A 72,089-nucleotide genomic window follows, 5' to 3' on the forward strand; every position below is an offset into this window, starting at 1 on the left:
TAGTAATCATTGTAGGAATAAACGAACAGACTGCAGTTACCAAGAAAGAAACAGTAATCACAGAAAAAGAGAAAAAGGTGGTGACCAATCTTTGTATAATGATACACATTTTTCTTCCAGGAAAGTCACGCATTGCTTTTAATCTTTCTTTCTACTGTTAGGTGATAAACATGCATTCATTTTTTTCCTTTTTGCTTTTAGTTTCGATGACTCACGGAAGAAATGAAAAGAGAATTACGCATTGTTTTTAAACTTCTTTTTGCTTCTACTTTTAACTGTTCAGCGGAGAGCAGCTATTATGTTTTTCTTTCGTTTTATTTTGATAACAGCCGCTGCATTCTCGACCACCTGTTTATGTCAATGAATAACGGACGACACACAGCTGATTGATTCTTTTTCTCTTTTGGTCTTTACTCCGTGTCGCACAGTTGAATACGAATGTTGCAAACCTTATTAATGACTCACTATTAGTTTAGTGTTATTAATTTTTCTTGTTTTCATTTCAAATGTTTGAATTTAGGAATTTTAGTAAAATTTAACGCATTCTACATGCGTAGGGCAATTGCATTTTAAAAGCAATTTGACATTTTGTCAAAATTTCCGCACCCTAGCTACTGGGAAGATGTTTTGGCCTTATAATATAGTTATTAAATGTTTTAAATTTTAAATTCCTTTATAGGATCCATTCCCACTTTCGAAATTCTTGAATATGTTGTTACATGTTATTTACAATTAATGTTTGGTATTCTTTTTAGAATTATTTTCAAAAAATGCCCAGGATCAGAAAATTTTAGTTGTTATTTATATAGTTGTGTGTTTAAAATTTAGTATGTAGTCACATACTTAGGAGAACCGTACTTATCCAAAAACGGTTTGAACTAGTAGCGCAGTTCCGTACCTCAGCCAGTGGGAAGATGTTTTGGCCTTATAATATATTGTTATTAAATGTTTTAAATTTTACATTCCTTTGTAGGATCTCTTCCCACTTTCAAAATTCTTAAACATGTTATCATACATATGACTCACAATTAATGTTTGATTTTCTTTTAGAATCAAAAAAATATCGAGATGTCCAGGATAAGAAAATTTTTAGTTGTTTATTATATATACATTGTGTATTTATAATTGAAACTTAGCATGTAATCTCATGTGTAGAATACGGAATTGTAAACTTATAATTAATGTTAAATTTCTTTTTCAGTGTTAATCTTAGATTTTCGTTTTCATTTTGAAGTGTTTACTGTGTTTACTCTTTGAAGTGTTTGAATTTTGTTGAACTTCATTTACGTCATTTACCCGATTTTGACTTATTTGAATTTCCAGGATGTGACATGATATATTTCGTTCGAAGAGAAAAGTTTAGAAAGGAAATTAGGCTAAGCCTTAAACGAGTGAAAACAGGCATTTTCTTGTTGGTTAATAGTATGTGCAGGAATGTCGTGTGAATAGCATATTTTCCGAACTAAAGCAGTAATCTTTTTATTTTAGAAGAAACTATATGAACAGATACTATGATAGTGACCGGTCGTCTTTCTTCCATATTGATATTTGTGTGGAAGTATGCTTAATTCCTATATTTTCTTGTAATTTCTGATTAACGTTCTTTTAATCTACTATAGACATCTGGCGACCGTAGGGAAACTTCTTCGGGTAGGATATTTCATGGGGATAAATATATTTTTTCAGGGAGGCAATATTTCCTGGAATTGCAGATCTCTTGCAAAATGGATGTGGGTAATCCATTGGATATTCCATAGCTAACTGTATTTTCGCCATCAATTGCAAAATATAGTTTTTCATTTCTTTTCTTCCTTTATAGTAACCCGTAAGTAAGCATGTGTATTCTTAGGTTAGATTTTTTGTATATGTTATTGTCTAGTAACATTTCAGCGAATATTTTAATGTTTATGAATCGTAATTATATGATTTGTATTGGTATAGTAATACGTTGTAATATTTTTCATATTAATTTTGAGAAAATTGTATTTTAGTTCCAGTATGTCGTAGAAACTTTTCGAATTCGACATTGATTCCGAAAAATAAACTTATTTTCTTCTTTCCAATAGCATGAAGCCATAACGTTTTATGAAAATTACTTTCTATCAATTATTTCATATGCTCGATGATTGAATTTCAAGGTGTCAATAAAACCATTTTGAATATTTGGTAGCGAAGATGCCTAAGAAAGTTTAACTGTTATGGAATGACATCTGTTTTGTAGGAAATTTAATTTGGATGTTTCAAACCGATCAGAAAGTTGTAATGTCGTTGTCTATATTTTCATGTTTGTATTCCATGTTTTTAGGTCTCATGTATTCCGTCTTGGAGAGACATATTAACATGATACGAAAGCATTTGTATTTTGTTTGTTTACACATCTTTTCTACGTGGAAGACATACATTACGTTCCAGGGAACATACATGTATTTTACTGAATATAAAAGTGTTTATATTTCAGTTACGTATAGAAACATTATATAAGTGCCTATGGGTTCAGGCCTTTTCACGTTTCTAGTTTTGCCTCGCAGGTGTCGATGGCATATTTCGTGTGTAAGTACGTGTAGTATTACACATTTTTCCCAACTATGGTTTTGGTCAATTCATGACGTAATGGCCGTTTGTTTTCAGGAATGTTTGGACCAATGAGTCAACTTCCTTGATTCATACCTTTGAGAAACTTGGATCAACACCGTATAGTTTTCAACGCTTTATTAATAACTTCTTTTGCACACACCCACATGTTCTGGTAACCCTACAATATTTACATTTTTTGGAAGTGAACAACAACGATTATTCTAGGCCTAAGCTAACAATAACTTTGTTTCACAATGAATCATTTGTTACATTGAGCATTATCAAACTGAAGTGTCGATTTCCACATGGCGAGCAGATGTCATTTTGATATTAGGGCGTACCGAATTTTCTTCATACATGTGAACGAAATCACGATCTTTTCTTGATATATAGAATCATGCTTGTTTGTTGGAATTAGTATGAACGTCAATTTTGATTTAAGTTTATTATATTTTTATTTATTTTTTGGAAAAACGACTTTTCTTTCTTTTTTTTATTAAACAACACATGGAACTATTAAAAAAGGGAACATACAGGTGAAAACCTTATTTTGTTTGTATATTATCAGTTTATAATATGTTCACACTTTTATTCATTTTACCTTTTTTAATCATCTTCATATTTTTTCGAATATATCGCAGTAATATTGAAACTTTGACAACAATTTTAATATTTTAATACGTTTAACATGTTTGCCATTTGCATATTTATTCATATTATTATATTCTAAATACAGATAGTAGTATATTTTAAAAAGATTACATTTACTAATTTTCATTGCAATGTTTGATAATATTTTAAGCCAATAATTTCATGAATAATTATAGAGTGTATATATATACTTGATATAATATCAAATAAAGTGATCGAAACGGAACACTTATAATATTTTACGAAAAGTATTTTAAAAAGTAAGAATTTTAATATCTCTATAAACGCTTTCTGAGAACTTTGGAAAAAAAGTTATCACACAGGTGTTTAAATCATATTTCGTTTCTCACACCAGTGTTAAAAATACCTCTCCTTCTCCCCTCATCAACTCATCGATGGAGAACCATGGAGCATACTCAACACAGGATGACAGCATGGTTTCAACATGTGATGAAACGGAAGATAAGGAAAACTGACCACAAACACTCAAGAGGATCTTATCATTTCATGAAACATTTGGATTGGATATTGCTCATGCAGGAACCTCGTCATGTAGTGACTGAACAAGTTAATTTACTGTTTTAAATAGCCCTTTTCAGGTAAAAAAAAACATTCAAGGTCTATGCACGTAGGTCTCACACCATATTTGTGTTGCCAACTGACTGATTTTAAATTTTTAGCGAGAAACCTAATTTTATCCAAATCTCATTAAACGGCCAGGTGTTCTCAACCAGACTACGTGTGCACTTGATAGGTCGTTCCGCTTTCGAGCCCCAAATCTATAACCGCCGCCAGGTTATAGAAGTACTTTTGTGGACGCCCTGTATATTTCGTAAAGACTGTTATTATTATTTCCGATTTATACTTTGTTCTGCGACGCAAATAAGTTCTTTCTTCGGTGGGAATTGCTTCTTTCCCACACAATTGGACAAAGAAGTCTCTTAGTGTTTTCTCATATATATATATATATATATATATATATATATATATATATATATTAAAACATTGCTTTTTTTGAGAAAATTTCAATGAACGTTCTCAGTGTTTCTCCCTGACTTCTTATATGCACAGTATATATTCTATAGTTATTGGGAACTGAATGAAGTGCTTTCTTTAATCGCTTCTGGAAACATTGCATTAGATTAGTGCAGACTAGACCAGAACAGGTATTCAAGTTACCAGAGTGACGCCAGTCATGTAACTTCGCAGTTTCTTATCTGTACTTTCTCACGCCCAAGTTATCGCAATGTCTCTTGCATTGTGAGTAGTTGATTAAAATTAACACAAATTATTTTCCGCATTCTATTTGCATGTGTACACAGGTGATTTAACTGAGTGGTTCTTGGAATGAACTGCCAACACTCTTCAGGAAATCACTGCGGCTCGTAACTTGAGCTTTGGTGCTCAGGGAGTTTGACTCCGGTATTGTATGCAGCCACCACGCACGTTGTGTCGTTAATTAAGTCTGATTTTGTGTTAAAGGGCATTTAGCCGGCGAAGGACGTTTTCTTACGGCTAGCCCCCAACTAGTGAAGTCCCAGGTCCGTAGACCTTGTGCGTACATGTTAGTTATATACGCGCCCTCCAACATCAGCATTCTACTTCCTTTTTTAATTTGCTGAAGACTGATCTTTACGCTTCAGGATTGTTTGGCGCAGCAACTGGATTCCTCGTGGGATTGTCACGACAACTTTTCCCCAGTGCTAATCACCCAAGTGTGTCAATGGTGTGAGAGAAGCATTTGCAGTGAAATCTGAATGATAATCTTATATATATAAAGGGCTTCTGTGCATTAAAAAGGCAAAGTGTGATTTTAGTGATGAAAATTGTTATACATGTTCTATGTTCAGCGTTGTATTCCTTCCTCTTATTCATTATTTTTCATATAACAGTATTCTAATAAATAAGTATAGTGTTATTTAATCCAGTGTGTTTTCGTTGTCTGTGTGAGTGATGTTTGTGTGCGTTATGGTCTGGATGACCGTCTGATCGTCCGTGAGGTGTTCGGGACGAGACATCCAAACTCCTCGGCGCTTAATGCTCATATCATGATTGAGACCGATGATTGATTTGGAAATAATTTGTAACCCTTTCTTGGAGAGGTCTTTCATCGTCCTATTCAGGTAAGTTCTGGTCTCAGGAGAATACTTATTGGCAGGACCACGAACTAATACTGGACCTCAAATTAGTTACAAAAAAATGGAAGCCCGAACAGCGACTTGACACGCGGGTGGTTACAAATAAATGTTCGTCCGAACAGTGACCTCGAATTGAAATGGTTACAACACCCCTCCATTAATCAAGTAGAGCATTGTAGTTTATGAATGTATTTACTTCGACTGTTTCGGGCTTAAGTTATAAGTAAAGAGAAGTTAAGAACAAATAAAAAAATTTGTTTGGTAATAATAAAAATAATAAGGAATGATATAACTTACAGTCAACTGATCAGTACGGGACTGTATACCTTCTTTGGGCCACCCTATATATATATATATATGTGTGTGTGTGTATGACGGAATATCACGAATAAATTTTAATGACTTTCATCCCAAATTAGAGGCATGTCATTTCTCTTTTAGCGACTACTTGTGTCAACTTTTTGCAACAGTGGAGGTAGCTGTCTTATCTTAAAAAAATGTGTATGGGACGCGGAGAGGAACTTGTCAGACACCTGAGGTAATCACTTGGTTTCTCCACCCTCTATCGTTCTTAGTTATTTTGGGCCTTATGCAGTGTCGTTTCGATGTATGATTAGCATCTTACTATAGGCCTGAATATTGCAGGAAACATGTTAGGCGAAGTCTTTAGTATTATACTAAACATGACTCTGAATGACTCTGTATAAGGCTCACTGTCCCTTGTATGCAACGTATGGATATGGTCAACTTGGATTCCATTATTTTCACGGCTCCGATTTCTTCCCTCATTTTTTCTCTTTTACCTTTCTACAAATCGCATGTTTCGCTGCAGTTCATAGTTCTCTTTTTTGTATGATGCTTTACTTTTAATTTTCCCAGACTTTATCTCCTACTCAATTTGATCTTTCTTCCATTTTGTCTCATCCTAAGTAAATTGATAGATTTGTTTGGCCTTATGCAGAGTCTTTCTGAAGTTTAATTAGTACCATACTAAAGAGTTCGATTAACATTTGTTTCCTGCAGTAGTCAAACCTTCAGTACGATTCTAATCGTACGTCAAAACGACTTTGCATTAGGCAGTTTACTGACAGTGGCAAGCAACATCTTAATTTCATGTTTGCCGTGTATCAGAAGTAGAAGAACTAGCTAGACGCAGTGTGGCCACTGCTAGTAAACTTACTTTCGTACTAGATCTAGTATCTTTTATATTATTTTAGTGTTCTAGTACGTTCATCAACAAATCAAGTACTTTTCTTCCCCTATTTATACATTTGGGAGAGAAAAAGAATCTCATGAAAATTTAGCAATGTACGAAAATTTCACTGTTCCTGGTAACTTTTTCCGTCAGTCTTTTTTTTTCAACAGTGATATTTACAAAAGTGGAAGTGGGACATAGGTGCCGTCCGGTCGCCATCTGCAACGAGAAGGAATTCTGGCAACTTATGGTTCATTTGGTTGGGCTAAATAGGAAGTACAAAAGTGTCAAAGAACGAAGGGTTAAAACTAATAAATGACAACAATGAACAATATTACATATTAGGTGATTCGTTTAAACAATAGGCTATTAAGGAATTAAAACTAGATTTTCTCATTAAGCCCATTTTATGATATTTCTTATTTATTCTCAACATCGTCTATATTTGTCATACTTGTGTTACTTTAGTTGTTTTACAGTGACTTATAATACGTCAATTAAGCAGGAATTCCGCCAGGATTTTTAGTTTTGGGTGAAAATTCAAAATTGGGAGGGTGTAAGTGGTTTTCAAGGTTTGTATCGAATTTTGACTAAAAAATTTAAAGTTGGTTGCTCTTTCAAGAATATGGGAGGTCACTACCCTACCTACAGAAGAGGGCAAGCTGCCGGAAACCTTCGAAGATATTAAAATCATAAAATGTCATAAATAGGGTGAAACGGGAGCAGATAAAATTTTAGTTCTTTTCCCCCGGATCAAGTACTTTTTTTTTAGGTAGGTTAGTACGAAATATTTTGGCTTGGTGGCCACACTGGCTAAAAGCTTAACTAATTATTACAATGTGTGTAACGCATTAACTAAGCGAGGGAATCCAGTAAGTACACCTGTGATAGGACTACAGCAGATTTCGAGTGATATCTAGTGACGTTGTTCTCGAGTTATTGTGTACTTGACTTGTGTAGTGTTCTTCACCTTTTATTTACTATGTGTGTTGTGCATTAGTGCAAGGTTTTTTTAAAAAAATTCTCTTTCGTTGCTGCCAAATATGGCAGCCTCCTCAGACGGACACGTGCTTCAATCCACTAATATGGATACTTCATCGTCTACTAATTCTTCAAATTCTCATGTATCAAATGTGCCCTATGCACATACTAACAATAACAGCTATAAAACTCATCATCTAGGACCTTATGTCGTCCACGAGTTCTCCACGTCTGCTTTGAGCAAACAGCATCCTATGAAACTAGGTAGACTCTTATGCAATAATAATCTAACAGATGTAACTGATATTCGCACTCTTGGCCCTCAGGGTTTAAATGCCTTTTTTCGTACTGGCAAAGCAGCCAACGATTTTCTTCAACACCGTTTATTGGCGGCACATAATTGGCGTGCTTACATTCCGAATTACGCCGTTTCTTGTCAAGGTATATTACGAGGAGTCGATCTGTCCTTAACGGACGATGAACTCATCACTGGGTTACGCAGTAGAGCTCCAATCTTACATGTTCGCCGCATGTTTCGTAAACGTTCTTCGTCTGTTGATTCCTCAGTTCCCCCTACATCTGACTCTTCTTTACCTCCAACCTCCCATTCTAACCCTTCTGTTACGGATTCTACATCCTCTTCCATCCCTACCGGAACAATCGTTGTTACTTTCAATGCCAACACTCATAGGCGCCGACTTGAAGAAAATTTGGGGGAGGGGGGGTACTGGCGCAAATCCTGGGAAAATGAAAGGGACATGTCCCCCAATCTTGGGCCTGGGGGACAGTCCCCCAGTAGTAATACGGGAAAAGTGTTTTTTGGGGTAAGTGTTATGATTTGTGTCCAACTGAAATAAAGGAATGTGAGATGTAATTGATTTCTCTTGGCTTTTACCGGTACATTTATTTATTTTATTTATTTTTTTAAAGTAAGAATCGTGTTCTGTAGTAGTTCAAACTTAACTTCATGCTGTAGTGTAGGGATGCGCACGAGACAAAATTTGGGGCTGTCTCGACTCGAAAATGTGCTGTAAAACTGATGTCTTGACTCGAAAAATGTATATTTTTCTATTAGAAGGGCTTTGACTCGACTCGAAAAAAGTATATTTTTCTATTAGAAGGGCTTTGTCTCGACTCGAATTTTGCCAGGAAAATTCTGCCTCGTCTCGTCTCGTCTCGTACGCATCCCTAGTGCGTTTAGTTGTCTCATCAATATGTATTAATTCTACATCCGCTACTTGGGCACAAATTGCAATAAATGACAGAGAAGAATATGCCCCTCTCCTCATTCTGGAAAATTGTCTCAGCTGTAGGTACGGGACAAATCCCGGTGAAATTGGGAGACATGTCCCCCCAACATTGGAACTGGAGACTTTCCCAATAATCTGATTTGAAAAATGCTTTTTGCATATAAGTGTGACGATTTGTGTCCGACTGCCTCAAAAGAAAGTGAGATAAAATTGATTTCTAATGAAAATGAAAATGAAGGTGTGCGACTGTGCGGGAAGTAACCTGATGTGAAATCTTATCTCCTCCTCTCTCCTAGGCCCTAGCACACGAAGAGTATATGGACTACCCTATGTCAGTAGAACCCATCTTTTCAGCAAACGCCCATTTCATCTATTTGTAGTATCAGCCTAGGCATCTACTCATGCTTCGTAAGCAAACAAAAGAATGTAATTGCTGGAATATTTTTCTCCGTAAACTTAAGGTTACATCTGTAACCCTTAAGTACTCGCGCGGGGTGTTCACAGACTCCCAACCAGGTAACTTTCGTGTTGCTAGCCAGAAGTCCTGATGAATTTTTTTTAAAAAAATGTCTCAAAACGAGTTCAAGAGATCTGATTGCAGCATATACTGTACTTTTAAAAACATGCCAATAGTTACGCAAGAGTATATAATATGCGTCAGATTCCTGTAATGCTATTGAGATTATCATCATTTTGCTCAAATAAGAGTATTGTTGCGTCATACATAATTTTCTTTCTTCATAGTTTTGGGGAAGTCATTATTTATATTATTATAAAACAAATGTCCAAAATTTTAACGTGGATCATTGTTGATGCCTAATTGGAAACATACCAATTATAAATATACAAGTATTCAGATTTCAGAATGTGTTCACGGCAGTGATTTGTAATACGGATATGTACTACTACTACTTTATCTACATCGCCTAATTTATAATATACTCTACAACATGTTCACCTCAGAAATCAGATTCATCTTCCGTAATATGAAAATCTTTGATTTTTATGTCCCACGGTTATGCTGGCTGGGCTAAAGGAGATTGTGATAATGAGAAATGAATGAAATGGTGGAACGAAGAAAGTGGGAAGAAACGGGAGAACCCCGAATAAACCCAATCACATGGTATTTGTCCACTACAAAGTTCACTTCGCGGGAGCAGGGTTTGAACCCGAGACCCCACGCACCAGAGGTGAACGCTCTACCACTGAACCACTGCGGCCCCTTACCGTAATATAGGTTTCATCTCCCTTCCGTAAACTAAGTCTCAAATCTGCCCACCTTGCAATGTTGAAGACAACCAGTGGCACCTTTAGGATTTTGTTTCGAGGGGCTATGCCCAACACAGGGAAGGAAGTGGGCAATTGCCCACCTGAGTTTGAGAATTAAATGTATTTTAATTTATGCATATATTGAAATTTTAATGGCAAGAATTGCAGACCGATAAATCCTATATGGTATAATACAAAAATTTAGGAGTGAATCTCATCTTTTATTCTATCCATAGAAGAAAAAAGAAGTATACTCTTGGCCTACCTAATTTTCCGGGCTAATTATTCCCCTGTTCTGATTTTTTAAAATTCAAACCTTTCCTTGTTTGTAAAATAACAAAACGATATAATTTTTCCTTTACTATAATAATTAAAGCCCCGTTATGTTGATATCCGCGCAAGTTGGTGTGGAACATCAGTTTCGGTTATCAACTCCTCTTAGTTTTGGTGTTACTGATGACGGCCGACTTGAATTACAACTGACAACGTCGAAAGTATGATAGGCGAAACGAAAGAAAGAACATGAAGAAAAAGAAACAGAAAAGTAGAAAGGACGAAAGAAAGAAAAAGAGAACGCAATTCTTACATTATATGAAATTTGGTAAATACAGTATTATTTCTGAACAAAGAGCATAAGAAAATGGGAATTCAATGAAATTCTTAGAAATGCTAAGAAGGATTATTGATTATTGTTCTAAGTGGAATGCGAAAACTAATAAATTTATTACGGGGCGAGCTTGAGCCCGATAGCACCCTATACGCCACTGAAGACAACTCTGTTTCCCTGATCCTCCACAGCATTGTTTTTGAACTTCATAAATATTTTGAACATCGGTTTTATATATATATATATATATATATATATATATATATATATATAAAATTACCCGTCCTCCCAATGTTGAAGACAGATTTGCACTGATGGGGGGGGGGACAATGTATAAATATATCATCATATTCAGAAGTTTTTTATCAACTGCTTGATGAAAGCCCCTCCCCAACAGGATCTCGGTCCGCGGTGGCTCAGTGGTAGAGCGTTCATCTCTGGTGCTTGGGGTCCAGGGTTCAAACTCTGCTTCCGCCACGTGAACTTTGTGGTGGACAAACACCGTGTGCGTGGGTTTTCTCGGGGTTCTCCCGTTTCCTCCCACTTTCTTCATTCCACCATTTCATTCATTTCTCATAGTCACCGTCTCCTTTAGTCTAGCCGGCATAACCGTGGGACGTAAAACTTAACGATTTCATTTCATTTCATTTCCTTTCTATTTTAGAAAAATCGCAACATAAATTTTCTCCTCCCGACTATAAATCTAGCATCACCATACTCAAGCTATTACAATCACATTCACTATAACATCATCTGGTTCATGCTTTTCTAATCTCTTGCAATGGAACATGAGGAGTTGTCGCAGTAAAAAGTATGCCTTACATCACCTCATATCTCTATTTCATCCGTCTTTTCTCTTACTCCAAGAAACCTGGCTTACAGATTCCTACCGTTTTAACACCCCTTCCTACCATTGGCTTCATGATGTTCGCCCAGACGGTCGAGGGGGACTCTCTCTTGGCATTCATAATTCTTTACCTTACGTTCTCCATCCTGCTCCTATCCAATACCCAGAAGTTCAATGTCAAATGGTCACCGTTCACTCTCTCACCCTGGTTAACCTTTATATTTCCTTTCACGTTCACCTTCCTGATCATCTCTGGCTCTATCTTTTTAATTTTCTTTCCCCTCCCTGGATTGTAGGCAGTGACGTAAATTATAACCACCCGTTCTGGGGGGCTCCTTTTTCCAACCCCGCTGGCTCTGCCTTGTATCGCCTACTTCCCACCTTACCCTGTACTCTTCTGAATACTGGCACTCCTACACGTCTTCCCCGTCCGCGCGAATTTCCTAACGCTCCTGATCTCACCTTTTGTTCTCCTGCTTACTCTAGCCATCTTACATGGACTGTTTCTTCCGTCCCCTACGGCAGTGATCATTTCCCCATCATTTTACATAACTCTACTTCTCCTCCCTTTCCATCCTCCTCCCCTATAAGTCGTCCATATTCTACTAATCTCGATTGGTCCCTTTATTCTTCCTGCTTTGATCATTTCTCTCCCCCTCCTTCGTCTAGTGATCCTCTTCATCTTCACACTGCTTTCTGGTCTCGCCTTTCCCAGGCAGTATCACACTCCCACCCTGATCCTTCTCCCTCCATTGTCCGTCTATTGTCCATTCTTCTTATCGTAGATGGTGGACTAGGGAATGTCAGCAATGGGTTTTCCGACGGCGTCAAGCCCTTAAAACATACCTCGCCACTCGCTCCTATTCCAATTTCCTGGCATATCAACAAACCCAAGCCACTACGACCCATATTCTTCAACAAACCCCACGTTATGCCTGGCGACTATTTTGTTCCAACCTACGTTACGGTTCCTCTTTATCCTCCATTTGGAAATTTTACCGGTCCCTTGGTAACAAGACGTGTCGTCCTCCCTTTGGTGAATCTATTTTCTCTCCCTGGCTCCATCAATTCCATTCCCAGTTAGCACCATTAACGTGTCTCTTCCCTCCTCTCTGGCTCTCTCCTCTATATTCTCCAGAACCATCTACCCCTATCCATCTTCCTTTTACTATGTCTGAACTTTCTCCCATCTTATCCCGTCTACCCAACTCTTCATCTGGCAAATACGGCATACATTACCGACACCTACAACATCTTCCTCCACTGTACCAGAACTTCCTACTCATCTTATTTAACACTGTATGGTCTTCTGAACGCATTCCCCCTCCGTGGAAAGATTATGTTATTATTTCCATCCTCAAACCCACAAAACAACCAGGTATCCCTGAACATTACCGCCCTAGTGCCCTCTCCTCATGTCTTTTAAAGGTGTTCGAACATCTCCTGAAACAACGCCTCCAATGGTTCTGTGAACACCTTCTTTTATTTTACAAACAACAATACGGTTGTCGACTTGGTTCCAGTGTTTCTGACTGTATGTCTGTTCTTATCTCTGATATTTGGCTTGCTTTTTCCCGTACCCAGTTTGTTTTTGCCGTATTCATTGACCTTTCTCAGGCTTATGACTCTGTTCCCCTTTATGATATCATAGATATACTTTGGCAACAAGGCATCCCTTCGAAATATCTCCGTATTATTTACAACCTTCTGGTCCAACGTACCTTGTATCTTCGCCTCGGTTCCCAACTCTCTGAAGGTCGCACCGCTTCCCAAGGTCTTCTTCAAGATTCTGTCTTATCTCCTCTTTTGTTCAATCTCTTTCTGGCTCCGATTCTTCGCCAAACCAGTAACACTGTACGGGTTCTTTCCTATTGTGATGATTTAGTCTTCTATATTACTTCTCCCTCCCCTCAACTAGCTATACCCCAACTCATTTCAGCTCTCACCACTTTCTCCAGATGGTGTTCTAAACATGGCTTAAGAATAAACTGGAACAAAACTTGCTTTCTAGTCTTTACTCGCAAACGCTCTCCCGCCCTACCCTCCCTTACTTTTACCGGTATTACTCTTCCTCGCCGTCCTTCTGTTAAATACCGCGGAATCGTCTCATACTCTTCTTTACGTTGGACCCCCCATTATCATCTTCTACATCAAAAAAACATCATCCTTCTTACGTTTAATTCGTTCTATTTCCACTTCTACTTGGTCTACAGATTTCCGTGTTCTCCTCCTGTTATATAAACAGGTTTGATTACCTACTTTAACGTATGGTGGTTTTCTTCTATCTCCATTTCCTTCTAGAGTATTTCAAAAATTCAAATCCCTTTAATATACTACTCTCTGCCGTACGCTTAGCCTTCCTTCCACCACTGCTGCTACTGCGCTTTATTCTGAGACCCGAGTTCCACCTTTAGCAATTCAGTTGAAACACCTCTCAGACAAATTCTGTCTTCAACGTTTCCAATTTACACGATCCTCTCTCCTTCCTAAACTCACTCTGCTCCGACACCTTCATACAGGCCGCAAACATTCTCCATATCTCGCATCTCTCCCTTTCATATTCACCAGCTACCTAGATTTTGCACCACATCTGTTACACATCCAGCGCACGTATACACTCCCTTGCTACTTGCATGACTATCCAGTTTTTTCCCAATCTTTTTCTATCATTTTTCCCCAATACCCTTCCACCCACCTTTTCCCTCCCGTATCTTACCAACATTGTTCTTCCTCATCCATTCCTCCTCTCCCTCAGCACACTGTTCATTTGTACTGCGATGGTTCTGGCCAGGGCGTGCATTTGGGATCAGCCTTCTAGGATTCCTATCTTCAGTGGCGGAGCCAAGGGAGGGCCTGGGGGGACAGGCCCCCCTTGCTCAAATTCTTGGCTCCCTAGTGCCCCCCACACAGAGTAATATTGCTATAGGTCGACAAAGTGTGAGTTGATGGTGGCCACAAGTGAAACTATTACCAAAATATCTCTCGACAACAGTTACCAACTGCAGAATACCGTATGTTGCAATAGTCTGCGTTCCGAGCAAAAATCTCCAGGCTCGTTTTTGTTTGTAGTACAGCAAGACCTAATTCTTCGAAATATGTAATGTGCGTGTGTTGACCTTACCACCTAAACGTTCCTTTTAACCTCTGTCCCTTATCTGGTTATCTCCTTTGACAAAGAACCAGAAAAAAAGCAAAATCAGTAGGCACTCTCGTTCGCTTGGATATTGAAAGTCATACTAAAATAAAAGATGATTACTTATAAATAGCATGCACTGCAGTAAAACATTACACTTGTGTTGAACGAAAGAAGTCTTCGTATACTAAGTAATTAACTTTCATTGATTGTGGCGACATAGAACAAATGCATAGCAGCCATTAAATAATTTAGGATTATTATTATCAAATAATATCGAGCCGTCTTATTTAATATACAGTAGAAGAAGAAAGCAGAAAATTTTATTATTTCTATCATTCTCTCTGTTGTTCGTATCCCAATCGTTCGAGAAAATTAAGATACTGAATACTACCAACATCTACTATTTGCTACTGATATTAGTTCTCCTTCTCGACTACATTCTGGTCTTGTCTAGTTTCCTAACGCTCTTGGCCGTTGACAACTAAGTAGAAACATTCTGCTGCGATGTTAACAGACAATACTAGCGATCTCGAAGGAAAACGGAGTAAGCGCTTGGTGAACCTATACTACTAACTAAAGCCTGGGGAAATGAGGCTAATAAAAATCAGTGATTCTTTATAAATAAATCGTTGAGAAGTATTTTCTTTTGAACGATTTGAACTGAAGCTTAATGCCAAAACTGCTACTACTAAAGAAATTCCAAAGTTTATCACAGAGCCAGTGCTACAATCTCATGATTACTAACCATCAGGTAAGATACCGATATGATACAACTTGGTCGCGACAGTTACTCCCGCTACCAGGTTGTATCACCCCGTTATCTGATGTTTAGTAATCATATATATATATATATATATATATATATATATATATATATATATATATATATATATATATATATATATATATATATATATATATCAGGAGTTTGTTGGACTGGTCCACAGATATTTCATTCAGTAAGTTCAGTCAGTGAATACCCATTTTTATCACAGATGTATATTTGTTCGTCAAAATGTGCATTTCTGAGAAAATTAAAGCACTAAGCATTTCTAAGAAAATTACATTGAAGAAATTATGCAGAACAGTGAATCAGTGGTGATATGAATTTTCAACAGGATATACTAATTAATACTTCTCCTTCAAATCTAATCTCAAAACTAACAATAATAATTTAGCATCGACTACAGGAGACGAAGGATCGAAGCTCTCTTCCGAATCTTAAGCTGATGTTCTACCGCTGAGCTTTGGCCATTTTGTGTGGATGTGAAGTGTTTGTGTATTTGAATTCACGTTAAATTCTAAAAACTAGTGAAGTAAACAAACGAAAGAAAGAAAAAGTCCACGTATACTTCTTTTGCTGTAAGGAGTACCCATTGAAATGTCTGTTCTAACGCTGTTTGATATTAGGGAAAGGAAGACACATTTCCTTTTTTGTTTCAAAGAATGTTCACTTCATAATTTTAATAAAGTAAAGGCATATTCATTATTTTTTTTTGGCTCAGGCCCGTCTTTCAGATAGGATATCTGAAAAATTAAACCGGAACGGGTTATCATCATTGCCATTTTTTTCTTTTCTTTATTCATTATCCATTAATTTAAGGAAAAAAGGGAAAAAGGAAAACAACCTCACAACACAACACACACACACACAAAAGAAAACAACAAACAAAAAAAAAACAATAATTTCCCTAAGTGCTATATTCATTTGCATGTCTCTTAACTGCTTACCTTAGTTCCTAATTGTTTCCTATTCCTATCTTATTGGTTTATCAAAATTTATTAATGTTTATTATTTACTGAACTATCTTACCTAATTAAGCCTAGCCTAACATGACAGTTATTTTTGCTAGTGTTTAAATATTCTATGGTTTCATTTATTAATATTTTTCTTTTAAAAGAAATACATTATTTATGCATATTTAGTTTTTTCTTTATTTATTTGTTGTTTAGGCATTTATTTATTTATTTATTTATTTACAATATCAGTTATTTTTATTTAGTTTCCATTTCATTCCCTTCTTTTGTGTACTAGTTCTCCATATTTATACTTCTTCCATTAATTATGTTATTATATATTATTTATTCATTTTGTTATTTATTTATTTATTTATTTATTTATTTTGGTCTCCTCTTCTTTCTTCGGTTTCTCACTGTATGATTTTTGGTTAATCCCTGTATGGTTTTGGTCTTCTCTCCTGTGTTTCACTAGAAAATGAGATAGAAATCACGGAAAAAGATATTCATTACTCAGTGTGAGAGCTCAAGGGTAAAAGGAACGAAATATAATTGAACTAAGGCCAGATCAAATCAAGATGCTGCAATCGGACAGTTGACCGGGGCGCCAGCAATCTAATCTGTGTATTTATTGGTGTAGATATAGATGAAGGGGATGCTAATCGCAAAATTTGCCCAGGGCACCATATGTCTAGTTTCGTCACTGATTAGGCTACCATATTTTTAGAGCGTGAAATCAGGACATTTTTCTGAAATATTAAGACTACATGATAATTATTGGCAGTTTATTTTTAAGTAAAACTTAAGCTTCAATAAGATATATGGCTTAAAATGTAAAGCCTCAGAGATAAGGCTTAGAATTTAAAGTGGGCTGGGACGGCAAATCAGTGTCCTGTTAGAATTCAGTTTGTGTTACTGTGCGACGGTTGTCTCTTAAAACATTATTCCTTGTCCATTACTTTTTACTTTATTCTTATTCTTATAATAATAATAATAATAATAATAATAATAATAATAATAATAATAATAATAATAATAATAATAATAATAATAATAATAATAATAATAATAATTATTATTATTATTATTAATACATTTTATCTACCAATCAACTATTTATATTACGCGGTACTAAACAAATCTGGAGCTTGTGATATTTATTTACTTCCACCATTCCATCCGGAAAATTAGTGTGATCTGTACGACAGGGAATGTTTTCGGGATGGTAAAATTTGAGATGTATGCTACCATGCTATAACTTTGAGCTTCGCCTTATCTTAAGTAGATGCAGACTGACATAAGATTTGATTCTTGTAGATTCACAAGTTCAAACGCTGTCAAAAATGAGATCTGGGGAATATGACTCTCAACGAGCAACATTCGAACAAATTAATCAAGAATGTTTGGAGATATGCAAAGAAAATGGTCTTGATATTCCAGAGCCAGAAACAGATCGACTATAGGGGTTCCTCGTGGAAACGAAGTAGACATTCGTTATTCAAATATCACAAATTCATTTTGGATGAATCTCTTCCTTCATCGGAGGCAGAAAACGAATTTTCTAAATTTAATATACTAAGAGACATTTTTCTGCCTACTGAGACAGAAAAACACTTTGGATCATGTGGCAAAATCATTAGATCAATCACCACTCTTCATCCAAAAAGTGAAAACTTTCTAAATTATAACATTGTTAAGCCTACCGGTACGGACCAGTATTATGGAAGTGATCTGGAAATATTCAAATGTAAACTCAAAATCCTCCCAAACATAATTAAGTTGTATGAAGACGAGAGAAAACCAAAGTTGATTCCTTGATGAATTTCGTTGTACTTTCTGTCTACTAAATCGCACTCCCAGAAACCTATAAGCTAAATGCCATCTCTGTGACTATATCAGTTTCTAGTGCTACATGTGAAAGGCCATTCTCATGTTTGAAAGGATTAAAGACATATAGGCAATTCAATGGCTGATGATAGGTTGAAAAAGTTAGGATTACATTATACTGAAGAAAACTGTTAAATCGCTAGATCTTGAAGAATTTGTTGATAAGTTTGCTCCTGGCCACAAGAATAGAAAGATCCTCTTTTAACTAGTCATGAACCTATAAGTTATTTTTTTTACCTATCTATTTATCTGTTTCCACTTAAATCACCAGCCACACATATATTAAACGCGGTGATTAAATAACTACTTGCTTATATTAGAAATCAATTGTATTAATGTATCCTAGTTGTTTGAAGTAGTAAAGTCTTACATTTTCACTGTAAAAGAGTACAGTCATTAACTACAAAGATGAAAACATTCACCTTGAACACACACACACATACACACACACACACACACACACACACACACACACACACACACACATATATATATATATATATATATATACACACACACTCACACAAACACACATACACACACACACACTCACACACACACACACACACACACACACACACACATATATATATATATATATATATATATATATATATATATATATATATACATATATATATATATATATATATATATATATATATATATATATATATATATATATATATATATATATATATATATATACATATATATAATATGAATAAAATTTTTCATTCATTGGAGATGGCCCCCTCAAAATTTTCTTGGGCCCTTCGTTGGCCCCCCTTGAAAAAATTCTAGCTACGCTACTGCCTCTCTTTAGCAATGTTTCACATTTTACCTGCCCCATTATGTCTCTACCTTTCTCACTGAAGCTTATGCCTTGTTTGCGACACTTCTTCATTCTCTTCAGCTTCATTATACATCTATCTGTATCGCCACTGATTCTAAATCTTTCCTCCAACCTTTATAATCTTCCCCCTGGACTTCAATATCCTCCTGGGTTCTTTATGAAATCCGTTTTCTTCTATACTGTCGGACTTCCCTCAACTATATTACTTGCTTAATTTGGTCGAAAAGTCATGTAAACATCCTCGGAAATTCTTTAGCTGATCCCGCAGCCCGTTTCGGAGCTCTGCACGGCATTCCCATAGATCTTTCAATCTCGACTATTGACCTTTTACCACTACTTATTACTCTTCATTATCAACGCTGGACTGCTTATAATGACTCCTGTACAAAGGCACGTTGGTACTGGTACCATCCTTGTTCACTCCGCTCTCCAACTTGGTTCATTCAAAATACTTTCTCCCCCTCCTACTTCATTTTCTGCTCCGTAACACACTTCGCACTCTGTATACTCCCCAATGCTTATATCTTCTCCCAAAACGTACTACTCCACTTTGTAACTGTGGTCTCGATACAGGCTCCATTGATCATCTCATTTTCTCTTGCCCTATCTCAACAATATCGCCAGCCATTTCTCTCTATTCTTCATAAATTTCACGGTTCTGGTCCTTTCAATGTAGATTCGTTCATTTTCACCTTATCCCCACCTGTTCCTACTGCCTATTATCTTTATTTACAAAGATCTACATTATCTTATAAGCATCTCTGAAGATTCATCTCAATTCCTCATCTGTTTCTTTTGATCACACCATCTATAATTGCCAGAAGAACGATCTTCGCAAAGGCAAGTTGCAACTGCAGAAGAAGAAGAAGAACATTAACTAAGCACGGTTTATAGATTTAAAATTTTTACACCTTTTTTTTTAAAATTATTATAGCTACGACATTTTTCTAGTTCAAACAACTCAAGGTAGTTCGACAGTGGCTGTGCTAGTGAGTGCCTCGTGGCTTGTGGTGCTCCGTGAGGAAGTAGGTTAAGTGAGCCCAGTGATATACCCACACTACACTTACCCTTTCTGTTCCATTTACACGTACAAACATTCCCTTCTTTTTACACTCTTTTTATTTCTACTTTCTATTTTCATTTTACACTTCCCTCTACTTTTTGCCCTGTTCACCTTGGCTTTTCGCCCTCTTTCCCTGTCTGAACTTCTTTCCCGATTTTGACTTTTTTCCGATTTTGAATTCTTTCCCGACTTGTGTCCTTTTCCCAATTGTGTCCTGTATTTTATTCTATTTTGCTTTTGAATCATAAATCTTCTGTTTGAGGTACATATTTGACCATTTTTGCATTAGTAGCACATATGACTAGTGAGCCGGTGCACCCATCTATTTGACCGATAACGGTCTGCGACAAGACAAGAATTGCCGAAAGCTTTTACCACCAGTGCAGTGTACCGGTAGTAGAAGAATAATGTACCGGTATTGCTTTATTGAGATATTTGTAATGTTTAGTTTTCAGATGCGACTGAGGTTTGTCATTTATGTTTATATTGTCTTTAATAACCAGCCAAATACAGTTAATTACGCCTGTGATAGTATAAGGTAACAAGATTGTGTTTAAATAAGTATTGTAGTTGCGTACGTCCTTTTGGGCCATGCCATGTTAATGGTAGGCCTACACACGTCATAATATTCGATTTGAATTGCATTTCTTAATGTTTGGGCTACTTTTAATACTTTCATCATTTGTTCGGCGTCTTGATAGAGACTATGTTAGGTGAAGTTACCTCTAATTTATATATACGTTATTGTGAGTTATCTCTAATTTATATATACGTTGTTGCGAGTTCTTAATGTGTAGTTTAAGTATTTATGCTTTCTCCTTTATATATCGACGATTCCTTTTGTAAAATATAATTAATGTATTAGTTTAAGGATTTATTTACGTTTTAAGTTAGGCGTGTATAACAGGTACCGAAGCATAAACTGATAGTTCTATATATTTCCATGCAGGGATGAAGGGGAAGGTTCTATGTTACTGGTCCCCCATGTAGCTTAGTAGCTGGTTTGGTTTCTTTCTGTAATAAAGTTTATGCATTTAATTTACTCGGTATTGCGGAGCGAGCGTTAGCGAGTGAAGGCGGGTTAGAGCCCCGCAGGGCACGTTGTTTTCTGTCTTCATTACTGTTCAATGGGAAGGGGGACCAGTAATCTAGAACCTTGCCGGGATGAAGTAAAGCCAGAATCACCTCAATTCTAAATAAATCGTCAAAATTTTCTCAGTAGTTTTATTATTACTGGGCAAAGTTTTCAATACAAACTGTAATTGGACATCGATAAGTAGTACTGCTTTAAAAGGGTTTGTTAGAGTAAGGGGCAGAATAGGATAAGCTAGAGATAAATAGTGTAATGTAGTGTCGGGTTAGGGAAGTTTAGACCAATCCTGTTACGACCAGTAGAGTGCCTTTGTGTAAGGATAGAAATTGGAGTGGGCATTTAAAATAATCCTTATAAATTTTTGGGTGTAACGCTCTTTGCAGTTTTATAAAAATCACTTATTAATTGTATGGTATTTAGCATCTCTCCCAAATAAATCGATGGCTCTGTAAACGGTATTCTTACTTATTGTGAGCCGTTGTAAAGAATCTCGTTTATGCGTGAATCCATAATCGCTGATCTGGCTGCTCCATACGGGCGCACTCCCTCACTTCTGCTTGGGTTTTCCCTCCAGTGCTGCTGCTCTGACTTGGTTAGCATACGTGCTTTTTAGTGGCCACCTAACAAAAGATTTGTTCGTGTTTTATGCAGTGTAATTCTTATGCCATGTGTCTACACTATATTTTTATTTATGACAGGTACAAATAAAGAACTGTAATCAGAATCCAGAGTTCTTATTACCTGAGCAGGATTTAGTGCGGTTTTTGAGGAATGGCGCTCCTCTTGTTTTATCAGTTTCACGGTAAGCGCGCTGGGACAAGGGAGTGGACAGTGTCAGTCTGCAGTGTATCCAACGATTTTTAAATGCTGCACTTTAGATGTTACACGTAGCTTAACCTGTTTACGGTTAATAGAGAACGCCGTCTGTCTCATTATTTTTCTAGGTCGAATAGCATATTTTGTCTCTTCAAGCACTTCCCATTCTTCTAAAACATCCAAATTTTTTGGAAGCATATTAACTCTACTCACAGCTGATCACAATGTTATCAAGGATTAATCTGCTGTTCTTGATGGTTAATCTTAATCCGACGATTTGGCTATATAATCTTCAGATTAGTGTTGATGCAACACGCAATCTTCACTTTGATGATTAACTTTAGTTTATTCCCTATCCACGGATTAATCCTCGGTTGGTGCAACTGAGCATAAATGATTTCCCTAGAATATTCCGAACAGTTGATGCTAGAAACCCACATCTCTGTTCGTGATTAAAATTCATCTGCAGCTTAGACTAAAGACAGTTCGTGACAGTGTTATAAAACAAATCTCTAAATTGAACACATTTTGTTCACAGTATATCAAAGAAAATTTAAAGCACACTGGGGAAACATATCTGGTGCATAGAACATTGCTGCCATGAGATATCCTATGACTTTAAACCGGGTTTTAGCTTCACATATTGTAACATCGCACACTTCATTGTCTTCTCTGTTTCGTTTTTTAGTGTCACTCTTCCTCTTTTTTTTTTTTTGAATCTCTCTTTGTAGATCTCATTTTCTTGATCCAGTCAACAGCAATTTGATTTCTTATTGCATTAATGTTCGTTTCATAGTCAAATGTAAAACCAAATATTATATTTTTTAAAATTTTTGTTATATTTGTTCATAAGTGGTTTAAATCTATTTCCTTGATTTTGTGCACAATTCTTCACCACGAAACAATAGGCACGGAAAGAAAAACTGTACTCTTTATTTCGCACCTACAGTACCCACAAAACCATTCATTATTATTGTATATATCTTTTTGATCACCATTGAATTAACTGTTGCCGGTTTTTATGCTCTAGACAATGTCTAAGTCTGGCAATGACCTTCTAAGTTTATTAATTTTCAAACGTTTCCTCAGCGGAGAGCTGGGAGAATGGCTCCTTTTGGAATTATTTCCATAATTCGTCAGATAGAGTTCATTCAGAATTTGTCAATGAATTAAAACATACAACGCAAGTAAATCTAATAACTTAAAATCAAAACATACTCGAGAGGTGCATGAATCATGACTGCCACATACACACCCACACACTAGTGAGCGAAAGGAAAACTGAATTCCAAATCAACGGTCTTGTTTGTAAGCAATGCACCATGAACGTAATACCACATGAAGTGAAACAATGCTTATCGACGTTATACGTTCTGCAAAGCAAACTTTAAAACCTACCAAATATAGAATCAACATGTAATATAAAGCCAAAAATCAAAGAAGGTCCAAACAAACAGGAGAGCTAACTAGTCCCAAATGCATTGCGGCGTTTTCCATCACACAGTTTTATATGGAGAATTAAATATCTCAGTTTAACGTCCGAAGGTTATACAGTGTAAGATAAGGGAGATGGAAGATTTCGAAAAGTGAATGCCGATGGACAAATTGGTGGCAAGAAAATGTGACGGGAAGTGGGAGTATTACGAAAAACCCACAGACACGATGTTGTTCACCACAAATTTACTTGTCCGGGGATCGCAACAGGGACCCGACACGCCAGAGATTAGGCTCGACCAATGACCCACCGGATTCCCATATGGAAAGTTATAAAAAGTATATAATACCTATTAAAATACTATCTATGCTGTACAGTGTTTAACATAAACGTCTGTTCTGATAATAGTTTGGAAAGAAGTATGATTTTTCGTTACAAAAACTCATATTCTAACGTTTACTAGAACTTTACCTTGTCAGAAGCAAAAGGATGGGAATTGGACTGCCCGTGGAAATTAAGAAATGATATTAGTAATTCTTGAAATATGATACTGTATATGCTGACCTGTTATTATTTGATTCACAAATTACAGTACAAAAACCTACGTTATCCATATAAGCTAATGTAACGATCCTCTTTGAGCGTTACATTTTTCTCAAAGGGATTATTTGATAGGATTACTCAATTAGCTCTTAGTTAAGTATTATTTCTTTTCCATTTTTATTTTCCCAATTCTCGATCCCTTCGATGGATTTAATATGGTCGAGAACTGGTCTGGTTTGTTTAGCTGAATTATGCTACTTTCTTTATTAGTCTATGGCCTGCATCGAGTTGGATTGTCTCAATTCCGCGAGATGGCGTTAGTGTTTAAAACTGGAGTATTTGTATTTTCATTTGGATCGAATAATTTGTTTGTGAGTATATTATTAATTAATAACATATATTCAATCAACTTTTGTTTCGTTATATTGAATTTAATATCATAATTTTCGTTTAGTTTGTGATATGCTGCGCAATTAAGAGCAGCCAATTAGGACTCGAGAAGGGTTGCGTGAGCGCGTTTTCTACTCTCCCTCCCCGTACTGCAACGAACATGGCTACTAGGAAGTAGCTCAATATCTATCTACAAACTTAATAGACGATAATAACTGTACACTGAATAGAGTTATGTGATTTTTGCACCGAAGTGATGCTACAGAACATGAGGGTTTTATTATTGTGAAATGCAGAAGTAGTCTGAATTGTCGAACTTCTCAAACCATATTTTCGAGTCGCTCGTTTGGGAAGCTTACTAGTCTAGCTCCGACTAAGTATCTATCCATTTTCAACATTCGAAGTGAAGAACATAGATGTCTACCGTAATTCCGCCTGTGGGGCTGATATTCTCTGCGATGACATTAGAAACTGTCTTCCTGTTTTGGTTTTGGTTTGACCTCGCTACTTTTTTAATAATCCATCTGTGACTCTGTCAGTGTAGATCATGATAATCCTCTGCAGTAACTTTAGTAATTCTTGTGTACTTGTGTCAGTTGCTGTCAAAGCTGAGTAAGATACTGTATCCTATTCGTCATTTACTTCTTCTGACTTGGTGCCGCCGTAGTAAATGTGCGCCCTGATTTGGAATGTGTTGTTGCGTCATGTCGAGTATGGCTTGGAGAGAATTCTGGAGATTGGTTCGTCGTTCACGCATGCTGCCATGACTGTGCCTCCTGAAATTGGTTTCTGCGGTGTTGATCTCATCCTACTAGTGGGAATACTGTGAGTAGCTGCTGGACCTACTTTAGTCATCCATATCCAGGTAACCTCTTTCTAATATTAGAATTTCGACGCGACTGGTTGAAGAAGTAATACTCATATTCGAACTATTTAATATTATCATCATTTCAAGTAAATAGTGAAGTTCACACTGTTTCCGTTCATAAGATTAGTCAGTCACGTATTATCAATATTGTGTATTTCGCTTAATTTTTCATTTCTCTGCGATGTCTTAATTGTTTAATACCATGCAATTTGTATTTAACATGACCGCTTAAAGTAAAGGTGAGCTCTCCATCCAGTAAGTCGATCCATACACCGACGGGGTAGTCCGATGTCAATTTCGTTTCTCTCTTGCATTAAGAGAAAGTAAATTCTTTAGTCGAGCAGATGCATAAATTTATCATTTAAATGTTGCAACTAGCTCATATTCGACCCGTTAGTGGACACTCCGTATTGTTTGCTATAATCCATAGTTCATGATCTGTAGTTTGAATTTGCCACGCAAGGAGAAGATTCACGTTAATCCTTAAAGTATTTATATATGTCCGTAGTCTTTAGTTAAGAAGCTACGTTAAACCGTCTAGTTGGACGCGTCGAAGACGGTGGGCTCTGCTGCTGGTATTCACGCCCAGATGTAGTGTCAGGGGTGAAGTTTAGGTCGCTGGCTGGTCTAGTACCTCCTATGAATGTTTTTGCCGTATGTATTATGTTTCCGTCGCTGTTTAATTGTAAGCCAGGTCGAGGTGTGGCGTCCTCTTAATACAGTTCGTTGCTGAAAGGTAGTGGAAGCGTTATGTTCTTCGGAAGGAGAGTGGTAGACTCAGCCGCATAACTACTCCCTCTGTAATGAGATGTTCTTGTAAGCAGTAATGTGCCTTTCTGTATTCTTCATTTCATTACTACGATGTAGCTTACTAAGGTTCTCTATTCCGAATGTTTGTTCGAGGAATGTAAACAGCTGTGTAACGTATTATCAAGGTTAACATCTATTACACTGTTACTGATTATTCCATTGCGTTGGTGTGAGAAGTTTTTCTAAATTTTGAGAGACTGAAATACATATGTCGAATGATTTTTTTTTTCAAACTATGGTTATTGAGTCTAGTTGAACTCTACAATCGCTAACATAGATGTAATTGGTTGGGACCATCTATTGTTCGCTAAAAGAGATTAAATAAATATAATATGCAAATTATATGCTGTTATTTTGGCAATGGATTTTTTCTTTCCTTCTCATGGTAGCGATGGCACCACTGGTGTGAAAGAATCTGGGAATAAATAGCGTTGTGCTTACTGGTCCATAAGCATAGCATAAGAAAGAAAGTAGCTTCGGCGACCCAATCAAATTTTTTTCTTTTTCTTTCTTTTCCCTGTGCGATATTAGCTACGAACGAATTTAAAGAAAACCTAACGTCTCAAGTTTGGCTTTTCAGCCATAGAATTTAAAGAGAATAGGTCGTTACAAGATTGGCAACTCTCAGCCAAAATCTATCGTTACACTAATAATGAACTTGTAAATGCATGCTCATTTTCATTTGAGTTCTAAAATTCTGCATATTTTCTTTCTTATTTTGTAACTCTGCGATACTTCTCAAAATCTTATCTGGCGTGAAAAGCCTTCTGTTAAACTTTAAATCGTGCTGCGTTGCAGAGCATTGCCACGACCAGAGTCTAACTTCTGAGATAGGGAAAAGAATACTTAACATTGTCGACAGTTGTATGTTTTTTAGATACCTGGTTGTTGTATGCTTACTGTAACGCAAAATAAATTAGAGACTCTCGGACGGATTTTCTCTTGCGTTTCAACAGAGATTAATGAAATTCATTTAGAGAAGCATAAAATATTTTAATTAAGGTAGGTAAGGAGTGATAAAAAGTAAAATCTTCTCTTTATTACTATTGCTAATAATATACTTATCGAAAAACTTTCGTCGTTACGCAGCGCTGCAACACTAGCATTAACGGCCACTGGTTCCAGTACGCACATGAAATGTGATCCCTTACCAATATTGAGAGGCGAACAAACTGTATTGGAGTCTTACTACGTTGTACTTACAACTGAAATTATATGGAAAATGACATTATTTGACGAAGTCATATATGATGCTGTATTCAACTTCTAAGAAAGCTATGATATATTTTACTTAGCATGTCATTGTTGGGACGAACAAATCTTACTGTTTTAGCTGCTCACGTTGCAACGAATGTGGAAACATGTTTTGTCGATTTTAAAAAAAATCACGTCATGAATGTGTCCAAATCCATGTCAAATAAACGGAATCATGCTTTATGTGCTATATTGTTTATATATTTAGTTCCTTTCGTTGTTACATACTGAAAACATACACAGCCATAGCTACATTGTGAGCATTTCCGTACGACATCCCTGATTGAACTGACAGTTGTCTTTTGATCGCAAGCATTGCATCATTCCATTAATTTCCGCTAGTTAGCCCCGGACGGAAGGTACAATCTCTAACATAATTTCCTCTGCAATTCACCCGCGATCTGACGTCAGACGAATAATTTTGTTATCGTTCGGTTGTGTGGTACTGCTGCAGCTGGATGTTTGTACCTAAGCTCATCACTTGCATGAGAATGAATGACGCAATGATGTTCAACAATGAAAATTCATTACTGTTTTAAAATGTCAGCTTTACTCAAGACGTCACATAACCGATTTATAATAGGTACCATGTTCCTTAATATTCCAACAATGTTCCACCAATAGAAATATAATCACATCAGTTCATTTTCAGATTATGAGTTTGATTGATTTGTGCGCATTTTAATCTCTCTATTACGATGAAGATACTACAATATTTAGTACTTACAATGCCGACCTCTAGATCGCAAGCTATCTCAATACTGCTGGCCAATTTCAATACATTTTTAAAAATCGTATCTAAAATCTAAAAATGTAAAATACATGCACTATACAGTGTTCAAAAATTTGTATCTTTCTCTTTATTTTGATACGTTATATTATAGGGACACGTCTTCCTTAAAAGTCTCGTTGTCAATGTGATGAAATGTTCTGAAAATTAAGAGTTGACAAAATAGCCGACATTTAAAATTAACACGTCTAAAGATATACTCACAGAATGATTATGTGCATTTGCACACTATATAGCAAAAGAATGAGAAAGTATGATGTCCAAACATTACACAGGACTGCTAACTCCGGAACTGTACAGCAAATAACCGTTGAAAAATTGTAGAAATAGTTTCCGTACAATTACCTGGTCCGTGTTTTAGAGAATATCGAGCTCTGCATATATATATATATATATATATATATATATATACACGTGATTACCACTGTTGGTGTTAAATTAATTCCGAGTTCAGCGTCCCATTCAATATTTTCGAGCGTAGTCATAATTACTTTAACATATTTCATTGTGGGATTATTTGCCTCAGAAATGTGAGTCTGGCAACCGTTTCTGCTTTAAGATCCAACTAAAATAACATTTAAGTAATCGTAGGTACTTTAGAGAAAAGTAGCTTAGTTTTATTTGTATGAAGCCTTATTTCGTTAAATATAATGCATAATATTTATATATATTTTTGTATTTTCAGATTTTTTTAAAATGCTTTTTTAAATTCTCAGAAATACGGACCTCAAGCCTTCAAAGCAATCACATTTCTTAATAAAATAGTCCTTGATTGCTTCAATCAACAACGTAAACAGAAAATGAAACCATATAATATTGACGCCAATGAACTGGAAGGAAAGGGTCCTGTTTTACCATCTTCTGAACTAAGGTTTGAATGTAAGCAAGAAACAGGAATTCGAGCGGACGAAAATGACAATAAGCTTTCTATGCTAAAAGAAAGTTTGAAGCTGAATTTTAGATCAGCTGTAAAGCGGAGTAAATGTGATGGAATAGACGATTGGAAACTAATTGCAAAACCAATATGTTTGGTGAGGCGTTTATCAATGTCTGATTTACTTGTAAATTCTAGAAGTAACTTCAATCCAAAATTTGTTAACTTTACAAACACTACAAATGTACCAAATAATGACATCTCTGGTGTTATTGGCAATCAGAGCAAAGAAAACGATCAGGAAATTGATTGTCAAGTAACAAGAAGCAATCTCCAGGAACTCAGGTGAGTTAATGTGTCCTCATTTCTTCAGACTTACGTTGCATATATTTTCAGCATTTTTAAAACTCATTGGATATATATATATATTAATTTACTTTAATTCGCTGATTGATTCTTAGTTGAATTGGGAAGACATCGCGTAGTTCGTGGTTTACCAAGGAGTCGGTTACGATCCACTTGTCGACTGCCGCAAAGATTCGGATAAATAACAAAAAAATTTTGAAAAAAAAAATCAATTGAATATTACCCACTGATCACGTTTTGTTTTTGAGTTTCGACTGATATAAAATGGTTCCGATTAGAAGGGTTATCTACGTACCTATTTACTGAAAACAAGGAAAACGGAAAACGATTTCATTTCCGTTATCTCAATTTAGAAATGGGTGTGTTTGTTACAAAGTGTATGCGTCTGTGACAAAAAGAGGTAAGATGCGAAGACAATACTTTATTTGCTGTAAGAAGATATGTAATTTAGACTTCACTTCTAAGATGAAATAGGTAGTATGTAATTTCTATGCGAAGCAACAGAGATAGGTCCGCAAAGATTGTTTCAAGTCAGAGGTAAGTTAATAATTCAAAACGTATGTTCACTATAAAACCTACCTTCGTTCGATATATTGTGGTGATACGTGACAAGATTTTCTTGCTAACTGAACACTCCGTATGACAAGGTACTTCCGGTTATGAATTGAATAATTTGGACATACCACTAACACACACACAAAGAATTTTCACAAATATAATATACTCTATTTAAGAAATCAAGAGAAGCATTTAGTTCAAATCAGTTCGTTGATTTTCACTTCGCGAACCTGTACATTAATTTCTGTAAAGTTTAAAACGGAACAACAATACCTTATTTTCAATTAAATATTCGTCGTTAACTCCCGCCGGAGAAACAGGATACAATGTTAAATATATATATCCAACGAAAGTTAGTAGAAGATATACTTGCTTCGGCGCAACGGTAGAAGGGAAGAGGAACTAGACAGGCGCCCTGCAGTTCGTTGAAATTCTCTGTGCTGTGGGGACTTTTAAATTACACTTATTAAAAATTTTGTTATTTCGTGATCAAATGTTTGGAAAAGTCTGTGCCCAACTCAAGAGTATTTTTTTTTTTTTTTTTTTTTTTTAGGAAAATACGAAAGCCATATACTCTGATTTTACGTCTAGAATTTCTGTACACAATTGCATTTACTTCCGTCCAATTCTTGCTACAATTCGGGCGGAAGTTTTGCCCCCGTACCATTTTTCCGTACAAAATAAAAAAAGTAGTATTCGCTTTTTTGCGTATTGTGCCTAAATGGAGTTTTCATTGCAATTCTGCATATGTTTAATATACTATTGAATTACATTTGTTAGACATTTTAGTATTTCGTGATCAAATGTTTCGGGGGTTGTGTGCCCTAGCTAAAAGTTTTTTTCTAGGAAAGTAAGAAAGAAGTATTTCCTGATTTTACGTCTACAATATCTGTACACAATTTTGTTGTTTTTCGGTCCACTTCTTGTTCTCCTTCAGACGTAAACTTTCAAAATTTTGGATGGGGCTTTTGCCCCCTAAACCTGATTTCCTCATAAAGGTGTATATCTCCGGAGATATCACTCGGTAGTAGAAGTTTGCATTATATCGTAATTACTCTTTAATGAACCAAACCTTATAATATTAAAGGATAACTCATTTATTATTAGTTAAAAAAAATAAATAACTCTAAGTAAACCTCGTATAAAGACAGTTCTGAGAAATTTCTCTTCGTAAACAGACAACAGTGTATATGTATGTGTGCGTCTTTGCGACGCAGAAACTCCTTTCACTTCTACAAATATGGTTATAAAATTCACTCCCTATGCATTCCTAACCACAGTGCTTCATGGTTATTTTTAACTATTACGTTATCCATTGTTTGGCGTTGGTGGTTGGAGCAACCTGGTGAGGAGGGACTGGCAACAGTGCTGGCATTCGACAACTACAAGAAGAGGCATAAGGAGAGCGAAGAGAATCAATCCGTGTCTTTAAATGTGAAAATTATATGTTAGTTACTACAAAAACTTCAAATATTAATATTTGCAGTGAACAGCTAAAAAACAGAAATTTTGGAACAATGTGATTTAAGTGACGAAGAAGATTACAGGAACTTTCATGTACAGATAAGTTTGAAATTAAAGGGATATTCCCTTTACGAAGACGTTTATTCGAACGCGTACCGCGGTAATTACAGGGCCTATAACAAAAATTCAATCGTATGATTAGAACATTAATAATTATATAAACGGTTAATAATGTTCAGTTGAATTATATACATAAATTTCCATATATGCATGAAATCTTGCATTTTCTTTGATCATCCGTAGGCATGAGAACGAAATGTTCTAAGTAAACCAAATAATATATGTTTAGCTCATAAGTATATTTAAATATTTATTGTCAAGGTGGTATTTACAACTCAATATAGTGCCCTTACGCTAAGTTACACAAGCATGTATTAGTCTCCGAATCCTAGAAAGTGGGTTGGAAGCGATGGTTGTGATAGATTAACTTTGTGGGGGCCACTAGGTTCACAAAGTCATGCACGGGTCCGGTATGCAATAAATGCGGTAATATTGCATGGTGGATCCGGGCGGGGTGTAGCTGGGGGACCCGCAAGGTAAACAACAGTGCAAGGCTATTAAGACGGTAAAGTTTCTAACCACTAAAATAAAAGCATTGGATTATCACATGCACATCTATTTGTATTTTAACTACAAAGTAGTTTAATGCATCAGTGTGTTATAAACGAAATACCGCCACAAAATGGCTTTTCCGAACATGAATGAGCAAGCATTGAACTCAATACCGCTACAAAATGGCGCCCGAACAGGGACTAATTTGACCTTTAGTTACATATATTGTGCTTATGTGTGACTTCGTGTGGGTTAAACATTGAGTTGATTTAGTATGCACTAACGGTATTTTTAGTATTAGTGTTATTTTTTTCATAATTGTGTGTATTTAAATTGTCAACATGTCTGAGAGCGAAAACCTCAATTTACAAACATTGTTTAAGGCAATTAAAGAATTGTCAGTGAATGTAGATCAAAAATTTGAATAATCAAACACAGATTTGACAGAAAAATTTGAAAGATCTACTGCGGAATTACAAGATAAGTTAGATAGAATTACAGAAAAAAATAAAGTTGGTTTCATTTCTATTAATAAGAAAGTTACGGAAGAGATAGAGAATTTACGTTCCGACTTTGAGTAAAAGTTTCAAATTGAGGTAGGAAAAGTAAAACGTTCTTGCGAAGAAAATTTTGCGAAATACACAGAACAAATACAATACGAAATCAATAAATGTATCGTAGAATTAGAGTCTGTTGTCGAAAAGTTAAACGTTATGGAACAACGAAACGAAGAATTTTCGGAATGTATAAACGCTTTTGATGACTCTTTAATTACGCTTAGTCAAAGACAAAATAAGTGTGAAATCAGAATAGGTACATTGAATGGTCAACTAGAGTCTTTAGAAAGTCAAGTAGATCGTGTGCATAGTGAACTCGTTGAAAAGACGAATAAATGTGAAAATTGGATGTCAAAACTTCAGGAGGTAGTCAATCTAGTACTGCATGCGAAACTACAGTAAGATCGCAAAAATCAGTGGAAGAAACGCAGATTGACATTAGTAGCAGAGTTGAGGCTATTGTTAACGATGTAGAACAAATAAAACAATCTCTTGTAGAAAGTCAGGTAAAAAACTTCCCACATTCTAATCACGTTTTTCCGAAAGTTCGAGTTAAAAAAGAAAAAAATAGACGATCACACCGACAAAGATAACCGTAGAGGTACTTCAAAGTATTATGATTCTGGTAGTAGTACTCTTGAATTTAGTAGTTCTAATGAGGAATGTATATCACGTTCTTTTCAAAATCGGCGGAAAAGAAAAAGGACAGAATTAGGTAGAAAAGTTTCTGTGAATCTTAGAGATTTAAATGGATTTGAAAATTTTTCAGGCCATGAGAATAAACTTACCGCGACTGCATTTTTGAAAAAGTTCCAAGATCAGGTTTCAATCATGAATATTCGAAGTAGCCAATATTTAGATATTATAAAGTTTTTACTTACGGGATCCGCGTACAATTGGTATATTAACAATTGTTCCTCCTTTGATACATTTAAAAAGTTCAAGAAGAAATTTAAGGCTGAATTCGAGAACGAACAAGTGCAAGCAAGTAAGTTAATGGTGCTTCAAAATAAACCGTATGATCTGAAAACAGACGGAACCGTATACAACTTTGTCTCTTATAGATGCAATAAAATAGAGGAAATCAACCCTGATATTAAAGAACCACTTGCTATCAGTATGGTGCTGAATTTAATTCCACCATATTTCAGACGTCAACTCACTACTCTTACCACATTAACTTTGTCAACCGTGTTACAAGATATTCAGAAACTGGAAGCCATTCCTAGATCTGATACTAGAGGGGGATCTATGTAAGTTTGGGAAAATTAATCACGTGACATCCACTAATAGTAATTCGAATGAGAATCAAAAGAAACGTAAGAATAATGGAAACGGTAACAGATTTTCACGTGAAAATACTCAGCAAAATAAAAATAACAAGCGTAAACGCGGATTTAAGAAAAACAAACGCTATAATAATGATGAAGTGCATTCTGATGCGCATTCTTGCAGTTGTAGTCAGGAAATCCCACCTAGAGTGAATTCCCCAGTGGGTAATCAGTTTTATCAGTCCTCAAATGGGAACAATCAACCTGTAAATACGAATGGTAATGTTAGAATGCATTTTCCTAATGGCCAAATGCCTGGAAATTCACCAGTTTTTCCAAATTTTGTAAATCAAGGAAATGTTAGGTCTCCAAGACCTTTCGTAAATTCCACTCCTTTTAATTCAAACAGACAAGTTCGTTTTCCGCACCCAAACTAAATTCTTTCTGTGTGGAGGGTGCTCATCACAGGGAAATCAGTAAAAGTTTTGGTAATAACGTAAATGCACTCACTAATGGTTGTCCTACTGTGTATGTTACTATTGAAAGGAAGCTTTTAAATGTTGTTCAATGGGACAGTGATGAAAGTTCATCCGAGGATGAAGGGGAAAGTAATAGAAATTGTAAACAAATTGTTTCGTCACAGGCTACTGCAGAGATAAAGGTAAAAATATTTAATGAAGAATTTTACGCTTTGTGCGACTGTGGAGCTTCTGCTAGCCTGCTCAGCTTTAAATCGTGGAAATCTATTTCTGCCATTGTTTCTAATGCTAAATTAAACACCTCTTCCCGTATTGTGCTTGTTGATTATTCTGGTAAAAGAATGAAATCAGTAAAAGGTGAAATTATCCTCTGTTTAGAAATAGGGCCTGTGATATATGACGTATGGTTTCTGGTTGTAAATGATTTAAATTGTTCTTGTTTGTTATGTCGAGATTTTCTTACTTTAGCGAATGCAAAGATAGATTTTGCTGAGAAAATTGTTTTGTTAGGCCACGGCCTGAATGTCGTTAGTGTACCTATGAAGAAGGGAATTGACAGGGTTGATTGTTATTCGCCTTTTTCTGGGAATAGTAACCAAGTTAAAATTTTGACAAGGCAAAAGGGAGAAGATCAGGAGTTTGAGTCTGTAAACAATGTAAAAATCACTAATTTTGATGATTCAGAAATTTCTTGTGAAAGTGAGTCTGAAGACGTTAGCCACCCTTTAGAAAGTAAATTTCCCGTTATAAAGAATTTGGTTAAGCAAAAACAACAATGTATGACTGAATGGTTAAATGAAATTAATGAAAGAGATAAAATATATGAGCAATGCGCATTTACGTGAAAAATACCAAAATCCAGTTGTAATTAGTGAATCTTTGAAAGAATTAAATTTCGATTTAGTACAGAAATCAAAATTTTTGTATGAGTTGTATGGAAAACAGATTAGTGACATTGAAAATGAAATAAAAGAATCTAATGGTATGTACAAAATCAATTTTCTAAATCAAACTAATCCAAAAACTGTAGTAGAAAATAATAGTCCAGAAACTGAACATTTTCCTTCTGTAGATGACATTAAAGAAAAAGTAAATGAAATTGTTGATCTTGATAACTAACAAAAACAACAACTTTATAATTTGTTGATTAAACATAGATGTGTGTTCAGTGATGTGCCAGGTAAATGTAATCGTTTCGAATACAGTATCGAAGTTGACACTGACAAACCAATAGTTAAGAGACAGTATCCCTTACCTTTTAAATTTAAAGATAACATAGAAAAACAAATAAAAGAATGGCTTGAAAACGGAGTTGTAGAAGAGTGTGTGTCTATTCACGCTCATCCGTTGTTATGTGTAGCAAAAAAGAATACATCAAAATTGCGTACTGTAGTCGATTTGACTTCCTTGAATAAGCATGTAAAATTTAAACAGTTAAAAGTAAATAAGATTGATTACCTATTATTAAAGTTTCAAGGTGTTCAATTTATTAGTTGTCTTGATTTGGTTGGATCCTATTTGCAAGTCAATCTTTCTGATAAATGTAGACCTTACGCCGCTTTTTACTGGAATGGCAAAATGTACCAATTTGCACGTGTTCCTTTTGGATACTTAAATGGGTCTGTAGCTTTTATGAATTGTTTACAAACAGTGTTAGGTTCCGGATTGTATGATCAACTGGTCTTTTATGTCGATGACGTCTCAGTACCGACAATGTCTTTCGAAGAAGAAATTTGTTTGTTAGATGAAATATTTACTAAAGTACATGAAGCAGGAATGACGTTGAATCTTTAAAAATGTTCATTTTGTAACACAAAATTTAATTTTTTGGATTTTAATGTAAATTCTCAAGGCATAACAAAAGATCCATCGTACGTACAATGTATAAAAGATATCCCACGCCCTAGAAATTTGAAAGAATTACAACGAGTACTTGGTTTATTTCAATGTGTTCTAAATTTGTTAGTAATTTTGCACATAAAGCTGAACCTTTGTTTGCTCTTTTGAGAAAGAAAAAAAATGGGTATGGGATGATGAGTGTGAAAGTAGTTTTCAACAATTGAAACATGATTTAGCTCAAGAAGTGTTGTTAGCTCATCCTCGTTTAGATTATAACTTTTGTATCATTACAGATTGTAGTTCAGTGGCTTTAGGAAATATTTTATTTCAGGAAATTGATGGCGAACGCTCTTTTCTTGGGTTTCGTAGTAGAACTTTAAAACAAGCTGAAAAAAATTACACGACTGAAAAAGAGGCTTTATCGATTGTTGTTGCTTTAAGAAAATGAGGTCAATTGTTGTATGGTAGACATATAAAAATTTACACTGATCACCATTCTTTAGTATACCTCCATAACACAAGAAATTGGAATTCACGTTTAGCGAGTTGGAGTATTGAAATTCAAGGATTTGAGGTAGAAATGATTTATATCAAGGCTAAAGATAATCAGGCGAGTGATGCTCTCACGGATAATATTACAATCAAAAGTTGAACAACATGAAATGTGCAAATTTGAGGTTTTGCCGTCATGTTTTGGAAATCTTACTGTTGAAGAATTGAGAATCAAACAACTAGAACATCCAGAGTATAAAAAAATAATTCAGTTTTTGCGTAATCCTAATGACCCGTATGTAAAAGTGAAAAATAGAAACATTGAAAGCTTTTATGAGTTAAGCAATGATGTTTTGTTGAATAGAAATTATCATTTTCTAGACTCTTGGAGAATTTGTATACCTCCTTCCATGGTTCCCGAAATTTTTAAGTACGTTCATGAACAAGGTCATTTTGGTGCTGAAAAAACAATTGCATTTATTAAAGGAGTGTGTTATTGGAAGTCATTGAGAAGAGACGTTATTGATTTTATAAGCGATTGTATGGATTGTAAATTGACAAAAGCTGAAACATCACCTCCGGCTAAACCTTTGCAGACGGTAGCAGTAAAAAACATACGAGATATGCTTTCTATTGATATTCTAGGGCCGTATCTAGCTTCTCAAAATGGAAACAAGTTTGCTTTGTCAGTTTTAGATGTTTTCCGTAGATATTATGTAATGTTTCCTATGAGAAATGCAACAGCAAGATGTGTTTTAAAATGTTTAGAACATTATTTTCCACTTTTGGGTGTTCCATTGTCAGTCTTAGTAGATAATGGTAGTTGTTTTATTTCTAGTGAAAGAAAAAATGAAAGAATATGGGATTAAAATCCATTATGTTAGTCCGTACCATCCAGAGTTCTGTTGTGGAGAGAATCCATAGGGAAACTAATCGTTTGTTTAAATTGTTGTGCAATGATAACCATGTTACATGGGAGAAGTATATTCCCCAAATTGTTATTTTACTAAACTATTCTGTATGTAGCAGTTTAGAAGTAAGTCCAGCAAGTCTTCATCTCAATGTAAAACCGCAATATTCTGTGTTTCGGCATTTTGGAATAGTTATAAATGTGAGTATGATAAAAATGAACCTCTAAATTGGAAAAATAGACTCATAATGGCCGATTTTCGTAGAAAAGAAAACATTAGAAAAAGAAATGAAAAATACAATAAAACACAAGATGGTAAATATGTTATAAAAGAAAATGATTTGGTTTTTCTGCTTCAGAGTCATCTTAGTTCAGCTGTAGATAAGAAAATTAGCAAGTTTTTCCATCTGTACAAGGGACCTTTACTATGTAAACAAAAGGTTACAGATAAAGTGTTTGAACTGATGGACCCACTTACTGGTGAATTTTTAGGAATTCATTCAATAGATCGTATGAAAGTTTGGAAACCCACTTCAAAAACTAAACAACTTTGGATAGAACTTGCCAAAAAACATGTACACGAAAAAGAATTAGAGTCCCTAACTCCAAATTGTCTAAAAGTAGATTCGTGTGAACCTGAAACAACAATTCATGTGAATTTTAATGATGTTGTGAAAGTAGATTTATCTGTATTTAACCGTAGCAAGAGTCGGAACGAAAACATCGAAAAGTTAGTGAAAAGATTGATAGAATGTGATAATTATTTGAAATATTTAACAGATGAACTTAATTGTTCCAGTTATTCTTTGTCGTTTACACTAAACCATCTTGTAAATCCTAAACTTAGTAAGTTGGAATAATAAAAAAAAGTATATACACTTCGATACGTTTATATATCGTTATGGCGTTAGTAGGCGTCCGTGACCTACTATGTGATTTCCGGACGGCCGAAGCCTTTTATTAAATAAGGAATAATATGCCAAGTGGCTTGCCAAGGCATGAGATGAGGTTCCCTCCCATTTTGGGTAATTTCATATTTGTTTAAAGCCCGGAGTAGGCTATTTTCGTATTGTGCCCCTCTATATTCTTTTTAACATTAACCTTTATTCTATCTTTTAATCCTCATCTCGGGGAGGGCAAATAGATAATAATAATAATGTGGGTGGTATCTTCCAAATTTAGGAGGGCAGGCACTGTAAAAGTGTAATCGTCTGACAAACCATCCACTGTTCGGTCCATTCCTGGTTAACTTCTAACCGGAATGTAATAAATGTAGAGTATTATAATTATTAGTATTGTTGTAGTTGTAAGTGTGATGTATTTGATATTTTGAAAATGTTTACTTGTCTTTTTATTGAAATTTGATTTATATGTGATATTTTCGTGTTGTATTAGTACCATGCTATTGATTCTTATGTTGATTAAATTTTATATTTTGAAATATGATATTGTTTCAGTGATAAAAGTTTCATCCAGTTATGTATTAGTGAAATATATACATGTATGTATGCAAATTTTATTGTTTCAAATGGTGTATTGAAATAATTTTGTTTTATGAATATCATAGAAAATATTGTTCATTGAGTAAAAAAAATAAATAAAAATAAACTTAATTACAATCGAGTTAGATATTATATAAGTAATTGTGTTATGTAATAATGTTAAGTATCTTGTAATGCATTAACCTTTATTTTACGGCTTGTCAGTACACTGCCAGAATAGTAAATCCGTTCTTTTCCGCGTGGCACTGTACTGACACAGGCGAAAGGTCTACTTTGACCCGCGAGCACACCGGTTGAGAACCAACGTTTTTGGCTCCTTTCACTATGGACTATCTCTTCATACAATAAGGCACATCATTTAAAAAAAATATGTGTGCTCGCGGGTCAAAGTAAACATTTCGCCTGTGTCAGTACAGTGCCACGCGGGAAAGAACGGATTTACTATTCTGGCAGTGTACTGACAGCCGTAAAATAAAGGTTAATAATTATTTTTGACTAAGTGTTTGAGTTAGTGCATACTAAATAATAATACATCATGTTAAGTAATACTAAATAACACATCATGTTAAATAATACTAAATATTATTGAATAAAATTAACCAAAAGTAATAGTATGTTAAATTTGTGATTTCATGCTGTGTAGGAAATAATGTGAATGAAAATTATTAGTGAATATTGATGTGTTTACTTCCCTTTACGAAGACGTTTATTCAAACGCGTACCGCGGTAATTACAGGGCCTATAACAAAAATTCAATCGTATGATTAGAACATTAATAATTATATAAACGTTAATAATGTTCAGTTGAATTATATACATAAATTTCCATATATGCATGAAATCTTGCATTTTCTTTGATCACCCGTATGCATGAGAACGAAATGTTCTAAGTAAACCAAATAATATATGTTTAGCTCATAAGTATATTTAAATATTTATTGTCAAGGTGGTAATTACAACTCAATATAGTGCCCTTTCGCTAAGTTACACGAGCATGTATTAGTCTCCGAATCCTGGAAAGTAAGTTGGAAGCGATGGTTGTGATAGATTAACTTTGTGGGGGCCACTAGGTGTATCCGTGCACGGGTCCGGTATGCAATAAATGCGGTAATATTGCATGGCGGATCCGGGCGGGGTGTAGCTGGGGGGACCCGCAAGGTAAACAACAGTGCAAGGCTATCAAGACGGTAAAGTTTCTAACCACTAAAATAAAAGCATTGGATTATCACATGCACATCCATTTGTATTTTAACTACAAAGTAGTGGAATGCATCAGTGTGTTATAAACGAAATACCGCCACGAAATGGCTTTTCCAAACATGAAGGAGCAAGCATTGAACTCAATACCGCTACAACCTTGTGAAGAAGAGAGAAAGGGAGGAATAAGAAGAAATACCAACAAAACCAGAAAAGAAAACAAAAGAAACAAAAATATTTGTTCCTCTATTTTGATTGCTCTCAGTCGTTTTACATAATTGAAACAAATGGCAAAAAATTTTGCAAATGTAAAGGTTGGTACCCCTCTGCATAAAATTGTTTTATAAAGATGATGAAGTAAAATTTATGGGAGAGTTTATTTCGGATTTCATAGTCATATAACATAAACGGATTCCACTTTACCTATGGAATGAAAAAGAACGACTTTTTCTGGAAATTTGGAAAATCAGAACCGATTTTTGTTCTGACAATATGTGACTTTGACAACATGCGCACTTACAAATCAATATACTTAACGTCTTCTAGTGGTTGCCACAATCTTGTGGAATGTAGTGGGTGCAAAAATGATAATCGTCTGTATATATATATATTTCATTTAAAACCTTCAGTGCATTGTGCAAACATTTCGTTGCAAATACACTGAATATTGTTAAATACCAGTTTACAACGACATACAAGTTTAGAAGTACTGATCGTGGGCATAGAGAAAATATTTTTTCGAAAGTTAATTTTCAAACATCATAAAATGTTTTTGTTTTTCCTGATTCTGAGATTTTAAAAATCTTTTATATATGTCTAGAGTTTCAAGAGGATGTTAGTACGCAGTGTCAGGTTTCTATGTACAGCATTTAATATTCCTGGGAATGAATGATTTACTTATCGTAGGGTTTAGTATGATGGTTCTTCTTTATACTTTAATTATATAATATAGCAATATAAACAAATGAAAATAAGAGTATAGTACTATTTCATTTTCTTAAAAATAAGCTTCCCTCATCGGGCATAAAACATTATTTCAGACGTATAATGACAACACAAAATGGGTCTTAATTTTCTATTATTACCAGTTAATGGTCTTCGTGAAAGAAAAGAGAGAAATAATAATTTTGAAGTTGAGTTTTCTCATTAATTTTTAACTTTCAAGAATGTTTTCATCTGATTACGATCTTTTGCCTTCCCCTTCACATGTTTCAAGAATATTTGCCCACATTATGAACAAAATCTCAATTTTTTAGCTTTTCATATTTAGCAGTAAATAATTGTTAAATTATTGTACGCTTCTCTTAAATTCTGAATGGATGTATATCCCATGTTCTTATTTCAAATTATCAATAAGCTTTCCTTGCTTTCAGTTGTCTGGTATTGCTTACGTTATACTTTATTAACTAGTCTCAGCCCAGTTAAGGGTACCACCCACAGTAACACGCGTTTCCTCAGCCTACGTCCTCGCATCTCATGTGTATCATCCTTGGCGTTTTAATACTCTGCTTCATCAGTCGCATTTTTAATATAACAACATACGAAAAGAAGGGAGTCATATTCTTGAGACTGCTCAGGAAATTCATCTCTGAATGATTACAATTTGTTGATGTTCTGATTTGGTATATAGTACACAACCCTTTGCAAACAAAGAAGATGAAACAAAATTTAACTATTAAGAATAACTGCAGTAGTGATTACGTAAGATCAGTAATCGTTTAGATTATCATTATAGGAACGTTAATAAAAACTGCAATCCTACCGCAAGTGCCTAAACATTTTAGGGTGTAGAAGAGTTTCCACTTAAATAACATGGGAATGGTCTTTCAATTCTTCATAAAACCACTCTTAAATAACCCTACAAGAAGTGTCTAATAATTAGGGGGGTAGGAGTTAATTTTTTCTTCTTCCCATTTTGTTCCTCTTCCCATTTGTTCCTCTTCCCATCTAACAGTATCCTATTTTAGCAATTCCCCTCTGCCTTAGTCCCAAGAGTCTACAATCGCACCGAAATTCATACTTCTAATGCTGCTTGAAGTGCATAAAGGTTTAGGTGTGTAGAATATGACCCACATAAATAACGTTGGAAATATTTTTCAATTGTCGATAAAACCACTCTAAATTTGAGGATTTCATTTTCGGTGATTTATTTAGATGATGAATTTCAAGATTTTATTCCAGTATGAAGTACATAAAACGAGATTACATTTCAAAAAATGCTTATTTAAATACATGCGGAACGTATTCATCGGAGTTTGGACCCGTTAAAATATATATATATATATATATATATATATATATATATATATATATATATATATATATATATTATAAGAATTTTGACAATTTTCTAGTGGGCTAGCCCTGAAAAGCTACAATTGTGCCATATTTAATCATTGTAACCATACGTAAAGTGCCCAATATTTTTGAGATGTCGAATGTGTGCCATATAAATAAAACGGAAGATTGCCCGTTAAATGCCAAAAATTTGAATATTTTTTTCTTGGTGATTTACTTACGTAACGCTAACGAGTGGTATTTAATCTATAAGTAAACATATGAATCATTAAATTTAGAAATATATCAGAGATTATTATAAAAATGTAGAAACAGCACACCCAGTACAGATGGTACAAAATATATTCATGTTCATACATTTCTCTAGGTCTTGGATTTTCAAGTAGCTCTACATTCTATGGATAGTCAACTCTTTCAGAAGACAACATGCCAAGACCAAATTAAAGTAGTGTATAGAAATTTTCTAGAAACGTTTTCTGACATTAGCAATCAAGTGTGACTTCAAATTTAGAAGATAGTGTATTTATCCCTCAAAAAATAAATATCGTTTGGAGTAGTATTTTAAGAATTATTAAATTACAAACATAGACTCTGGCTTATTTTGTTTAATTAGTTACCTTTGACTAATTTGTTTCTGTTTTGAAAAGACACTGAAATTTAGAGTTACACTGTACTTGTAATTCCTAGAAGTACCTAGAAGAACATTACTTTTATGTAACATTTGTAACCAAAGTTCCATTAGTATTAAAGTTAGAAATAATAAGCAAAGTAATTGGTACAACTGACGAAAGGTGAAAGTGGAACTCGAGTAGCAGTCGAAACCATTGCGGAAAGTAATTTAAATTTAATTTTAACTATATATCATAACTAAACAAAGTTGCTTTACTAGTTTAGTGTATCATACATCTTAGCTGAAAACCTAGTTTGGACGTTTCCGTAATACAGATATACATAACATAGCTCGTGTCACGCACTCGTATGTTGAAAGTATTGGAAAATCATGTACATGGCGTTTTTAGAAAACCTTGTACATCTTATTTATGTAGAGGGTGAAACTGAAAAATTTCCACAAACTCCGTGAGGTGTTTAGTCACACCAAAAAGAGAAAAAAGACAAAAAATTCTCTTGCATATTGTCGAATCCCACGTCGTTTAAGAGTGACAAGGTTGTCAACTTGTAATCGAAAATCGAACCGTGACAATTGGAACGGAATAGGAAGCTCTACACACACTTGGATAATAATTCTTCACTTCAAAAGAAGAGAAAAGGTTCTGTTGCATGTTGTCGAACTCAGCGTCATGTACGAGTGACGGGCTGTATATTTGGGAGCGAAACTAGAATTCTGACAATCGGAACAAAATAAATATGTGTACATCAATGTACCATGTAAGAGGATTTTTCTTCTCATGTAACGAGCGACTTACCGAAGTACATCCCGTACGTGACGTGGAATTCGACAGGACGTTTTGTCTTCATTTGATGTCACGAATTATCTCCCGAGGTATGCGTACATCCTTCTGTTCTGTTTCAATTATAGCGATTCGATTTCCCGATTCCAAGTTGGCAACCCTGTCACTCTTACACGATGCAGACTTCGACAATATCCAAAATGACTTTTTGTCTTTAGATGTCGTAAATCACCTCCCGGTGTTTTTGAATATATTTCTTGTTCGCTATATATATATAATGTACTTTTTCTCTTATTTTGATGGAAGGAATCAGCTCTCACAGTTTGTCGGTATAGTTCAATGACACCCTGCATAAATATATTTCAGATTCTTATATATATGTGTAATGTACGGGGAGTCTCATCCAGCTTTGCAGTTTGAATATATATTTCAAAAATGTGCATAGTTTTGACTAAGTAAACCTATAGTGAGATATATATTTTCAAGCAAATGGTTTAAAAGTGTTTTCAACCAGTTCAGCGTTATTGCAGTAGTATATCGTAGAGGGTAAACGTACTTAATGCTAAAATGAATCCAATCCGAAGAGCAGGGATGCCGTGATTCAATGGGATTTTTTTAAAGTTCCTTATAGAAGAGTGGGAATGAACAAATGATTGAAGGAAAAGAAAGATGTCGCATTGCATCACTTCAATGCTGTATAGCAAGACAAGGTTTGTTTCAGTGGCGGATATTTACACATGTGATAGCAGACTACCAACCATTCCAATCACTTGCAAAATCATATATGAATGCGTCGTAGCGGCGACTGCAACCATATCAAGAATGATTTGTTTCTTCCTTTAAAGGCAAGAGTTCTGCCAGACCATAACCCTTTATCACATCTTGACAGCTGCAATAAAATCTCATCTGGCGTCAAATTGTGCTCTGTAACGAAAGGCTTAATTTTATTAAATCATCAGCGATGGTTGAAGAAGAGCTGTCATACTAAAATCGGCTCTTGTTTTAAACCCTTAAAACCAGACACAAAATTATTCTTTTCTTTGCTTGGCATGTTGCCGCAGTCGATAAAGAGACGGTTTGTATACTGCTTCTGTTCCGGGTTTCAGTATCTTCGAGGTACTGCATGTTTTCTTTTTTCTTCCGTGTCTCTCTCTTTCACGACCGACGACTTAAGCTGTACGTGAACATTTCTCTTAAGAAATAACGGGAAATAATTTTTTCCACTTCAACGAAAAAAAACTTTTCAAGTGAACACTCTGCATATATATATATATATATATATATATATATATATATATATATATATATATATATATATATATATATATATATATAGTTAATGCTATATACAGCCATGATGTCCTCAATTGCTTTGCTTCTTGTAAACACTTATAATTTCGAGCTTTTAAAAATAATGTAACGACTCGAGAAATTGGGATCATATTGAGGTGTTCAATATTTAATGCTTTTAGAGGACTCGAGATTCAGAATAGTTCCATCGTTTGGAAAACGCCGAATTTTTCTAACACTTCAAATATCTCGAATTCTTTAACTGCTTTGAAAATTCCTAGCGTCTCGAACACTTCGAGTGCCTGAGAACGTTTCGAGATTCTAGAAACTTTGATAAAATTAAAATAATTTATCGGAGAAACAATTTTTAAATTTTATGTAATTGTTATCAGCTACTCGATTATCTTAACAGTCCTTTCGGAAATTCCTCGATTCATTCTAACAGTTTCGATGTTTAAACACTTGGAGTGTTTCAAAGATTTTGCGAACATCTATCGCCTCGAACACTTCGAGTGCGTAGATTTTGAGGGTCCCAAATGTTGAAATGATAATTAAAATTCTTTATCGAAGGAAGGCTCTTGAAATTTTACGGGATTAATATCGGTTTCTCGATTATCGAAACAGTCCTAACATACCTAGTGAGATTTGAGGGGGACCTCAGGTCCGCGAATCTTTTTAGGTGAAAATTACTCTGGTTGATTGTCAACATGCACACAGAAAATGATCATAAAAGTGCGTGATGTGATTCGCGAATTCAGAAGGTAGACAATTTATGATGTTTATAACAGACCTCAAATGTCGCACTGTACATGTCAACGAATTCTATCCGATGCGTGCAGTGAGCTGCAACAGAGAGTTCGAAAATCTTCAAACATCTTATCCTGAGTCAACAATTGATGCATCTTGAGCCTATGGTTATGACCTGGAAACGAGGCAGCAATCATCACAATGGAAAATCGCATCTCTCCAAGGCTTAAGAAAGCTCGTCAAGTTGGAACCAGAATCAAATCGATGAAGATATTTTTTTTTTTACCGAGGTTCGCAGAATATGGCATAAGGTGCTTTTTCCACATGGTCATAATGTCAACGGGAAATTTTACTTCGAAATTTTGAAGAAACTGAAGGTGATGTTTGGCGCAAACGGCCAGAATTGTGGCAAAAAAAAAAAAAGACTTGAGGCACCATGAAAACGCGCTTGCCCACATCTCGCTAACTTTGACGGAATTTCTGTCCTAAAACAACATAGCGACAATCCTCACTATTTGCCTGACCTAGCTCCGTACAACTAACACTTCTTCCTGAACATGAATCTCGCGTTGGGAATTCTAAGTTTTGAGAGCGTTGAAGATATCCAAGTGGAATCACAATGGATCCTGAATACTATTTACCCTGCTGAGTTTCAGGAGTGCTTCCAAAAGTGGGAACAACTCTGTTATCGTTGGATACATGCCGGAGGGTCTACTTGTTAAGATAACGGACGACATTGGGACATAAGTACAGTTTTCTCATTTTAAAATGATATTCTCGTATATTTTGTATACTGCTGCGTATTTGGATGTAGATGTATAAATATCTATTCCATCTTAACTCCGTTATATCTGCAGAATTTTTAAACGAACGTAATTGAATTGACTTTTTGAGCATAGATATTTTCTAAATGAAGCTGGGATTTCCATCTATTAATTTCATTAATGGCGTATTATGTGGGGTTAAAGTGTTTCAAAATGTATATGAAAGTTGAGTATTTCTGTAGTTTTGTCATTACATTTTCATTGCAGAAAATATTCGAAGAAGATAGGGTATTGAAATATTTTACATGAACATGTATTCCCCATGACAAGGACGTACATTGCAGCTATTTTAGCATGCAAATTGCAATGTAAACAATTTCCACGTAACAAATACTTTTAGGAATTACCCGTATCTCAATACAAAGTTCAACATAAAAGATTGAAATAACACCGAAATATTTTTCTCCGAACAAACAAATTGCATCGGGAGGGGAAAAAAATAAATTAGAAGTGAAATTTTTGTTGATAGGCAAAATTAGTATTTGTAAATAAACTAGATGAAATACATGTTTGTACATCATGTTCTGAAATCGTCGATGTATTCAAAATCGTACATTATGGAAACCAATATAGATCTATTTTTTTTACGGGCTGTGTACAACTTTATTTTTTTGTTACGTATTTGAAATATGTTGAGCAATGAGTGGAAGTCTTTACTTATCCGATTAAGTCTTGTTTCATATAGTCGAGCTAAACACAACACACTCAGCGGTGCTATGTGATCAAAATTTTGTAAGAAAACAAACACGTGACAGGTTCTACAAGTGTGTTTTTATTAGAATTCCAGTCCTTGTCTGATTAAGACCCGGTTACGCTGTTGAAACTGTTACGTGTTTGTGTTTTTATATATTTTCATCACATAACCTTTATCGGGGTGCTTTAGTGTTCAGTTTGAGAATCTATACAATTATAAATTCGTTCTACTTGAATGTCAAAATACAAAGTACTTTCAAAAAGGGAAAATTTTAATGCCAACGCCCGCGCTCTGATAAGAAATTCACGGGATTCGTTGTTTTCTTACGAACGATTATCTCTTACGGAAGAGAGTTATTAGAACAGTATTTTTTGTTATCGAGAAACCATAAAACTTAGAATACAGTAGTAGTTCAAGGCGGCGTAAATGCTTTTCCAATTCAAACAGAAAATGGCAAAATGTTAGAAATATTTCTCTAAAGATAGGGCTTATTTTATACTAACGAATCTGCAATTTGTATGTCTTTGAATTATGGTAAGTAATGAATCGTTACAGACCACTTTGTTTCTTTTTGAAATATGGATAAATAATGAATCATTAGAGACTACTGCTGGAACATTTTTTAAATTGAACGCGTTCAAAAGCTTTTATAATTGTGGGTGAACTATAATAAAGTCAAGCTTCACCCAAAAGTCGAAAAGATAAGAGCGTTTTCACAGATAGAATAGAAAAAATGAAATGAAATCTTTGAGTTTTACGTCCCACGGTTATGCCGGTTAGGCTAAAGGAGACGGTGATGATGAGTAATGAATGAAATGGTGGAATGAAGAAAGTGGGAGGAAACGGGAGAACCCCGAGAAAACCCACGCACACGGACAGATAGAATAGAGTAAACGGAAGATAGCTACTAATTTCTTCCTGCCCAAATAGTAAACCTTACCTACTCTGAGTCAACTTTTATGATCCTGGTAACATATCCTGGATCCTGATCCTGTCTTTTCGGAAACAGAAAGACAGAAAAATGTATAACAGGAAAGAACACGGGATTTTCAGAATTAACCATAGCTTGAGTGCAGTATCTAATACGCTTTTTCTTTACAGCATCCAGAACATCCACGTGTTCTCCATCAATCAATACTATGAACTTCCCTTTTTCACATTTCTACTAATATCGTAACTTAAGGCGGTTTATTTTTATCAAACAAATCTATATTCTGTCGGAGAACCTATTAGTCTAGCGTTATTTAGGAATATGTCAGGCATTTTCTGCTCTCTATAGTTTATTTTTTTTTAATTTCAGCGTTTATAAATGTATTAATTTGATAACGGGAAGGTCGTTGCAAAACAAAAGTTCCGCAGTCTATATATAAGTTAAAGAAAAGTAAATGAGAGTAAATTTCTATTCGTATTTCGGAATGTTGCTGTCGAACGTTTTTCGTTGTGGTATTCGTATTCATTTTATTCAATTAACACCGTCTTCTCTCAGTGCATCATCAAATGCTCATCATATGAGTTCTTTTGAAAATGCGAAACTAGTAATGTTCTACAGCAAGCCAGTTTCTTTTTCTAACTATATTGTACGTAAATAATAGTGTAATTTTGCATTTTATGTTGCTGTTTATTTAGTTTTATTTTCACTTTTTAATAAATTGGTTTCAGGTTAACATCATCTAATGTTTTGGCGAAGCGCACATTGACAAACATACGAGAGATTCCTCGTTCGAGAAAGAACATTGGGAAGGGATCTAATTGCAAATGGTATTTATCAAGAAACGTCTTACATCATAATAATAAAAGATTTCATGAATGTGGAATATGTGGTAAAGCATTTGGTATAAAATCAAGTTTGATTAGGCACATGTTTGTGCATACCGGTGAGAAGCCTCTCATTTGTGTGCAGTGTGGGAAGGGATTTACTGAAAAATCTTCATTACGAATTCACATGGTAGTACATACGGGTGAGAAATCGCATACGTGTTCAGAGTGTGGTAAACAATATGGTCAACGATCAAATTTGATTAGACATTTGCTAGTGCACACCGGTGAAAGACCTCATGTGTGTGAGGAATGTGGAAAAGGATTTACTGAAAAGTCGTCTTTGCAATTTCATATGGTAGTGCATTCAAACGAGAAGGCTCATGTATGTTCGAAGTGTGGTAAACGGTATGGTTTACGATCAACCCTGACAAGGCACATGTTAGTGCATAGCGGTGAGAGACCTAATAAGTGTGAGGTGTGTGGAAGGGAATTCACTGAAAAATCGTCTTTACGAAGTCACATGGTAGTACATACAGGTGAGAAGAATCATACTTGTTGGGAGTGTGGTAAAACATTTAGTTTAAGATCAAACTTGACACAGCACCTGCACATTCATACTGGTGAAAAACGTTATACATGTGAGGAGTGTGGAAAAGCATTTACTGAGAAATCATATTTGAAAAGCCACATGTCAGTACATAGAGTTGAACGACCTTATATGTGTGGAGAATGTGGGAAAGTGTTTGGTCTACGATCAAGTTTGTTACAACACCAGTTAGTTCATGGCAGTGAGAAACCTCATATTTGTGGACAGTGCTTTAAAGGATTTAAAACTACATCATCTTTAAAAAATCACTTGTTAATACATACAAATAAAAGGCCTTATACGTGTGACGATTGTGGAAAAACATTTGGTCAGAAATCTATATTGAAAAGCCATATGATAACACATACAAGTGCAAAACCTCATTCATGTGGAAACTGTGGTAAAGTGTTTAAATCGAGATCATATTTAATACAACACATGTTGGTACATACCGGCGAAAGACGTTATGCGTGTGATGAGTGTGGTAAAAGATTTAGTGGAAAGTCTACCTTGAAATGCCATATGTTAGTACACAACACTGAAAAATGTCATAGCTGCTGTGAGTGCGGCCGACTGTTTTCATCAACATCAACTTTGAGGAGGCACATGTTAATACATACAGGTCAAAAACCGTACACTTGCATTGTGTGCGGTGAAGAATTTCGTCGAAGGTCACATGTAAGAATCCACATGTTTGTACATACAGGACAAACGTGTCATATATGTTCGGAGTGTGGTAAAGGATTTGGACAACGATCAGGTTTGACGAGACACATGTTACTACATACTGGTAAAAAGCCTCATACTTGCGAGAAGTGTGGGAAGGGATTTACTGAGAATTCAGCTTTACAAATTCACATGTTAGTACATACAGGTGAGAAACCTCATAAATGTGGCGAGTGTGGGAAGAAATTTAGTCAAAAGTCATATTTACCAAGTCATATGCTGATACACATGGATGAAAGACCTATTGCATGTGCGGACTGTGGAAAGAAATTTAGAGGGAAATGTGGTTTGCAAAGACATATATTAACACATAGAGCTAAGAAAAATCAATCATAGGCGACTTATGCCTGAACTATTTCTCGTATAATAATCTTTAAAGACCAGTTGTTCGTAGAGTTTTTTCCAAAAGTTTTGTAATTTCTTACTTTGGAGCAACCATATGTAGTAAATTTGGATTCCTTTGTATTAAACTATTGCGTTGGTAGTGCACCAAAACTAAACATTTAGATATTTAATTTCATTTTAAAACACATTTTTAACTTCAAAATTTTCACCACTGTTCCACAGGATTGGGTAAAAGATCTTGTTTGAAGTCTATATTAGGATATGTGGGTTCTGCTTCTGTGTGCTAAAATTAACTAATAGCAATATATTTTATAAAATCTTTGGTAAGAAGAAAGCGTGTAGAGAATATTCAAATGAACATGGAAAACTTCAGTGTACAGCATATTTCTTTGAGTATAGTATTGAAGAAACTGAACATCAATTAATCGGTTAGAATTTCCGCATGAGAGTTGAAGATTTCGATCTCGTAACTATGAGGATCATTCCAAAATTAATTCAACTATATCATTTTCCTCTAACGAATTTAATCCGAGACAGCCCATGCTAATTTTACACTTAAAAGGCCATAGGGGTGCCTCTGAGGCACCCTGCTGCATATACAAGCTACCTGAACCGCTGCGACCATGTTTATTTTCCCTCATTGATAAGAAAGACTAATCAATACTTTCCTATAGAATCATTTGTCAATGGTAATAAAAAAAAGTATAAAAGAAAAGTACGTATTCCAGTAGGAGCCTCAGAGGAAACCCTTAAGCTTTTATGTTAGTACAAAATGAACCCACAACGATAATTTTTATTTTCCGTTATCGATAAGAAAGACTAGTCACTACTTTGCTATTCAATCATTTGTCAGTGGTAATAAAAATTAACACTATCAAATAATTAGGAAAGTTCAAATTTTAATAAGCGCCTCAGAATCACCCCTTGGGCCTTTACACTAATATAAAAATTATCCTATCTTTTCTGAGGTAAAATAAAAAATGCTTACGAAACGCAATCAGAAGATATATTTCAAAGAGTAGAATTCTAGATCGCTGGACACTTGACGAAATATCTATTAGAAACTATGGCATTAAATGTAGACCAGAGTGCCTCCGAGGCACCCCTTGGGCTGTTTTGGGAAGTATGCAAATTGAAGTTAGTTCATATAGGAAGATGGATGAACACACCACTATAAAGGTATAGGACGTGAAGAAATTGTCGTTTCAAAAGTGATTTACTATCAAAAACAGCAGTATGTAAAAAATTAAAATATATCGTTTCATTATTTTAATTTCTAAATTTTTTAGGCTAATTGAAATTTATTAATTTCAGTCATTTTTTGTTTCAAAATTATATATTTTAGAGTAATATTTAGTTAAATTTTAATGTCTAAATATGTTAATTTTAATTATTATATTTAGGTATTTAAATTTTAATTAAATTTCAAATGCACACAAATGGAAATTTATTGAATTATTAGGGAATTTTTAGTATAGTGTGTTTGCCTCACTCCATTAGACGAGAGAGAAAGAAAAAATAAAATTAAGGATGTTATTCTATAATCGCTAAAAAAATTCTGCAACCTTTGAGGTCGCGCGCCAATAAGAAAATATAATTTATATCAAACAATTAACGGTGAGATATGATTCGTTGATGAGAACAGAATTGTGGTTAGCCGTACTTTGCTGCAAACAAAGATCGGAGAAAGATGGTTGTCGCGAATGATGACAATGATTGAATGAATTAAGGTATTGTAAAGGCCTTAGTAGTGTGATTGTATGTTGTGATTAGATTATAAGTAAATACTCGGGTATAAATCATACATTATAAAAAACTAGTTAGGCTTAGCCCTGCATACCTAATTAAGTTCCTCTCTCGTCAATTCACTACATCGTTCAATAAATATGGAGTATTTTAGTGTTTGTTTTGATATTTTTAATAAAATTTACATTATATATAAATATATATATATAGACTTCGATAATTCGCGTAATTTTCTACAGCGCTGGAAGAACATGAGGTTTTCACTATTCCCCTTATGTGATATGTTACCAAAATAACATTCTATATTTCAAAAAAGCATGCATCTTTACTACAATAACAACAAATTTCACATTAATTGACAAAGAAATAAATAGCTTGTACCCACCTGTCCCCGCTAAGGATATTTATGGTGATTTTTAATACATTTTTTGTTTTGAAGGGAGGGCTGTAGCCTTACATCAGTCACTGGCACATGCAAGCAGTATCGGAGTATTAAAGCTGTGACATGCGTGATTAATCTGATGCTTACTGGCGTTCCCGAAAGATTTCGAGTTTTGGTAGTAATCCACCCACCACCGTTTTAAGCCCCTTGCCACAGAAGATTGAGCCTTACCCAAAATTATGTTCGATATGACTGCACTAGCAATGCGGATGAATGTTATTGTCTTTTGTAACAAATAATACCCATTTGGCGCAAAATCCATAGCAATAATTATTGGAGAAAACGAGTGTAGGACAAAATCCAAGCGGACAAAATCCAAGAGGACAAAATCCAAGCTAAATTCTGGTAAAGCGGACAAAATCCGAGGAGCAGTATCATGTGCGTAGCTGTGGTATGTGCCTGTGAACACCCTAATTAAATTGTATGTTTGTTTCTTTCTTCAATTGTAATTCATTCTAAAGTTTTATCTGTAATTCTTCAATTTATTGAAATAATATTTCATTTACATTTAAAGAACTGAAAATCCAATAAAATATGTAAGATTGACACAGTAAGAGTGCAGATAAGCTTTAATTACTCATAAAATAGTCTGGTCACTGCTAGGACATGCCCAGGTGAATCCAATTTAGGGCGATCAGAAGTATTTTGAATAAAAAGAGTATACTCACATAAATTCACCAGAAAATGAAAGCACTGGCTAATATCAGAGATAACAAATAACAGCAAACCAGCCCAGTCTTAAAAAGAGTACACTACTTACTTAATTCTATTATATTTATTGAGAATTAAAGTAAAAATAAAATTAAAAAGATATAATTTAGATATAAAAAATACTTCTCTACCCTAAAGTATCTACTTCAGTTACAATTGTCAAAATAACCAATAATATATACATTTTCATTTAGTTTGTCTAGACACATTTTCACATTTCGATTTTCTAGATAACACTTTTACATTATTTAATTCACACACATTATTACATTATTAAAAATACACACTTCATATTTCATAATTATTTGTTTCGAAATATACATAAAACACTACCAACAAACAAATCAAGACTTCTGTATGCCACCTCATAAGAATTGAATTAATATACTCCAATGATTGGTCTCACAATAATATGGTGAGGTCTTAAATGTATTATACTGTATATATATTGAGAAGAAAATACATACTTTTATAATATATTTGTACACACATAATATTTTTACATACTTTCATATGGATGTGAAAGTAATTAAAGCTCATCTGCACTCTTACTGTGACAATCTTACATGTTTTATTGGATTTTCAGTTCTTTAAAAGTAAATGAAATGTTATTTCAATAAATTGAAGAATTACAGATAAAACTTTAGAATGCATGACAATTGAAGAAAGAAACAAACATACAATTTAATTAGGGTGTTCACAGGAACGTATCACAGCTGTGAACATGGTACTGTTCCTTGGATTTTATCCGCTTGGATTTTGTCCCCCTTGTCAGAATTTAGCTTGGATTTTGTCCTCTTGGATTTTATCCGCTTGGATTTTGTCCGCGCCCCGGAGAAAACAGCTTCCAAAATTCAACATTGAATATCCCGTAAGGAAAATGAACTTATGTATTTGCGCCCCAAAAAGGGGAGCTAAACAGTGAGCTTCTCCTGTTTACTTCTCAAATTCGAAACATTCAGGCATTTTTTCAATAAGAATGCCAAAATTTACATTAATAGTGTAAAAACTTCATCTTTTCCTAGCGCTGTAGAAAATTACATGAATTTTATATACTATATATATATATATATATATATATATATATATATATATATATATATATGCGTTAATAAAATGCTAATATGAATATAAATGGCTGAGTAGTGGTGAACGGAAATTAATAGAGTAATATATATATATATATATATATATATATATATATATATATATATATATTTATTTATTAATAGCAGCTAAAATATTGCATATGAAATCTTCACAACTTGACAAAAATAGTGATCGATGGCCTAAAGCATATATATTTCTAATTCAGTGTTAAAGCACGTATATTCGTTTGAGACCCTCTCTTTCTTTGGCTGATATAATAGTAAATGCCTTGCTCTATTGTTGGAGTTTATATGTCCTTTTCAAAGCTTGATCGGTTTAAATTTTAGTATTCGCTTGTTTAGCGATTTCGAATGCGACATAGATGGTGTAGATCAGCGTTTCCCAACCTTTTTCAACTTGCGGCACACTACGGGTGTAACTTGAATTCTCGCGGCACACTCATAGATATTATTATTATTATTATTATTATTATTATTATTTGTAAATATAAAATACCGTTATAATTTTTATTCTGTGATTACTGATCCCTTTCTCACAGAGATGAAAGCTCGATCACTGGTTTTCCCTTATGCTAATTCATTGTGCTTAGTTGTTATTCTAATTTTAAAATAGAAAACAATTGCAATGAAATATAGGAGTCAGATTTTTTAAAATATGTTTTCTTTTTCGAAAACTGTATCCAACCTTTCACTAAGAACGAAGATCACTAAATAACGAACGAACAAACAAATGTCTTGTACTTTTAACTTTGATGTTTTAACCAAAACCGGTGCATATTATTGCAATCACACAACTTGCGATGCATCGAAGTAAAAACACAGCTGTTGAACAAAGTGTTGTTCTGTCATTCACGTGCGAATGAGTGTTCTACGAACGTTCACTTGACGCGTACCGTACAAGTGCTTCCATTTCTCGGTGTTAGTATGACTCAATTGAGCATAATGAGCATGACGTAATATAGCAGCTAACCGTGGAAATGTGTACGAGCCGAAATACTGTCTGCTACACAGTAATAGATGTAGAATAATATATTACAATTACAGTATTTTTTTCCGCGTAATGTGAGATACAAAAATATACATTTTTCCTATGTCTTACAATTTGGTTGCTATATAATTAATAATTTTGTTTCGATTTCCTCGCGGCACACCAGTGTGCCGCGTCACACCGGTTGGGAAACGCTGGTGTAGATTGAGTTTACCCGTACAGTATAGATTTAGACATCATGCGCATACATACATGTACAGATTTGTACAGATTTACCTGCAAATTATATACATATGGTCTCACACAGACACACACATACACACACACACACACACATATATATATATATATATATATATATATATATATATATATATATATATGGGTAGCAACAAGGCAGACTAGATCAAGTAGGAATTTCAAAGTTTCGAGAAAAATGGAAAACAAAATTTGACAGCCCACTATAATTCGTAGCAAACTTCAAATCGATCGATACTTGTCCGCAAAAATGTTCATATGTTTGGCTTTTGATGGAGCACTTGGAGCAATAGTATTATATAGGACAAAATAAAGATGAAGGAAAATGATTTTAGCGACCCATGGTCTACTTTGGCTAATCAATTTGGCTAGTAATATAAATAATAATAATAATAATAATACCTAGAATATTATCGGGGTTATGTTTATTAAAATGTAAATGGAATTTTAAAGCAGATTGAGATATTAAGAAAATACATGCGCAATAGCCAATAAAATATTTTTAGGCATTCAGATTATCAGTGTGGTTTTCACATATTCAGCACGTATGACAATGAAGATTTGTTTATTCATTAGTCAGAATCGCCATGTGTATCCAAGTATTCATACGGTTCATGGCGTTGTTTGTAATGAGGTAATTGAAAGACTTATGACATGTAGGCGGAACAAGGGGTAAAAGACTCAATAAATCTTTATACTTGTCCTCAGTAATGGGAATAGGTTGTTTGTACGCTCGATAGACACAATCGCTGAAAAACTCTCGCTTCCATCCTTTTCTTTGTGGGGTGAAATCCCATTCCATCCACTGTTTCTCAGCACGCGAAGTCTTCACTAATAGTTTGTGACTTCCTTTGATAGCCTTGAACACACAAAGCTTCGTCATCTCAACTGCGTCACCATTTGTATACTTCTTCCGTAAAGTTAAAATACCTTCTGTATCAATAGTCACAAAATCCTTGTGTGTCATCCGCTTCACTGTGAATGGTTTCTTAACTCGACAAGTCTCTATAAGTTGTATCCAATCATCTCCTGTAAAGAGATACATACAGGTTTTCTTTTTCTGCTCTATATCGCTAAAATCGGAATCATTGGGCAAATAACTGTCCTGGTTCCAGGAACGTATGTTCCCAAATTTCGTACCCCAAAACTGAAGTAGCATAAAATATCAAGAATATAATAGCCTTATTTCTATTTTGTCCACCGCAACAATCAATAAAGGAAAATAAATGTTTCACATTTTTATGTGCAGACTCCTTCAAATATTGAGAATGCATGAAGTAACCTCCGTACTGCCATGTTTACCTTCACTTTAGATCCACAAATTACAGATACCACTGTTGTTTGAATGCACATTGATACTCAAGTTGTACAACCAGAGCTGTCTTTTATAGTACACCACATTTGTATTGAGAAATCAAAATCGGTTGCTTTTTTTCTAAATTGAATGTGCAAGTCATTATCTCTGGATCGTTTTTAGCTTTTTCTGTCGTTTCGATCGTTTTTAGCTTTTTCTGTCGTTTCTTTCATTCTAGCCCTCGCTGCCGTTGCCCTATCCAGATGTTGCTTGTGACCTTCTTCCACGGTTGCGCCACTATCATTTTGCTGTCGCTGAATTTTATACACATCTCATGTTTTGCATGTGTCTTTGCGAGGAATATAAAAACGTACATGTAGAAATTCAGATATGAATATAGCCTTAAACTTGGATAAAGACACCGGTCTGTGAGAGGTTTCGCCACATTTCTCAACGTACATCTTGTACATTTTTTGCATATTAAGATCCGGATGCAAATGGAGTCTATTAGGAAGTGAATAATGCGATTTATGCAGAGGAAAAGATGCAATGTGTTTTTTGATGAAGCTAGTTTCTTCATTAGACAACCGATTGCTAGGCACAAGGACTCCCCATTGGTCGTTTATTGGCACACCTTCCACGGACTCTATCTTATGGAGGGCCCAGTTTACACGAAAACTTGATATACCAAGAGTTTTTATAAACACTGTCTTACACACAGTGACGTTCTTCAGGACATATCTGCCTCACGTAGTCTACTTTGGCAGATAGATAAAAATGATAAATTAATAGGGCAGACTATGTTACACATTCCAGCTCCAGAATTAAATAACGCAGAGCTAGTCTACTTTGGCAGATCAAACTTTACCATATTTTACGTATGTTACAATAGATAACTCAATTTCCATAAAAATGGTAGGTAGTGGTCTAGTCTGTATGCAAGACCTATTGTATGCTGGCAACTTGAAAGACGTCAAGAGACGCAATGAAGCGTACTCGGAAAATCCACTTGAAAAAAATAAAAAAAAAATCCACTTGATATCGTATTACTTCTACAAATTTGCTAAAACTAACTCCAACATCTATACATAGCAATTCACTTCCTTTGTAAGTCTCCTATCCTTTACTTGTGTGAGTAAGGAGACATGCACAGTGGGAAGGAGATTTATGGTCATAACAGAACGATGCGCTGAGTAGATAGCGCAGATTCAGCTAGTATTGAAATAAAATATTTAAAAAAAAAGACTTGTTTAAGAGTTTGCTTTCAATTAATACGAAAGAAGAAGGTTCCAAATATTGAACAATTCTCAACATATAACGATATCAAGTACTAGGAAACGTGCGCCAATATTGGATAATTCACCACAGCAGACCTATACGCTCTAGGAGATGGTAGAATCTATAATATGTTTCTCTAAGGTATTTTCCATTTAAAAAGGCAAGCATAAATTATGCATTACAATAAGATCGCGGTCAGTGTTTTTTCTACCTAAATTTGTTAAACTGTTAAGACCCATATTCTACTTCTATTAGTCAATTTTCAGTTGGAACAAATAAGGAAAACTATAACATTGCATGGTGTTCTTATACAATGGTATACTTCCTTCAGTAAAATTCGTGATACATCATACGTATACAGCAATTATATTTTTTCGATAAGATATAAATAAATAAATAACTACTTTGTAATTTTTCAACTTTCTTTTTCTTCTATCTGGAGAGTCAAATAGGGATTAATGCTACATAGTTGAAATCTGTGTTCTATAAACTTTACAACAATGTATACGTCATGAGACTGTGGTGATTAGGATGGTCGCAGGGTGTTCTCATATAATGGTCTACTGGTATTTCCTCAATTGAAATCGGTGATATAGCCAATAAAGGGTATCCCATATTAGACACTTTCCTCGGTCTGGATCTCAGTGACTGTTGACATCTCACACACAAATGTGTAAGCTATGTAATAATAGGAAGATTTTTGTTACGCTGCTATACACACAGTGTTGCCAGAATCAAATATTTTCGGATTTTTTTGTGATTTTTAAAATTTCTTCTTGTTCTTCTAGTTGGTGGGCAAAATGGGAAACAGTGTTACATCGTTGGAATATGCATTTCATAAGCTTTACAAGGATATATTACTCATTGTTCTATGTTAATTTGGAGGGGCACAGGAGGTACGTGAGACTTTGCGATAGTAGTAACGCATGGCGGCCATGTTGCAAAATTCTCCATAGCAGCCTTACCCCATCTCGGAGACTGGTAGACTTTTCACCATTGTTTTCCTCAGGTATTTTTCCATAAGAGCCCGTTAACAGAAATTGTATTGCAATTTGTTCCCGGTTCAACAACGATTTGCCTAGACTATACTGGAAAAGTTTACTAAACGCCTAAATAAGACTTAATCAAAGGAATAGCAAAGAAAGAAACAAAAAACTACATTTCTACCTGAGGGCTTCATCTACTTATTCTTGAATCATTTTAATCCACGCGGGGTCCTTGTTCACTAACAGTTTTTATCGCTACCCTGGAAACTTTAATTCATATCAGCTTAGTTGTACTTTCGTACATATATCAGTTTAGATGTACTTTCCTACATAATAGCCATTTCCAATTTGAAGAACGAATTTTCATACAAAAATAGATGATTTTGGCTTGGATATTCTATTATCCTTCCCAGCTAGCTAATATTGTGATCGACCAGTTTGAAAACTATAACTCTAAGCAAAGAGAGTTCAAATGCTGTGTTGACAATTATTTAATTATACACGGAAAAGGAATCGAAAAACGGTCTTAATTTTCTAGACATTCACATTTACTGAAACAACAAATTCTGCACTTTAGTCGTGCTCGTGGGTTTTCTCGGGGTTCTCCCGTTTCCTCCCACTTTCTTCATTCCACCATTTCACTCTTTTCTCATTATCACCGTCTCGTTTAGCCTAACCGACATAATCGTGGGACGTTAAACTTAAAGATTTCATTTCATTTTCTGCACTTAAGTTTAAGAAAGTCTTTGGTTTCAGAAAGGAAAGCTTCTGACTTTTTTTTTTTTTTTTTTTTTTTTTTTACATAAGGAACTGTCAAAATTCTATCTCATAGAGGTGAATGTTTGAAAAAAAATATCTCTAGGAGCATTGCGAGTTTTACAGGAGAAACAGATCTCCCACAACGCCATAAAATACTGTTTCATTTAGGAAAGAAAATGTGAACATACAGAGAAAACGTAAAAAAGTAACATCAGACTTTCACAACAGACCTGTTAGCTAGCAAATCAACAAGAACTAGTTTTACTTACTCTATTGGCTAGGAATTTCAGAAAGTAGACAACAAATACGGAATCAATTTTGCGTCAAAATCAGACTAGGGGTTTGAATATTTTTTATCAATATCCAAAAACTGTTTCTTGTGAATTTGCATCTCTGAATCTGTGATGCATTGACTTGTGGAATCTGCATTTTTTGTGACTGTATTAAGTGCTATGTGAGAATGAGAAAGAGAAATATTTCCACAAAAATTAAAGAACATTAAATGGGCAAGTTTAACAGATACACACTTTTCAGAAATTCGCAAAAAGGCGTTATTAGTCATTTTGATACACATCAATTGGATCTTAATTCAGTAATCATCTATTACAATCTCTTGTTATCCCGGAAGTTAAAGCCAGGCTTCTTGCTGCAAGTTCCGAATCCAGTTGATTACAATACCTTTCCCACTTTAGAAGCCTTCATTTGCCAAATGAAGGCTTTCGATGTGCTTTCGCCGTACGTTTAGGTTTAACTGTTTGCGAGCCTCATTTTTGCCCAGCTTGACGGAATCAGGTCAACCAACTTGGCCTACATGGCCTTTCATGCATGAAGAAGGCTGTTAGATACCGCCCGACACTTCTCCGTTAATGTTAAAGGTATAATACTACGAGACCTTAACACTGCTACAATTCCTTCAATATGTGAACTTTCTGGCTGCTGTCGTTCGGATAGAAAATGACCCGATTGTGTGACATTGGTTCCATGGATAATAAGTGGTTATTATGGGACTTCACGTTCACTGATATACACGCTCATTCAAGTCTCTCTCTCTATCTGTAATGAACACTGGAGCTGTTGCTAATCGCAGAGAGGCTGAAAAGCAAAGAAATTACAAAAAGCTTCTTCATTTCTTTTTTCACTTCAATTGCTATCGAGGCTAGTGGCGCTTGGAGTTCAAGAGACCTTGATTTTATTTGAAAAGAAGGAAGAAATACTTCTTGCGTTTCCGGCGAAGTTCGTTCTACATATTCCCTAATATAACTCATAGCTATTTTCATCTAACAGGCACAGTCCTTGGCAGTTTACCACCTGGAAAGGAAGTTGATGAGATGTTTCTTCTCTTATAATAATAATAATAATATAAATTTAATTATAAAGAACTTTGCTAATTATTTAATTGTTGAAAAAGAGTAGTTTATTAATACCAATGCTTAGAAAAAGTAATACAACTGTAATTGCAGAAACTAGGGAATTTCCAATGATATCGTTGGATACATGTAATACTTTGTAAATAAATAGAAAATAGTAAAAAAGAAAAAAGAAAGAAAAAACGGATGTTTTCTGTCTTTGTTACAACAAACGGAAAGAAGCGTTTTTGAATAGTTTCTTATTAAGACTGAAGACCCCAAACTCAAATTAGACAAGGAAAACCTAGAACATAGATGGGACAGCACTATCATCAATAATAAGAATAAGACAACATAAACGCGCAGAACTCCATTTTATTTTTCAAAAGTATATATATTTTTCACAGATTATTAAAGAATATTTGACCACACACTTCTCTCAAAATTATTACAAGTTTTATCTGGTCACAGTGTCGTCATGGAGATGGATAATCTTTGCTTAGCATCACAACTTATTGTCTAGAAGAAAACAGGATAGAAAAGAATTATCATTTTTGAAAATAAGTATTTTAAAATAACATAACATTTCTATATTCAACATACAAACTATTGTTTAGTTGATCGTAATGTTTTTACCTATTATAAAAAAAGGGAATTTAGAGTGAAAAAGTAACAACTAGAATAAAATTAATGATTTTGAAGAATCTTCGTGAACTTTTATATAATGACCTATTAATTAGGACAACACATCTCTTTTAACACTTTGAATGCTGGGCTCTGAAGTGCAGGCTTTCCCAAGAATGCTGTTTTTTTTGCAATCTTTATATATATATATATATATATATATATATATATATATAATATCAAAATCTGGGAACGCTAAGATAATACAACATGCACCGTTTGAAAGTTTAGAGCTTGCCCTTTATTTTTATATATAATATTCTGTATTCCAACCACAAAACCATTGCAAATCATAAATAACATTTGCACATAGTGCAACGAAAATGAATGCGAATATGAGTATTACTCTCTGAAGGTTACTTACCTGCCATTTCAAAATTTCTGTTGCTACATAGTCTGGATCATTCTCACAATTGTCCAATAACTCTCCCTCAAACAGATCACCATCACTGTCGCTCAATTCCGCTTCTAAACTGAAGCATATTGAATCGCCCGACAGGCTCTTTCTCGCCATTTTGACGGAAAAAACAATTTGCACATGGTTTTTGAACTCTGACGGTAACAAGGTATTAATTAGGATCTTCACGTTATCTATTGACAGAATTTCGAACTACGAAATCCAAGTTATATTTCAAAACTGCTCACTCCGTATAATAAAGAACAAAACCATTGAAATACATTTTGAATCAAATCGCGTATAAATACGGAATCTGATGTCTACAAAAAAATCAGACACTACGTAAAAATACTGAATTAGCACTCAAAATGTTAACCAGCTAGTGGATTACTATTAAGAACTGAACCGCTTGGATTCCAAATGGTGTAGCTCAAAAACGGAAAATTTTCAGGAAATATCTTCGAAGTCCAATATCTCATTAAAAACAAAATCATATTTATTTTATGGTTGCAACCAAAACCATAATAATGAAGGTTCCTTCCTAACGCTGGTAATTAATAACGTTCTCTTCGTGCAATTTATATAAGATTTTGAATTTCAAAGATTTTTCCTGGAAAAATTTCAGTTTGGGAGTTAAATCATTTGACATCCAAGCGATTCAAGTAGTAAGAGCTGAAAAGTGATAATAAGTGAGGTAATTAAATCTTTTGCAGAATACTCTGATAAATACTTGTATTTTATAGGAAAATACGCCAAAACAGATGTGGAGCAATTAGTTTCAAGCGACGCAGTAGAAACTGTTGATGAACAAAACCTTCGCGTGAATTGAAATGATTTAATAATAAACAGTTGGAACTCTGAGGTACAAAGGTAGTTTCTTGTTTTTTACAAGTATGTACCTATCAATTACGAAGGTGCATGAGAAGGTGATTCAAATTAATAAAAATTGGGTTACTTACCAATATATAGTCCCGTGACAAAAAGAAATAATCTTGAGACGTGGGACAAGCTAGGTCCGTCTTCAGTCTTAATGCAACAAGGATAAAAACGGATAACAGAAATATGGTATGGCAACAGGAATACAAATCACCAAATGAAAGTAACGTAAAAAAACTGGTAACTAAAAAGAACGAACGGAGCACAGTGGAAGAAAGGAAGAGTTGTATTTGAAACATGTATATTTTCTATGCTACGTTACTGTTGCCAGAAGCAAAATACCATCAAAGATAGGTTGTAAGATTTGATCAATGTTGACAGAATCCATATTTAAAGTCGGTTTATATTTATGAATAAAGAATGATTCTTTAATTTGTCTTGTTTTTCGATTTTTCCTGAAGCTATCACATTAACCTATTTTATACTAAGTGTATGTTGCTTTAGGTGAAGTGACAACCCCAACCTATCCTCTTCTTGTGACTTTTTTTGTTTCTTTAATATGTTGTTTAGTTCGGGTGTTAATATTGCGCTTGTATTGACCTATATGTTAAGAGTCACCTCCCCACTGAACACGATAAATACTGATTTATTTAGTAGATCAACAAAATTAACTTTTAAAGTCCACGACATGCTTTTCTAAACATTTTTCTTTTTCTTTTTTTTTTTTGGCGTGGAGGGGGGGGGTACTGAAAACAGGTATGTTATGCTTTTCAAGAAATACTTTGATCTTTTCGTCGATAATTGTAGAAAGTAAGGAATTCCTATCCAAGGTTTTGACTTTTTTTGGGAATAGCTTTGCTTAGGAACTTGCAGCTACCTATGTGTTTGAATAATCTGATTGATCTCAATGATAAAATACAGCTTTTACATCAAATAGCACAAAAGTACTGCTATAAGTTGCGTACCTTACAAAATGATTTAATAAAACAATAGATCGGTGTAAGTTACTCGAAAAAGCAAACTATTTTCAGAGAAGCAAAAACTTGGATAGGAATTCCTTACTTTCCACAATTATCTACAAAAATTGATATTCTTGAAAAGCATAACACATTTACTTTCGGCATGTCCCAAAAATGTTTAGAAAAGGATTTCGTTGGCTTTAAAAGCTATTTTTGTTGATGCACTAAATAAGTAAAATATTTATCGTGCTCAGTGTGGATGCAACTCTTCATATATAGGTCAAAATTAGCGCAATATTGACACCCGAATTAAAGAACACATTATACAATCAAAAAAAGTCACAAGAAGAAGATATGTCAAGATTGTAACTTCACCTATAGCAACATACACATAGTATAAAACTAGGTTAATGTAATAAGTTTAGGAAACAAACAAACAGACAGAAGAGAAAAGACTGATTAAAGGATCATTCTTGATTCAAAATATAAACCGGTTTTAAATCTGGATTCTGGCAACAATGATGAAATCTGGTTTTGATGAGTATTTTGGTTCTGGCAACAGTGACGTAGCATAGACATCATGTATCTTTCAAACTTAACGTTTTCTTTCTTTCATTATGCTCTGCTTGTTCTTTTTAGTAACCACTTTTGCACGTTACGCTCATTTATGGTATTACCTGACCAGGATATTAGTGCGGTTTTTCGTGGAGGGCGCTAGTGTAGTGTTTACATCAGTTTCTAGGTAAGCGCGGTGGGACAGGGGAACGGAGAGCGTCACTCTGCAGTGTATCCAACGATTTTCAAAAGTTGCAGTTTACATGTTATAAGTAGCCTAATCTGTTTCGCTTAATAAAGAACTCTATAAATTATATAGTTGTTATTGAATGCAGTAATGGTTATTCCTGCAGTAATGCGGATGTATTGTGGATAATGGCATATGCATGGAAATTAACAATTTAAGAACAAGATAGCATACAAGTGAGTTTCTACCGTGTATTAAGCAGATTATATATATAAAAAAAATTGATTACGTTTTATTTGATTTCATTATAAAACAGTGGAAACCTGTAAAACTCAGTAATAAGATGTAATGACCAAAATATTAATTATGGGTTGGTAGCTTAGATACTTGCGCAATATCTTGTAACTGTAAGTTTAAATCAAGTTAAGGCTTGCGATGCTTGTATTTGTTTTAATGTAGGTCTATCGATTGACAACTAAATTATTTTCTTGAGTTGTAGCCAAGAAAGAATTCCGATACGTTTCCCCTCGAGAACTATGGAAGTTCTCTTCGTTGGTCTATTGGCTAGCGCATGTGTCTTTGTTGTACGTGGTTCTGTGAGAGCCCAACAATTAATTTTACAATGTTTCACTTTCATTAATCATCTGTCTCCTCTAGCATAAAGAGCATAATCATGGGAAGTTAAACTAAAGAAATTTCATTTCATTGTTTCGATTAATGTGAACCCTTTGGGGGAAAAGGAAGTGAAGAAGAAATTTTCCTTAATTTTTTAAAGGGCTACGGGATTGGATAGCTTGTCTTTCGGGATTGCCTTGTAAAACCTGATTACAATGTATCTTTCTTTTAGGATTATAATCGTAATCCAGCCTTTTGGTAAATGTGAAATAAATGTATCGATTAAACATCAGCGTATGGGTAATGTAAACATAAATATCATTGGTTCAATACACAATAAATTCACAACTTTTATTTATGAGTATAGAAATTCCCTTTGAACTCCCTCTGAATTTCTTTCAGACCCTAGGTCTCTTGTGACAAAGAATTAATTCTATCATCTGTTTTCATACACAATATAATTTTGAAACTTGGGAGCCTAATGTTGTCCTTGTGTCTGTAATACGTAATCATTTGTCGATTGACTTCAGAAGACTGAGTTTAGCTCGTGAGCATAAGTTGCATATAGTTCAAACATATCAGATGTACGGTCTTGTTTAACAAATCCTGTGTGCACATATGAAATTCAAAGACAAAGGTAATCAATCGTCTTTAAACAGCTGTATTTTTATTTCAAGTGTAAGTACTAAAATGTGCTACGTAGATTTCCGGCCAATTGTTTCATCGCCGGTATCTTTGAGCAATGAGATAGCAGTGGAACACAAACTTCGTTCTTCTAACTTGATATTTTGAAAAACTTACGCAAGTGGTTTTGTTACATAAATACATATCTATTCACTCTAATCAATTTCAAAAGTACCATTAACTTTATAATAACATAATGAATGTAAGAGTTACCTTGAAAATGTATTTTGTATTTCTTTTTTAATATGAAATTCATTTTTTCTGAATTTCACGAGCTATAAGAAATCAATTGTCAGGCTCCCCACTTTAAATTTTAATCGCTCCCCTACCGCCTCAATGTAACATTGGGTTTATTTCTTTTAAATATATTTTTTTTTAATATGGTAGAAATACTGAATTTTTAAATTACCAAACCATGCTAAATAATGACAGGTTAGATATCAGAGAAAGTTATCTTTATCTACCTTCTTAATTAGGGGCGGATCCAAATCTCCTTCGGAGGCGGTTAGATTATCAGTTTCTCTCTCACCAGTCTTTTGCAGCACACCCGAAAATGATCTCAATGCAAATTTGTTACTGAAGGTACTGTCAATCGATCGATCACATGGTCCAAATTGGTAGCAATTTCGAAGACTCCTTATCTCAAAACTACACAATAGAACTTGCTTTAAACAATGAAAGCGCAGTTACCAAAGTATAACTTTGATTCACAAAGATGAACTTCGAGGTTTCGTTAACAGATGAATTAGGAATTCCTTACACTCTAATGCTACGAAGTTTTCAGTGTTCCTTTGTACAACACTGAGGTTAGTGTATTCGCAAGTTATTGTCATATTAATATGGAGGGTGTATGTACTTTTTTTTTTTTTTTTTTTTTTTTTTGCAGTCCCTTAAAATGTTCTGAAAATAACTTCCATAACTTTTGAAATTGTGTTTATCTTAACTTGAACATATGCGTGAAGTGGTTTATTATGAACAGGGCAAAAACAACTGTGATAGATTAATTACAAGTGATCCGGTTGGAAACATTGTTGTTTGTATTTTAGTTCCAAAATCGGCCGCCCGCACTCGTTCGCTGGTGGACTAATACAATTCTTGATCCCATACAATATTTCCCTTATCCGTTTTTATCTTTGTTACCTTATCACTGAAGACAGAACTAGCTTGTTGTTCCGATACAAGTGGAGAGTATTTAGTTTTTCCATGGAAGGATAAATTGCTAAATAAGCAATGTTTTGTTAATATGTATCCTATAGCTTCAAAGAGTAAATATGAAGGAAACTTTTCTCAAATTCTTTCAATAATACTTACTTGAAGGAATTGTGGTATTAAAACAAACATTTAGAAAAATTCATTCCAGTATGTTTATCATTATTATGTTTAAATATTCGAATAATGAATATTTTTTCAGACTTTTTTTAAATGAATTTATGTTAGTGGTAGAGGTACAATTATAATCGTTTTGACTATGTATTAGTCGTCGTCAGGTGGACACAGATGAAAGAAACAAGAGAGAGTAAAATTTAAAGTAATAAATAGATTTTGACACTGAGTTATTTAGCTTCTTATATATTTCATGTTCAAATAGTTCTGAAGTAATGTTTAGTTATCATTTAAAGAAAGTGTGGGTATCTTATAAAATTGTCAGCATCGTACTTAATAAAGGAAAATCACAGACTTTTTTCAAACCTTGCAACCCTTATAGGATTAGTCAAATATTTAGCTGAACAGACCGATATCACGGTTTAATAAACTGAGTCACATAAAGTAATTTCAAGACATTATGTTTTACGTTATATTACATATAAATCAGCATTTTAAATAAAAACACTTTCTCGTTATGCTAACAGTATAAGAGAAGTATACTATTCAAATTTGAGGTTCCTGAGTACAGAAGTCCTACCTGCCCATAAGAAAGAGATATTATTTTAAAAATATACATATATACAAATATACAAGGGAAGAACATTTCATATTATTTTTATGAAATAATTGGTAAAATCCTAGGTAAATCAAAAAATTTAGAAATTAATATTAAGTAAGTAAGAGTGCTTAAATCAAAGTTCGTTAAATTATTAATGAAGACCATTAACAAAAAATTACAAAGGTTACCAATAAATCCTCCCGTGGGGAAATTAGAAACTTTTCATACGTTTCGCAACAGACAGCTAGTTCCGACTTCAGTGGTAACGTAACAAGAATAATAATGATTGAGAGAAAAAAAGGTGTAGAGAAAGGAATAAATACCACAGAATGAATAAATATAACACAAAGGATAAAAAACGTAATTGTTTTAATGGAGATCATAATCAAACTGATAGATCATAATGTTTGATCTCGCGAAAGAATTATAAACAATATCTATAAATACTGATAAAAGCATGTAACGACGACGAACTGCAAGAATAATTCAGACATAATGATCTCAGATGCTATTTTGAGTGAGGGCACATACTTTTAGTGTTAACAAATCATTGTAAAACAATTGGGATTAGGCTTTCTGCAAATGAGTTCTTTGCCATAATTTATATATCAGAGAACTGAGTTCTAGAAAGCCAGAAATAACAGAGTTGGGGTGCTATGTGTTGATTACTTATTACAAAGTGAAACATATTCTATTAGGCTAATCATATCTCTTTGTCGGCTGCGGTATCAGTGAGTTACTTAGTCAGGGACATTTAGAACAATTAAGTATTAAGTAAATACATCTTATTATTTTTCCTCTAGAAAACATAGAACACTGGATGTGAACATTTTCCACACTATGCTTGTTATACAATAGATATTCATTGAAATTTATTTGTATAATAAATACATATTCTAATTTGTAATTTTAGATGCTATTTTCATTCACCAACCTTATAAAGCAAAATATAATAGCATAAATGAATTACAAGGCAAGAAACAGTCGAATGAAGGAATTGAGAGGAATAAGAAACAAACTAAGGTTGAAATTAATAAGACTGCACTATTCCCGGGAACTGTCAAGAGATGTTCGTTATTATGGTATCAGACCAGAGGAGATATGAAATGCAAGAAGAGACTGCTCTTGCAGATGGACTAGTTTGTTTTTTAGTATTACAGACCTTTGTGATAATTACAAGATTTCTTTCCCTCTTTGATTTGCGAAGTGATATCTTGATACTTGTTTCTATTTCTTCATAGAATTTAAATAATAAGTTATTGATGTTTTGGGAAATAGTTCTTGACATGTGACTTATGTGTATATTATTACTCAAGTATATATTATCACAGAGTAATTAACTGGTAATGGAGAGGTAGCAGCGCAATACCTTATTGTACAATAATTATTGTAATTTTATTAGGTTGGTGCTAATGGTATGTCCATGCCAAGTACATTTCCAAATTCCATAAGAGTGAATTACAGTACCTGGTTGAATAAAATAGTCTCCGTCTGCAGTCAAACAGTTTTGTCATCACCCACCTAATGATTCCGTGTATTCCGTGGCGATAGAAGTCCAGAGTCTCCGACTGGAAAAGATTCTTCAATCACATGTTAAAGTGCTCGATTGTCAGAACCATCTTTTCTTCCAAGAAGTGCTGGAAGGGCCAAAAGAGATGGTTGTTAGTAAGAGAAATGTGGTGAGTGAGGAACGTTTTCGTACTGTAACTTATGACAAGCCATACTGTTGTTTGTACGATATATGGGCAAGCACTGTCGTACAACATGAAGATATGATTTCGAACATTCCTTACTGGTTTTAGACTATTTTGGAGAGCATTTCATGGTGTCCAGCATCGTTACAATCTGTATTGGTGGTTTCAGCTCGCTTTAGAATGATGTGACTTATCGCTCGCCTCTAGATCACGATACCAACAAAAACTCTTCTGTGAGTGAAGAGGTGATAGAAAACCATTCTAGACAAAGACCACAATCTAACTTCTGTTCTGACCATGGGGGCGCGGTTGCTCAGTGGTAGAGCGTTCACCTCCGGTGCATGGGGTCCCTGGTTGGATCCCAACTCGCGCCATGTGGACTTTGTGGTAAACAAACACCGTGCTCGTGGGTTTTCTCGGGGTTCTCCCGTTTCCTCCCACTTTCTTCATTCCACCACTTCATTCGTTTCTCATCTTCACCGTCTCCTTTAGCCTAACCGGCATAACTGACGTAAAACTCAAAGATTTCGTTTCATTTTTCTGTTATGACCATTTACATTATAATACCACTTAGATTTTTATCTGAAGTAATAATCCGATACAGTAAACTTTCCCGGTTATTGTTCACACTCAGCCAGCTGCACACTTCCAGATGACTATTCTTGCAGGCCGGGATCAATTCATGCTTCCCTTGTGAGTCCAACGTTTTCGTCATATTTTACCTTATCGAATGAGAGTGGTATGAGGTATGTCTGACACATCTGCGATGACACGAACTCCTTTCCAAGGGGACACTTTCATGGATGGCGTAAGGATTAGTGTTCACAATATACGTATGGCTTTCTATTGGAAATAAAATGAAAATGGACTCATTAGATCATAATATGAGTTTCCAGTCATCAGTGGTCCACTTTTTATGCTTTCGCCAACGTTGTCTTCCCCCAAAAATGTTTTTGGCGCTGATAAACAGTTTAAGCCGTGGATATTTAGGATATGGAACTCTAGTTAAACCTAACTTTGCACTAGGCAGTTACATGTGCTAATTGAGTTCCTCAGTCACTTTTGCTGCATTTACTCTACGGTCGTTGGGGAAAAAAAATCTTTATTGCTTGGCAATCCCTGTTAGTTAAAGAAGAGAGATGCTTGAAGACAAAGATAAAGGAAGAGCTCTGAAAAGCACATTCAGACCAATTGGATGTCGAATGGTCTAAGTCCAAAATTAAATTTTTTCAGGAGAGAAATTTAAAATTCAAAACATCATTTTAAAAAATCATATTTGTGTCATATTGAGGACCAAAACCATAATTAAGTAGTTCATGGTTTAATAATTTACTGTTTAGAATCTTTTCAAAATTGTACTCATGTGTAAAGGTGAATTATATTATTAGTGTAGTTTTTCATTTCTTTGATTTAGGTCACTTGGCATCCAAGTAGCACATTTGAAAAGAGAGAAAAAGAGATCCTTCTTTACCTTAAGTAAATGATGTAAAAAAAAGAAATACTCGTATTTTTAATTTTGTGTTATTACAGGCTACAAAACTAGCAGTCAGCTAGAGACATTTGCGCTCTTTAAATGGACGTGTGACCAGGATGTAAACCATCACCGCTA

General features: G+C 34.6%; 1 protein-coding gene across 4 annotated transcripts; it reads left to right on the plus strand.

Moving 5' to 3' along the window:
- Positions 1-20,532: 20,532 nt before the first annotated feature.
- On the plus strand, positions 20,533-51,064 carry LOC145683751 (uncharacterized). Of its 4 annotated transcripts, none has more exons than XM_081755292.1 (3): positions 20,533-20,657; positions 28,876-29,409; positions 49,233-51,064. In XM_081755292.1, exons 2-3 carry the CDS (start codon positions 28,991-28,993, stop codon positions 50,977-50,979), a joined length of 2,166 nt encoding a protein of 721 aa, XP_081611418.1. In that variant the 5' UTR covers positions 20,533-20,657; positions 28,876-28,990; the 3' UTR covers positions 50,980-51,064. The 4 variants fall into 4 exon arrangements, with proteins under 4 accessions (XP_081611418.1, XP_081611420.1, XP_081611419.1 ...); XM_081755294.1 differs by having other exon boundaries at positions 20,539-20,657; positions 28,907-29,409; XM_081755293.1 differs by having other exon boundaries at positions 20,564-20,729.
- The last annotated feature ends 21,025 nt before the right edge of the window (positions 51,065-72,089 follow it).

The sequence above is a fragment of the Thermobia domestica genome, chromosome 4 (assembly GCF_964235325.1).
Source record: "Thermobia domestica chromosome 4, izTheDome1.hap1.1, whole genome shotgun sequence".
NCBI classification, from domain to species: domain Eukaryota; kingdom Metazoa; phylum Arthropoda; class Insecta; order Zygentoma; family Lepismatidae; genus Thermobia; species Thermobia domestica.

Coding starts and splice junctions, on each gene's coding strand:
- LOC145683751 (XM_081755292.1), top strand. CDS start 28,991: ATGAAACCATATAATATTGACGCCAATGAACTGGAAGGAAAGGGTCCT. Junction 29,410..49,232: donor AGCAATCTCCAGGAACTCAG/GTGAGTTAATGT, acceptor AATTGGTTTCAG/GTTAACATCATCTAATGTTT.